Source organism: Nansenia antarctica (assembly GCF_963989245.1).
Source record: "Nansenia antarctica genome assembly, chromosome: 20".
In the NCBI taxonomy this organism is placed as follows: Eukaryota; Metazoa; Chordata; class Actinopteri; order Argentiniformes; family Microstomatidae; genus Nansenia; species Nansenia antarctica.
In genome coordinates, this window is record NC_137693.1 from 6,277,169 (window position 1) to 6,347,173 (window position 70,005).

Here is a 70,005-nt window from a genome sequence, read left to right on the forward strand (position 1 = left end):
CGGACCTCGCTGGCAAAGGGCGGGTTCGACCTCCGACAGTGGGCCAGCAGTGACCCCCGAGTCCTCCGTCGCCTCCCCCCAGAGGCCAAAGCCGCGAGCAGTGAAACATGGATGGCGCAGACACCAGGCGAAGCTCAAGAGATGACCTTGGGTCTAGTCTGGCGCTTCAAGACCGACTCTCTGCATTACCGACACACACCACCAAAGGCGAGACTCACACAGCCGGGAACAAGACACATAACCCGGAGGAGTGTCTACAGTACCCTGGCCAGCCAGTACGATCCCCTAGGCTACATACTCCCATACACCACCCGGGCGAAAATGCTGGTGAGAGAGCTGTGGGCCAAAGAACAGGGCTGGGACGACCCCATCCCGGAGCATCTCGCTGACCAATGGAGAGAGTGGGAAGAAGAACTCCCCCTGCTTTGCGAGATCACCATCCCCCGGAGTTACTTCACTTCGATGGTCAACCTGGAGACCAGTGAGATTGACCTGCACATCTTCAGTGACGCTTCGGAGACCGCTTACGGGTCAGTGGCTTATCTTCGGGCTAAGGACAAGGGAGGAGAGGTCCACGTCGCCTTCGTCCTAGCCCGATCCAGGGTAGCCCCACGAAAGCAGCAGTCGATCCCGCGCCTGGAGCTCTGCGCAGCTCTGGTTGGCGCACAGTTAGCTAAGTTGGTGAAGGAAGAACTCACCTTACCTGTGCGTGATACCGTCTTGTGGTCGGACTCTACGACCGTTATCACCTGGCTCCAGTCCCAATCCTGCCGGTACAAGGTGTTTGTAGGAGTCCGAGTATCGGAGATCCAGGAACTGGTAGGAGCGGAGTGCTGGAGGTACATAGATACCGGACAAAACCCTGCAGATGTTATCACTAGAGGGACGTCCCTTGCCAATCTTGTCCTCCCTAACTCTTACAACAACGGACCAGAGTTCCTCCGGCTACCAGAGGAGGAGTGGCCCACCCAACCATCCCTGATGAAGAGTCAGGATGAGTCGGAGATCAAGAAGTCCCTCTTCTGCGGGCTGAGTCAAGATCAGGCCCCGGAGGGCCCCAACATGGATGACTGCCTGACATTGGTGAGCCTCCAGAAGAAAACGTTCCTCTGGCACCACCCGGAGTTCCCCACTACTACCGACCTCAGTGCAGCTGACTACGAGGAAGCGGAGCTCCTGGTTTGGCAGAGAGCGCAGAGGGACTCCTTCCCAGAAGAAAGGGAGTGCCTGACACAAGGAAAGCCAGTCGCATCAGACAGTCGACTCCTGACCCTAGCCCCGGAACTTGACGCCCAGGGGCTCATCAGAGTGGGTGGCAGGTTGAGAAGGGCCCCGAATCTATCAGAGGACACAAAACACCCTATCGTCCTGGGTACCCGTCACAGGGTGACAGAGTTAGTCATCCAGAAGTACGACCAGGCGGTGTGCCACGCTGGGGCCGAGCGAGTATTCGCGGAGATCCGGCGACGCTTTTGGATCCCACAATGGAGAGAAGCCGTACGCAGGTTCCAACGGAATTGTGCTGACTGCCGTAAGTGGAGGGCACAACCTGTAATACCAAAGATGGCAGACCTGCCCCCCTGCCGCCTCAGGGTCGGAGAACGGGCCTTCCACTCCACCGGAGTGGACTGTTTTGGCCCCTTCAGTGTGAAGAGAGGAAGAGGAACAGAGAAGCGGTGGGGAATCGTTTACAAATGTATGACTACCTGAGCTGTACATATAGACCTCTTCCAATCCATGAGTACAGATTCCTTCCTCATGTCGTTCCGGAGGTTCCAGGCCAGGAGAGGGACCCCCTCGGTTCTGTTGTCTGACCAAGGAACTAACTTCCGCGGAGGAGATACAGAGCTGAGGGAGAGCTTCAAAGAGATGAGCAAAGAGCTCAGGACCCGCCTTGCTCCATCACAAGTGACCTTCCAATTCAACCCCCCTAACGCCCCCCACTTCGGAGGGGCTTGGGAGAGGGAGGTGCGGTCTATCAAGGCAGCCCTGTACACAGTCCTGGGAGCCCAGACTGTAGGAGATGAGGTTCTGGCCACCGTCCTCACAGAGATAGAAGGGGTACTGAACTCTAAGCCGCTCGGCTACGTATCCACGGACGTAGCTGATGTCGACCCCATTACACCGAACTACCTCCTTATGGGGCGGCTGGACCCTGCCCTACCACAGGCTGTGTACCGGCAAGATGAGATGCGTGGGAGGAGGATGTGGAGACATAGCCAGGTGCTGGCCGATCAATTCTGGTCCCACTTTCTCTTGTACTACCTACCATCCCTTCAAGCCTGCCAGAAATGGGTCAAGGAAAGAGACAACCTGACAGTAGGGACAGTCGTAATGGTTGTGGACCAGTCGCTGCCCCGAGCCATGTGGCCAGCGGGTCGAGTGAGCAAAGTCATTGAGGGATCGGACGGGAAGGTCAGGGCTGCTGAAGTCATAGTCCAAGGGCGGACCTACACCAGACCTGTAGCGAAATTGATCGAGCTCCCTGCTTTCCCAGACTCCCAGGATGACGATCGACCCGACCCCTCCACATCTATACCCCCAACCTAGTCAGAGATCGACTATGGACAGTAATTGACTCAACCACCTGACGTGACATGACTCTGTGCCTTATTGTTTAAGTTAACTAATTAGCCCACTAATTAGTGGGCGGCTGTTCTGAAGGCTCAGAGTAAGAATTCGAATTAGTTAAAATAGGAGTCAATTATATTTATTATTAGTAGTAGTTCACCCCACTCCCACCCCTTCAGGTTCCCAAGTTTGTTATTTTCTATTAATGCCACTCGTTTGAATGCTGTGTGTGTTCTGTTGTGAGACGTTGCCGTTTTTGTGTTGCTGGATAATTGTGCGAGTTTTGGGGAACGCACCCTAGAATGCTCTCGCGAGGAAATGTTTGGTGCTCCTGACGACGGCGAGTCAGTTGGTGGTTTCGTAACGGAGAAGAGGGTTAATTTCGGGACTCATGAGTGGCTAGGATAGAGAAATGTATCACCTACATATAAGCTAAATCATAAACCTCTAGTAAACCGAAGTTAAAGATTGCTGTTGTGTGGATAGTTGAAGTGAACAACGAACTAGGACCGTGGGATGCGGCTAGCAAACGACGCTAGCCATCTCTGCTCCAATTCATCGTGAGTCTGACGTGCCCGTCCAGTCCTGAGTCGGGATATTCAGAAGACGATCCATCTGTCTACTAGCTACCTCCACGGAGTTTCCACTGAACTTTCCACCTCTCCCTCCATCCATCACCATCACCACACGTGCTACAACCCGGGCTACTGGTACCATTAGATAGGCTAGATATATGTCAATGTTATATGTATGTGCATTTGTGTATGTTATCTGTATATATTAAATGTTGTAATTGTTCCATCTTTGATACCTGTCCCCTCCCCCTCAGTTATTTAGTCAGTGTCCACCATTTAAATCCCATTTAGTCTATATAGAGTGTTAGTGTTAAATTAGTGCCACTAAGGTTATAATAGTCCACGGGTGTGTATCCCCCCCGATACAATTGGTCCTTCGAGCCGGATAAACTAGTGCCAACATGGCAAGCGGTGGACACTCGCCAGATAACTACTACTAATAATAAATATAATTGACTCCTATTTTAACTAATTCGAATTCTTACTCTGGGCCTTCAGAACAATGACCCTTCACTTTTTTGACATGATACATTAAAATGCTCATAACTTTTTAAAATAAAGGGCTATCTCAGTCATTCAACCAGTTATGAATAGCTGAGAACTTCTAATTTATGGAAATGTAAAAAAATGAAAATGTCAAAATGCCACCATGTGAAGGGTTTTCCCAGGCCACCACACATATAGTCCTGTTAAAAATCTGTTTGGATTCCCTCTCATAATTCACTTATCAAAAAAAGTTAATTATTTGATGTTTCTGTTTTGGCAGCAATCATGGCTCTATTATTTCATCTGAAGGCACTTGTTGACATGATGTCAATTGGAACACTCTTTGCCTACACTCTTGTAGCAATATGTATTCTGATATTAATATCAAATACAGATATGATATGATTAAAACATATATTTAAAGTTTAATTTTCAAAATGTGTTTCTGGCATTGTTGAGAGTGTGTGGGGGCGACGTTGTTCAAAGGGCCGGTCCAAGTGTGGGGGTGGGCCGTGTTCGGCCCGCGGGCCGTAGTTTGGGGACCCCAATTTAGCGTATTAAAGTAGCAAAGACCACACATTTGCATTGACCACCAGTCAAACTCCTAAAACGTCTACCACCCAAAAAGGGGCGTGGACATGACAGGAGGGCAAAGTTCCCGGATACTAGATTTCTCGCATACTCACATTTCACATACTTATACAGTGTGAACGCACTGCATACTCAAAATCTACGTCATACCTAGCATGAATATTATACTAGTACGCTATTCCGAACACAGCCGAACACATACAACGATGAATTGAGAATCAAGGACCCCAATTGAAATAAGCCAGTGGCTTTCTTGGGTTTTTATCCTGTTAGTTGACCTTGTATGTAATATGTACTTTCATGTACCTACTTCTGCAAATCTTCTAATAAAGTTTTCAATCAATCAATCAATCAAAGCCTCCGTTTAGGGCAGTTCAGAGATATTGAGCGTCAAAGTTTTTACATTCCATTATGTTTTGTGAGATGGAACCTTTGTATTTTATGAATTACTAACTCAAAAATGTCAACATTTAAAAAAATAACACCACACAGGCATTAATAAACACCTAATGGATCAGATTATGTAAAAAAACTCAATTTTGACAACAATTGAGAGAGAACCTTATAATTCTAACGTCACCTATAGGCTTCATCTTAGTCTCACCCCATTGGCTTAGCTTCTTCCTACTGGGAGGGACTCTCTGGGGGTTGTCCCCAGACTACCGTGGGATTGGTCGAAGAGCAGCATACCCTGCACCGATTGGTTGTCAGCTACATCCTGTTTGCTTACGGTCCTGCTCGCTGTGTCTCCAAGACAGACTTCTCCCCAAAACTCGAGAGGACATCATCTTAAACGCAAACGGTATGTATTATTATATGCACGGTCTTTTTCAGCGTTAAACAAAGATATCTTGATTAATTTGTTAACGACAATTTGAATTTGCCGTCTGTTTGCCATAGTCTAGAGTCTCGAGCGTGCGTACCGCATAACACGGTGCAGCCAGCTAAATGGGTCGGTCTAATTGCTGGCATGGTATGGAACGCGTCCCATTTTATGTATCGTTATCAAACACTGATGAACAATTTCAGGACGATGAATTCGTTTTTATCATCTCACAAATACAAACATCGAGACAGTGATCTAGTTACATGTGCACATCTAATGGGGTCTAATTTGTCAGACCGGCGTGGTGGTGGTAACAACGAGAAGGCCACAAAGGCTAGATGGCGGCTGGCTGTAACGTTATGTCCATGTGATTATGCTAAGCTAACATGCTAGGTAGCCCGTTGTGTCCGTGTCATGATGCTAAGCTTTTTGAAAACTTTATTAGAAGATTTGCAGAAGTAGGTACATGAAAGTACATATTACATACAAGGTCAACTAACAGGATAAAAACCCAAGAAAGCCACTGGCTTATTTCAATTGGGGTCCTTGATTCTCAATTCATCGTTACATGTAAGACAGACAAAAAAACTAGTACTATCTACAGGATAATACAGACAGATAACTAATACTATCTACAAGATAAACACACATCCATCATGGGAAGAACAATACAACAAAACATAAGGTATGTACAGCGGGTAGGACAGGTGGGGACATACACCACAGGTGGGGGCGGGGGACAAAACACAAAGTATGTACAGTGGGTAGTTCGGGTCTTTTAATCTGATTTTTGATTTAGAGGGTCCAGTTACGGATTGCAGCCTCCTGTAAATGTTTTTTGAGAGTGGTTTTGAAGGTGGGCAGTGTTTTGCACTCCTTTAAGATTATAGGAAGGGCGTTCCACATTTTTACTGCATAGTTTGCAAACGAGTTTAACCCCTTGTTTGTGGTGCAACGCGGTTGAACGTGGTTCGTGGAGCTTCCTCTGGTGTTGTATGTGTGGACGTTGTTCACTTTTTGGAAGTATGTTGACAGGTACTTGGGTGTCTTTGTGGTGTAGCGTATCTTGAAGACCAGGCCCAGTGCAAGCTGCTGCACTCTGTCAACTACTCGTAGCCAATCAAGGCTCAAAAAATGAGCAGCGGTTAGATGTGTCCTAGGGTTGAGGCCTAGCAGAAGCCTAACCAGTTTATTTTGGGCTGTCTGGAGTCTTGTTTTATGGGCCTTTGTGGTTCTATAGTACCATGATGTTACGGCATAGTCGAAGTGACATTGAATGAGAGCTCCTGATAGGGTCCTCAGTGTGTTTTTACTGACAAGTGAGGATATCCTGTACAAGAATCTAGTTCTATGGTTCACTTTTTTGATTACTTTTGCTGCCATTTTATCTCCGGAAAGATTTGCCTCTAAGATGGAGCCCAGGTATGTAATATCCTCTTTTCTTGTGATATTAATGTTACCCACTTTTATTTTAAAATTTTCAGCCTTTCTGAGTTTAGATGGGGATCCGTATAGGATGGTTTCAGTTTTACCTAGGTGTATTGATAGTTTATTGTCAGCTAGCCAGATGCAGATTCTACTCAGTTCAGTGCTTAGCGCTTTTTCCACCTGCAATATGTCCCTGTCAGAGACCAGCAGAGCCGAGTCATCCGCGAACAGGAACAAATTGCAATCACATGCTGATGACATGTCATTCACATATATTAGGAACAGTAAAGGTCCCAAAATGCTTCCTTGTGGAACGCCGCAGGTCACTGGGAGGGGGGGGGACAGTGTTCCGTTCACACTAACCACCTGTTCCCTCCCCTCTAAGTAGGATTGCATCCAGCTCACCGATGTTCTATCGAACCCAATTGCTTTCAGTTTATCTAACAATATGTGGTGATCTACTGTGTCGAAGGCCTTCTGGAGGTCCAGCATGACCATGCCGCAGTACTTGCCCGAGTCCACCTCATGGTTGATGTGGTCGTTCAAATAGAGAAGGCATGTGTCAGTGGAATGGGATGTTCTGAATCCTGATTGAAATTCATACATCAGCTTTTTTTCGGTAAGGTACCTATCGACCTGTTCATAAACTATTTTTTCCATAAGTTTCGAGATGGAATTAAGAATAGAAACAGGTCGGTAGTTGCCTGGGTCTAATTTGCTTCCTTTTTTATACAGTGGGGTTACCCTTGCTATTTTAAAGTCAAGGGGGACGTGTCCCTGTTTGATGGAGAGGTTTATTATGTGGGTGATGATTGGGGTAATGGAGGCAGCTGAGTCTTTTAGAAATCTGGCTGGAATATTGTCATGGCCCGTGGCCTTTTCTGAGTGTAGAGCGCCCAGCTTTTTAAACACCTCATCGTTTGACACCATGGAGAGTTTAAAATCATCATTGCGTACACCCAGTTTATTGTAGAACTCACGGATGTGCTCTACACCATAACGCCCTGAGTGGGGTGGTAGATTGTTAACTAATTTAGTGGCTATGGTTGTAAAGAAAGTGTTTAAGCACTTAGCCACATCCAGCTTGTCTGTAAGGAGAGAATCACCAGATTTGATGCTGATGTTTGTAGACCTGGTTTTGAGTTTTTGACTGCAACCTAGTTGGCTATTAAGTAGCTTCCAAAGGTCACGTGGTTTGTTTAAGTTTTCTTCGATTTTGTTATCGAGGTATTCTTTCTTAGCAGATTTGGTCATGGTAATTACCTGATTGCATAGTTTGTTGCATTGTTTTTTAATTTTCTCAAAGTGGGTTTTGTGATCTTCGTTTAAGTGTTTCACTAATTTTGATTTGCATTTTTGAACTTCAGAGCATTTTAGGTCTCTGACTTTCATAGCATTTAGAATGTCCGAATTCATCCATGGTTCCGATCGGGTTTTAACCCTGGTGGTTCTCATGGGGGCTATACTGTCAATAATATTTAGGAATTTGGTTTTGAAACCTAGCCATGCCTCTTCAACCTGTGTGCATTTTAGTTCATCAAACCAGTCTTGATTCTCCAGTTTATGCTAACATGCTAGGTTAGCCCCTAACCCGCCAGCTGACTTGACTTCTGTGGTTTCATCTCATCGTTGACTTTTGTTATAATCGTAGCTATTATTGCAAGCGTGCTTTTTTTTATTACTGTTGAGTGTTTGGAATTCTAAAGGTATTGGGTTGGTCTAATTGCTGAAACGGGATGGAACTGGTCCCAGTTATGTATCGTTGTCAAACACTGCTTGGCTCTTGGACACCTCTTGCCCATCACTCAACAATTCAGACAGGGTTTGGTTTGAAAGACTTTAAGCCATGCAATGAAATATACTCGTTTCCCTTTCAGAATAACCCTGGGTGTTTGAGGATGGAGGAAAGAGAGAACTACAGTGAGAAGAAATCTGGCGAGAGTCACAGCTCTGCAAAAGCTCACGGTTCTGCCGATGCAGGGCCAGGGATGAGCACCCTGAGCCTGTACGCCACTCTGGGGCTCTCTCTGGAAGACGTGGACGCTCTGGCCCAGATCCCAGAGAACGAGATCAGCGTGGAGACCTTGCCTTTTCTGATAATGCAGCTGAAGACCAAACGAGCCAAGAAAGAGGAGCAGGGGGAGACCTCCCCCCCAAGAGTCAGACACCAAGAGGATACCGGTTCAAAAGGTCGCGGCAGACAGGATAGTCCTGCCGTGGTGGGCCCTCGCCGGTCAAACAACCACGGCGACACTGACTACAGGAGAGGGCAAAGCTATAGACGGCCTGAGCGGACAGAAGGGAGGAGAGATTCTCGTCACTCAAGCAGCCCTCAAAAGCCATCACTGGCCAGCTTGCCCAGGTTTCCACTCTCTTATCAAGTGGATGATTTTCATGGAATTACGCCGAAGGTGTTTCCACACACATGCTCTCTATGTAACGCCATGATAAATTCCAGCAAGGTAAGGGTCGTGTGATACTTCTGGAATGTATTACATTGACGGTTGAAAGACGTATTGCAGCAATTTATTGAAAGAAGTGATCTCGGCCTTTATCAGCGCGTGCATAAATGTTTCTCTTTTCCCAGACATGGAAGGACCACTTCAACGGAGTGAACCATAGTTACAGCCGACGACAACTGTTGCTTCAGTGAGTGTTTCCTGGGAACATTTTTGCATATTACAGTTCATATTATAATGTCATATTTAGATTTTAAAAATTACTGATCTGGTGAAATCTGAGAACAAGACGTGATGCACTACCAGATGCACTACAGTCCAGCTTAAAAATGGTGCTCAACTTGGACAGCAACATTTTCTCATCCTCTCAGACATTCAGAACAAAGAGAAAAATAGGAGCAATAACTAAGTCTTAATCAAAAAAACACACAGAATGGCTGACGTTTCGGTGTGTAGCACCTCCCTCAGAATGTATGTGTGTAATGTAGTCTTAGTCAGTTGTACTTGTTAAGATTACATTAGTGTGGTATTGTATTGAATAATTGAAAGTTGTTCAAACATTTTGCATGTGATTTTATTAGGTTGCCTGATTTCAAGTTTGTTTTGACAGATATCCAGATTTGGAGAAACATGAGACATCCAATAAGAAGTAAGTGGCATGAAACTTTTTGATAGAAAACTGGCTACCTTCAATAGAATCATAATAAGGGTGGATTCACACCTAGCTAGTTGGTCCGAATCAGGGAGCGTTTCCCCTCCTAATCTGGTTCGTTTGGGCATATGTGAACACAGCAACCGCACTCTGATCCGCAGCAAATCAACCGGACCGAGTCCGCCTAGACAAGGTGGTCTTGATCCGATTGCAATCGCTCCACGGAGTGATGCATTTGCAGTGAGAACGCACGTTACCCACAAAACGAATACAACACACAATATGATATGAAAAGAACACACTGAAAATAGATGACGGGTCAAGCATAAGACATAGATTTATTCCCAATGATTATTTCTAATAGTCATGGACATGATCGAACAAACTCATACAAGTGGTCAAATGACCAACTTACACAACTTACCATTACGTTATATCTGACTCCAAAAGACTGTTCATGATTAATAATGATTGACAATGCTTTGTCCTTACCTCTACCCCTTACCTCATCCTTACCTCTAACCCGTAATATGTTAAACTTTCAGGATGATTCCTGTCCCACGTAGAGAGGATGTTTCTCCTCCAAGAAGAGGACCCCGTCCTTCTATGCCATATAAGAGACCACATAACTCAGAGTATGCCTCAGGTGATTACTCCCTGCACTTCTACAATCAAGTGTCCACAGGCCACAGCACAACAAGACATCCTGTTGACCCTTTCGAAACCTCCCCATCCCCTCTATCCCACTGTACAGTTCCTCTACTGTAAAAAATAAAAAAAGTCCTTCTAGCATTATGTCTGCCCCTGGCCCGAGCATGACTTTTCCTTGCTGATGATGATTCACTTTCTTAGACAAATGTGTTACATATCGGAATATATTGGAACATTTAAATCACCACCTCATGTTTTGTCTTTTTATCTTTAGGTGCCTATACGCACCGTTTGAAGCCCATGGTAATGACCCTTTTGTTTTCATTGCATGTTTTCTTATAACTAGCCCCCTTTCTATTCACCTCTTATATACTGTAATTTATTGGCATACATTTGCTAGTCTTGTCTACAAATAAGACTATAATGGTATGCCATGATGATAATAAACCTGTGATTGATTAGGTGAATATGAAGTAGTGTTATAGATGTTATCCTACACTTTAGAATGCCATTTTGATTGGCTAATCCGTTTACATACAGTGCTATTTATGTTGATCTTTTATACCAATTTGTTATTGTTATCATTGACTGTTGCAGTTTTGTGGGCTATTATCTAAGGTATAATTATTACTGTGTGCTAACCTAAACACTTGGTTGAAGTTTGACTGTTTTATTCATAACTTGCTTCAGGCTGAAAGCCTATAGAGGTTTATAAAGAGTTCAATAAAGGGGGTCTAATAAAGGGTTAAATAACCGTGTTATTACCGTGTTGTTATAACCACGCCAGGTGGAGAACGAGTTCCGCCAGGAGTACGAGGAACTGTCCCAGCAGTGCAAGCTGTTAGCCAAGGACCTGCTGGACCAGGCGAGGAGCAGCCGGGAGCTGGAGACCATCCTGAACCACCGGGACGACCCGCCGGAGTGTGCTAACCTAAACACTTGGTTGAAGTTTGACTGTTTTATTCATAACTTGCTTCAGGCTGGAACAAAGGTGGTGGTAACCAAATTTCCCCTGGGTTCTGTTGGTGTTGAAGACTTGCTGACTCTGGCTAAGCCCTTTGGCACGGTTGTAAAACATTTCGTGTTTCCCTGCGAGGTAATTTAAAAGTGTGTTGGAATAGCAAATGAATGAATACTCAACTCTTGAAATTGTCTGTAGTTGAATATCTACCAAATGTTGTCTTTTGCTTTGTTGTAGTGCTTCCTGGAGTTTAGTGAACACGAGGAGGCAGTCAGTATGGTGAACAGCTTGATGTCTGTTAAGCCAGCTTACGTGAAGAACAATAACATAACCATGCTCCTGTCACCTATGGTGTGCTATATTCATGTAAGTGTACCCTCTTAAAGTCAAAACTGTCAGTCTCTCTCGTTTTACACAGACCATAGTATGAGCTTTGTTTTTGTTTCTTCAGATACCAAGGTGTCTGGTCACTTTTTCCCGTGTTCCTCCTGGGAAGGAAAGAGAAACTGAGATTATGGAGCTGGCCAAAATGTTTGGGGAAGTGCGGCATGCTCAATTTCAAAACGATGAGGTTGGCTTAACATTTTTGTGGTGATTTCAAGTTATGACTTCTTTTTATTTGTAAGGAACACAATTACTAGAGATAAATGCATAATCCAGGGCATGTATTTACAAAATGTACCAAAATGAACACACCAAAATGTGCATTGTACCACTCTTGAAGCATCTCTCTGTAGACCTTTTTCTTGTTTCTCTGCAGGCCCTGATCGAGATGGTAAATGGGAAGGATGCTGTCATTATGGTGAAGTACTACCACACCAACCCCCTCAGGATCAATGGAAAGAGTGTCAAAGTCAACTCCTCACACAAGCGGTTTTTGTCTTGTAGAGAGAGTCCTGACTCCGCCACGTACAGAAGAGTACCGGTAGAGTTCAGTAAAAGGCACAAGAGTGAAGATACCAGCAAGACCTTAAACTCAACAAACAAACAGAAAACCAGCGCAAGCAAACAACCTGTTGAGAAAGTGGTGGAGCAAGGAGAGAGCCAGAAAAGCACATCAGAGGACAACAAGGAGGACCCACTTGATATGGAAAACACGGATCCAACTGAAGAGGGGATTACGGTGGAAGACGAAGAGAACATGTTAGATGATGTTGACGACACTGAGACTGGTGATGTTCACACTAAGACTGGTGATGATGTTCACATTAAGGCTGGCGATGATGTTCACACTGAGACTGGCGATGATGCTGATGCTAAGACTGGCGATGATGCTGATGCTAAGACTGGCGATGATGCTGATGCTAAGGCCGGCACTGATGTTGATGCTGAAGACCCTGCTTGTTCCAAAAGTGACTCTGTTGCGGCAGACGCTAAAGACAAGAGGGAACAGGAAACCCCCAAACTTTTGGTCGACGAGAGCTTGGTGGATTCTGATCCAAAGGCTACGGATGATCCTGCTCTTTGCAATACTGACGTCCCATTGGAGGATGAGATGGAGCAGAGGAGCTTTCATGAAGATGATGTAAGGAATTCTTGTCATTCATATTTGTGACCTGAACCAACAAAGCAAGGCTTATTGTTCCCAGAATTGAAAATAAGGTTTATATCAAGTGACCAAGTTGCAGGTACCCAGCCATGGGGCCCATAAAGCATTTTTGTTTGAACCCCTCAACTTGGTTGAAATTCTGGGAACATTCCCAAGAAAAATTGGTTTGGTTGAGATCTTCCACTGTGATCATTTGAAATGGCTACTACGGTCATTTTATATTCTAGAACTGCTGAAATCTGGCTGAGATTTCATTGGCTATTGAAGTCGGTCTGACAGTGTCGTCGTCAGCCCAGACATGTTGTCTGTGGCTCAAGTCAGCAAGGCCCAGTTTCAGTCATGGATTGTTGGAATATTCTTTGACCATTGTGAGTTTGTTGGGTAGCGTTATAAGCTCGGTATCTCTAATGGTGAAATAGCTAGTCATTTGAATGGTTTCCAAGGGCACAGAATCTAGACACTACATATCTAACTACATAACACATGTTGATTTGACATTTGATATTCATTATGGAATAGTCACTGTGTAAGGTTGGCTAGTATTTGGCCTTTGAAATGGTTAACTTGGTTGAACATGGATTCAACTAGAACACATGGGCAAGTCTTTGCAGTACCATGTCTGCCCTGGCCTCTTAAAGGAGCAATAGATATGCCTAACTGTCATGTAGATTATCAGCAACCCTAGCATGGCATCATCCTGACCAGTGGGTTTAAACTGTTTGACAACTCAATGTCATTTGTTTTCATGCAGCATAGTTTCAGACCATTGAATAGAAGATTATGTAACTGTCATATTCAGTGTTTCATCAGCTTTTAAAGGTGACAAATGATTGCAGCATAACCATTGTCATGAGAGACCCAATATCGCGTTGCGTTGCTTTTGAAACTCTTTGTTATGTAATTTATTGATTGATTGAGTGTTAATCTTATATCTTCTTATGAATACGGAAATTAGGCTAACATAACAATAATGCAGAACAGGGGGAAAAATAATGCCACTAATCCCGACACATGCATTAAAGCGGTGCATGCATTTTGTATAACCAATTAAAATTACAGCTGTCCAAACCATTTCCAATTGCAAAAATTGTTTATCAATAGTCGAGCTATAGCCTACCCGAAATCAAAACAGCCAAATACACCCAAAAATAAAATGCCATCGATAAAGATTAAGTGGAATTTAATGTATGTTATTAATTCTCAAAACCCCCTCCCCTCTACTGTACTAATAGGCAGCATATTATTTTGCCACCATATTGGCATTTAGGGCAGTTTTTTCGGTTGCAAAAACAACGTTTTTGTCTTTCATTACAGGAACGAAAAGTGATTATATATACCATCAGAAGGGGCTATGGCTTGGAGGATGTCCTCTTGAAACTGGCAGAGCCTTTTGGGAAAGTGGTGAACCATGCCATATCCTTCTACAAACAGGAGGTAGGTTTATAAATGAGATGCACTCCTGTTTTTCTATGGGGTACTAATGTTAACTAACTAATGTTGCTTTATTTCCAGGCATGGTTAGAGCTTGAAACTTCAGAACAAGCAAGTGAAATGGTGAAATTTTACAATTACAAGAAGAAAGCCCAGATCTTTGGGAAAAATGTCTCTGTAGTTACCTGCATAAGCAGGTGCCTTACACTGCAAAAATTGGAGGTAGGTTTGGTGTAGTACCCATACTGTAACTTGATATGAGAAGATTGAAATCTGATTTTGAATAATATATCATTTGAATAAGCTATACCTATCCATATGGTGAGGTTGTAGCAGACATGGATGCTGGATGTTGTCTCTATGACACTATTGATAACTGTCCATATGCTTGTATGTATCCAGTCATTATTTTACTGTTAATGGGGTGACATTGTATTCTCTTGCTCTCTGAACACAGGAATGCTCCACTGAAATACGAACAACGATGGTTGGCCCAGGAAGATGGACACAAGGATTGTGGTGGAGATGATGGGACAAAGAGGCGTTCCGTGGGGGAGGTGAGGACATATGAATACGGGTGCATTCACTTGTGCGGTGGTATCTCTGTATCTCAGAATGTGTAGAGCGGCTGAGTGAATGACATTGCTGTGTTTCCAGGGAAAGGAGGTCCAGAGCGCGGTGTCTGACTGCGGGGGGCCCTCTGGGGACCCTGAGGGTAAGGAGGCCGGTGGTGTTGGAGCCGTCCCAGAAGAGGAGGAGGAGAAGGAGGAGGAGGAACCTCTAGGTCCTTACCAACCCGACAACCCCATCGGTAATAGGGGTGTAACGGATCACGGATAATCCGTGATCCGTTCGGATCGCCCTCCACGGTTCGGAACGCATGTGTACCGCGGATCAATAGCAAAATGTTTTTTTTTTTTTTTTTTTTTTTCTAACACCAGGGGAGCCACCCCTCCTAAATTTCGTTGTTTGGTACCTGTACTGTAGCAATGACAATAAAGACCATTCATTCATTCAAATGTAACCGGTAGAAAAACAATCATGTGCGCTTTATTCTCACTCTCTGCATGTGTACTGAGTTGACAACAACATTCATTCACTCATCTCTGTCCCAATTATATCACGTCATATCACCCGCTAAGCAGCCTGGGTGATTGTGTAAACACACAAAAAAAGTACTCTTACTTTGCAGCAGTGATGTTATATATAGATGTTATATATATGTGATATATATATCAGTTTTGACATCTTGAATGTAGTTTTTTTGTTTCACACATTAAAAGTGGTGTTTTTACAGAATTCAAGGAAAATTTTGTTTTTATTAAAAAATATATGTTTTGTGTTGATCCGAAAAATGATCCGATCCGTGACTCAAAATCCGTGACACGATCCGATCCGTGAGTTAGGTGATCCGTTACACCCCTAATCGGTAAGGACACTTTTTATTTTATTTTTTCTTATTTTTTTCTCAATGATGTTGCTTTATTGGATGTTTCTCCCTGAATTGGCACGTGGTCATGTGTAAAGGAAGGTTTACTATCACTGTCATTGAGAACGTATATTGAACGTCAGTGAGACAACAAACCTGAGATTATCTTTTTCTTTTATTTGCAGGGGTTGATTATGTGGAACCAAGGACTGGATTCTTCTGCAAGCTGTGCAACATGTTCTACACCAATGAGAAAACAGCCAAATCGATCCACTGTAGCAGTGAGGAACATTACCTGAACCTTAAGGTGATTTTCTGCTCTTTTTTTTAAAGGAACAAACAGAAGAATGAGCATGTCGCTGAAAAGCATTATAAGAACTTCTGCGTCATTAACCTTGGTAGACCAGAACACGTTCTCCACTTTCCTCAGTTTTTTACTGTCAATCTACATCTCTAAATAAATATACAGTGCCTTTGGCAAGTATTCCCACCTCTGGACCGTTTCCACATTTAGTTGTTTACAACCAGACTTTAAAATTAGGGCTGTCAAAGTGAACGCGTTGGAAACCTTAAAGGTTGGAAATCTTAATGAGGTTGTAACACAACAGAATGTGGAGGGAAAAAGAAAGGAGAGAAAGTCTGGGGGGGGGTGAATATTTACTGACGGCACTGTAGGGATTTGTCACCTCCCAGAGCACCCAGGAATCTCTGCCAAATTCAAAGATGAGGTTACTATGGCGATGTGTTAATGTAGTGCTGGTGTTCTTGGGCATCAGTGGCGTTCCTTTTGGGACTTATTATCTAGTTTAAATGATTTCTTGTCTTTTTTTTTTTCAGAAAAGGATGGATGACAAAAAACAGTCAACTGAGTGAGAAGATTGTCGTCCTCTTATGTTCCCTAGCAGTGGAAGATTGGCAGTGTTAATCAATTCTGTTTTGTTTTAAACATTCCAGTCTTTTATGTTACTGATGACACAACCTATTTGCAGAAAGGTTCTTTCATAATATAGTCCTGTTGTGTGGTTATGACCGGTACATTAATTAAGTTGTCTCTTATTGAATAAACTCAAATGTTCGTTTGAAGAATCCTTCCACTTTTCCTGCTATGACTGATGGATAGATGATTAAACTTACTTAATTTAAAAAAATAAGTATTTGTTGTAAGTCGTTGGCTGCATACCAAACATGTAAATGTGATATAAATGTGCCGAGAACAGGCCACTCAGAATGATCAGCAGGACTATAGAGAGACCATGTAAACCAATGAAAGAACAGACCTTCTCAGAATGATCAGCAGGACTATAGAGAGACCATGTAAACCAATGAAAGGTCTCTTCTCTCAGGTGAGGAGGTACAGAACCCTCAGAAGTCCATCCCCCTGGGCATTGTAGCATCCTTGCTCATCTGCTTCCTGGCTTACTTTGGTGTGTCTGCGGCCCTGACCCTTATGATGCCTTACTACATGCTCAGCGTGAATAGCCCGCTACCTGTGGCATTTACATACATCGGCTGGGGCCCTGCAAAGTATGCCGTGGCAGTAGGCTCCCTTTGTGCACTTTCAACAAGGTATGGTGATGAAATGTTGCCCTGCAGTGTCATCTATAACTACTACTATCTATACATGGGGGGATATAACAAGAGATAGACCCCTAATTTATAGCACAGTAACCCATGCTCAGATACTCATATCATATGTTAAACAATAGGAAGGAACAAATAAAATCCACTTTTTAGGGCTCAGATGGTGTCTAATGGTGGCGTCATCCAATTCATCAAACTGAGGGAAAACGTTGAGTATGTATGAATGATTATATGACTAACTGTAATAAAAATGTGTTGGTCCAACAGTCTCCTGGGATCAATGTTCCCCATGCCACGGGTCCTCTTTGCCATGGCCAGGGATGGGCTTCTCTTCAAGCCCCTCAGTAACATGAGTTCTCGACAAAGTCCTGTCATTGCCACTCTGTCTTCGGGTGTTGTGGCGGGTATGCAGTTGAGCGTCATGACATGATTGAGACTGAATCATTACACTCTGTGGAGATGACGTAAAAAAAATCTGTTTGGATTCCCTCTCATAATTCACTTATCAAAAAAAGTTAATTATTTGATGTTTCTGTTTTGGCAGCAATCATGGCTCTATTATTTGATCTGAAGGCACTTGTTGACATGATGTCAATTGGAACACTCTTTGCCTACACTCTTGTAGCAATATGTATTCTGATATTAAGGTATGCATCGTTCAAATTAAATTATATGTGGGAGGTCTTAATCAAGTTATCTGTGGGAGAAACGAAAAACAACAAACTAATTGATAGAGGCAGTCCATCCTTTTCTGGTTGGCAAAACATTCTTAACAATTGTTGCATTCGCACAAAACATTAACTGTATATTTCACAAAATCCAAATATACTTATACGTATAAATATATATGTTTTATTAGTATAAAGTAAACGTATATAATGTAGTTATTGGTTACTGTGACTTGTATGTGTTTCAGGGCCCTATTCCACGAAGCTCGATAAAGTTCTAAGCCTCGAAAATGTTAGCTTGCGTTCGGTGCCATCAATGTGGCTCAAATAATTCGCTGCTTGGTTGAGCTCCTTCTGAGTCAGATATAATTAGCCTGCTCGCGACCAGGCTAAAACACAGACTATAGTCATCCGTGCGTCAAAAAAGGCTCACAGGCGGAAACTAAACCCCGAACGACAGTTCCTCATGTGTCTTTTAGGAAATATTAGTTCCCACTTCACACAAGATAGATAGATTAGATAGTTTGACTGTGTGATAGATAGATAATTTGATATTTTGAAAGTGTGATCGATCGATAGATAGTTTGATTGTGTGATAGATAACTTGATATTTTGAAAGTGTGATAGATAGATCGATAGATCAATAAATAAAAGAGTGTAAAAAAAAAAAGTTATTATGTCAACTTGCATTGCTGTCATCTCAGCGTCTGGCTGGCGTAGTGGTTCCAAAGGTTGCGTGTTCGAGACTTGACTAAGTCATTCTTTTTTCTTTTTTTTTTTACATTTAACCGAAGCCTTCATGCAAATCGATTTACAACATATATATATATATATATATATGTCTAAGTGAATCATCTATCCATCAGTAATCGTAAGAAAAAATAATCTATGCCAAATCCAGGGTCTAGTTTAAGAACATAATTTACGCAGAAAGCCTTTAAACACCATTGTAATCGTGTCAGTTTTTGTAAATTAGCCTGCACCATAATTTTATAGCCTATATACCAGTGGCGGGCGGTGCATTTCACACCTAGGCCTTCAGTGATGTCCTACCTGAATTATTCCACCTCTTAATACCATCATTATGACGCCATGGCTCTAGAAACTATACATTTAGACAGAAACGCAGTATAACCGGGCGTTGCCATTGTTATTATAGCGGCACCTTGTCTGGGTGTATTCAATTCATTGCATGAAAACGAAAGCGTCAGTTATTTCCCGAACTCGATCTCGATAGGAGAACCGTTTCGAGGTTCCATTTAAGGATGGTTATCTTCCTCGTGTTCATACGGTCACGGGGGTGTGTCGTTTTCCATGGTAGCAGCCCGGGAAGTGGTTAGAAGATCGCATTGAAGCCCCACTTACTCACACAACTGAGCCAGGCAACACAACACACATATCTCTATGGACCCCAGGGTCGCTCCATATGTCTACATCTCTTGCAGAAAACATTAAATGCTTTGTACTCACCAAAACAACTGATTATTTGAACACAAAATCCATCCTCCTTTCTTTCCTCAAGAAGACTTCAATGACTCTGTTGTACAGTTGATCAGTTCCACCAATAAGTCCTTTTACATGGATATCGTCGCTAACGTCGGGGTTCGGCTTGTAGAACAACACCTTCCATCTACACAAATTAGCGAGATCAAGTTTCAGTGTGTTAGCTCCGCCTCCCAATAGTTTGTATCCAATCAAAAGACGTGAAGGGGATGATCAGGTGCTCCGCCATCCAGAAGGCCCCTTCGTCGGATTTGCTTGGATTTGCTGCCAACCCGAGATCTGACCACGGCACGCCACAGCTCTTTTCTCGCTCACTTTAAATTACAATCTGTACTCGCGCCACTGTTGAATCTGCAGGCGGGCAGATTTCTTGGTACCCTGGCAACACATTATGGCTGAATTTGATTGGATAAAAGCTAAAGGCCAGCCCTCCAAATGTCTGGAAGCAGCGCAACCAAGAGGAAAGCTATGAAATGAAGAGAATAGACTACGGGAATAATTTAATACATATTTGTAGAAAAAAAATATAAAAATTAAATGTATATTCTGATGATGTTTAGGCCAGCAGAGAAGGCCTTGCTGGCCCTGACGGCACACCACTGCTATATACTTACTATTACTATATTTTAGATGAGATTTTAGATTAGATTCAGACAACGAAATGCAGTAAAAAGTGTGTCTGAAGAGGGATTCGTACCACGTCTAAAAATGATGAATAAATCCTGTGGCAGCGGTCGATACCATTAGGCCATTGTGGTGATATGACGGTTTGTAGCCTGCTGCTGATATCACCACAGTAGTAATATTCATTTATTAAAATATGAACATATAACAATAACTGGGGCTAGTATGACCTACGCATTTAATCGGTCAGCAATTTCTTGCCAAACCATTTCCCTCGCCTTGTTAATTGCGGCAGTATTGCACTATTTTACATCTTATTTTTCCGTCTTCATAAAAATCAATAATTCGGAATGCTGCTCAAATGTAGTACCCCTGCAGAGTGGAGTATCTTCATTTCGACAGATCGACTCTTCGGGGCTGCGTATGTCTGCGTGCACGCGCCCATATCGAAGATTTGTAAGCCTGTTTTCTGTGAACACTGATGACACAAGGCTGATCCTCGTTCGAGGAATCACCTGAGGCTTGAATTCCAATCTCGAGTTGCCTGAGCGCCGCATTTATTTATATCGCGGCTATACTGATCCACCTTTAGTGGAATGGCCCCCAGGTACCAACCAGATGCCTCTGAGGGTTCCATTGATGATGACAAATCTGAATAATTCTCTGTGACTAGGCTCCTCCACCCTCCCTCTCATCCCACTGCTCGAACCTCTAAAAATGTATCCATGTTCACTGTCTTTATTAGTGAGTGATTCTCTTTATATCCTTTTCTCTGGGTTGTATACTGTATTTGGTCTCATATTCAATACTTTGACCAAGTTCATGTTGTTTTATGAGTCTGACATAGGTCTGTTTACCTTTTTCCCACAGTATTTTTAGCTATAGTTTTAAGTGTCATCATGACCAAGGCTGTGGAGTCTGTGCTGAACCAGGAGTGGTGGAGTCTTTTATTGGTCTCTGTGATCCTTTTGCTTCTGGTTCTCACTGTCACCATTATCTGGAGACAGCCTCAAAGTACAACCAAAGCTGCTTTCATGGTAAGGTTTCAGTACAGTATTGAAAATAGAGTAGGTTGATATTAAACCGGAACGTTTGTTTGACTACATTTTGTTTGATATTTCTGTAGGTTCCTTTCATTCCAGTGCTTCCTATTTTGAGTACTTTTGTCAATGTCTATTTAATGGTTCAATTGGGAGAAGACACATGGATTCGTTATGCTGTTTGGATGGCAGTGGGTAAGAAATATCTATGAACATCATGAAACATACTTTAAGTACAATTAAATCTATTATTTAAGTATTATGTCATTGTAATAATATATTTAGTGACATTGCATTTCTTCACATAGGGTTACTCATCTACTTTTGCTATGGAGTTCATCAGTGTGCAAAAGCAAAGGCTAGAAAATGCACACAACCAAGCCAACATTCAAAGCCTCAACACAAACATGGATCAGAACTTTGTGACAGAGGATAACTCCTGTGGACCTGATATCTGATATGCAATTTGAACTGAAGATCTGAAAATAAATGAAGAAGAAAAAGAGACAATATTGTTTAATGTAGTCATGAGGACAAAAAGGTCATGAAATGTCTAATCTTATTTTATCTTTCGAAATATATGCCCCTCTAAGTCATTACACCGTATATATTAATTATGTCAGAAACTTGTAATTGTGGATGTCATAAATAGAGTTATAGCTTACATACACAATAATAAAATGTATATTAATAGAGAAATCTGAAAGGTTATGGAATAATTGGTTAGAAACATCCTTCATTGTATGATGTGGAGCAATGCAATATGATTTTAAACTGTAAATTGAAATGTTTTCACTGTCGAATTACTAAATATAATAGATGTTTTTATTCTGTTGTGATTGTCATTACAATTTCTCTATCAAATAAGTGTTTTCTTCGCTATATTCCACACTATATAATTGTTTGCCTGACTGGCCATCGGATTTGGGCAACTAATAGCTAAAAAGCAATACTGTTTTCTTATTTTAGCCGCCCGCAGGGGTCCCCAAACTTTTCTGTGAGGGCCACATCATTTTTCCTTTCTGTGATGGGGGGCCTGGGTCGGTCTCTAACATAAAATAATATGGAACGGAGTGGAATGGAGGCGGTTGTGCAAAGCAATTGCGCGCAGGAGAGCACTGGTGGATGCAAACAAAGTCTAAACAGTTGAATTTGGATGGAATTTATACCTGTGATATGTCAATGAAATATAATCAGTTTTACAGTCTGATACATGAGGGAGGACCCATGAAGCAGGGCTGTCTGGGGGTCCTTAAACGAGCATCAAACACTTAATTTCTTGCATTCTGGTGAATTTAGATGCAATTTGTGCCCTTTCTGCATCAATTTATGGTGGAAATGTCATTATTTATGTAAAGGAAAACACAATATTCAGGCACCAGATGACCATTCAAAATGTAATGCAATATAAGGCTCTCAGGCATTCTGTACTTTCAAATATGTATTCTCCTTGAGCAGTCAACATCAACTATCAGCTGTTTCACTAGCAAACACGAAAGCTAACTTATTTGCGAAACAGCGCCCCCGCCACCACGTCGGCGCAGTGCCGCAATTGCAGTCAGAAATGACAGAAATCCACCGAGTTTAATACGACCGTCAGAGTTTTGTTGAGAGCTGGAGGCGGCAAGAAATATGACGGAGGCGGCCGCCTCATAATTCTCTATGCAGGAAAAACCCTGCTTGACACAGATCATGAACATATCGGAAACATTTTTTCGTTTTCTCCTGCAGCTGGGCATCTACATTATCTATCCCCCATTGTTTCAATTCATCTGGTGCCTACTTGGGACAGACTCACGGGACACACCTCCTCCGCGATCACATTCATACATTTATTGACAAACTTCTTTGCATTTAACAATAATAATCACTTGTGCACTGTTGGTTAAAAACCCTGCATTCTGAATCAACTTTTCTCTTTACCAACCGTTTGGCCATTTTTCATCTCTCTGAATTTTCGTTCTAGCTCGCGTGCACCTGCTACAGATCCGGGCTCGTTCACTATGGAACGTTACGTTGAATGTACCGCATTCTGTGGGCGGGTGAAACTAACTAATGAAAATAGTTTATAACTAAGGGACATTTTAATTTGAAAGCCAACCTTTATTGACTGCCAAAGACGCCATTTGGCGTCTTATAGAATAGTAACTGTAACTGTCATAGTAAAGATGTAATAATAATGTTCTTATTTTCTTACTGTAAAAAGATTCTTTATATAAATGTATATGTTATTGTTGTACAATTATTGTTTCTTTTGTTTATCTAAACTTGTACGTGTTGACGTCACCTCAATGTTCACGTGCTGTGGTCTCGCGATGAGACGGGATGTATATATATTGACGGAGGCTGAACGTGTAAGGGTTTTTCCGTCACTCATGAAGAGAAGTTTGATGTTTAAGACGGTATTTAACTATTCTAGCTACACCAGAGGTTCTGAATAGAAGGCGCACACGGTATGTTGTTGTTTTGTTTGTCACTGTTTGACTGTGTATTTTGATTTGAAGTAATTTCTCACATGTATGTGATGTCGGAACGCCGTGCTGGCTGGTTTCAATGTATAATTGGTGCTTTGTTTCACTTCACAGTTTTTCACGGTGTTTGTGTGTACAGTGTGCACACAAAATAAAGAACATCAGTATCACTGTATTATCTTGTAGATAGTACTAGTTTGTTTTGTCTGTCTTACATGTAACGATGAATTGAGAATCAAGGACCCCAATTGAAATAAGCCAGTGGCTTTCTTGGGTTTTTATCCTGTTAGTTGACCATGTATGTAATATGTACTTTCATGTACCTACCTCTGCAAATCTTCTAATAAAGTTTTCAATCAATCAATCAATCAGAATCGTGGGTTGCTTGTCTGTCTATCAGAAGAATACCAAACTGGAGCAGTTATAGTGAAAAACGTAACGTCGTATATGGCATGGAGTGAAAACGTGGCCAAACCTAGGAAGAGTGAAAGAATCATCTCAACAGCCATGGACTGAGCACCGAGGCTCGCCAGCGTTCCTGCCAGAAGCAAGACCTGTGCCATGAAAGACTCCATCGCCGCATTCCACGTGGAAGACCTGCATACATATCCCAGGGTTCCCAGCGTTCGTTGACGTGACTGTTTGCGTCATTTGAAGAATAAAAGACTGCCATTGCCGAGGACAGCCACAAGGTGGCAGTATTTCAACACCCTTAGACATTTCCCTTGGACATTTCAATACCCTTGGACAATTCATTACACCTTTGGGATACCAGGTCAGAAAGAATGTATCTTTGAGTTTGGAAACACAGTCTCTTCTATATTTGATGTCATACTAATAATACATGTGGAAAATGTAATTATTGCATATTGATAATTCTGTAAGTTGATCAGAGAAATGTGTAACTTGTTTGATAATTGATATTGTGCATTTCCCTAATGGTTCTATAGTTTGCCTTGTCATTTGGGATTGAAATAATATAGTTTCAAAGTAGTTAAGCTAAAATGGACCAGAGTATATCAGAAATGTGTACACTAGAGCAAATAATGCTGTCTCTAGAAATTGAAAAGGCACAATTAGAGGAGAGATTAGATACCGAAATCGACGACTCAGAAATACAAACAATTAAAGATCGCATAAGGGAAATTGATGCAGATTTAGAAATAAATAAAGAAGGGCTCCAGGAGCTATCATCTGAATCTGAATCAGAGCTGAGGCGATCAGAAAGGGAAAGACGCCCAACAGAGAAAATGCTTGAGTTAAAAAAGAATGAGATAGCAAACAAAGAAAGAAAGTTTATGCGCACATATGTAAACTTCAAAGCAGAGGTTCAACTCGTGAGATCTAAACTAAAGGAAGAACGCTCTAAAATTTAGTTAAGTGAAATGATCACAGCCGTAGTCAAATATGAGTCAGAACTAAAACAAGTATATGAGATTTTACGTGCTCTGGCCATTCCAACTCAAGATATAAAAAGGAAAATAGATAGCTGCACCTCAGTTACTACTGAAATAACTGCACACCTTGAAAAGCGTTATACAGAAGCTGATATTAAGAAGTTTGATGCAGTGGATGCAAAAAAGGCTCTACAACAGTTACTCCAAAGAGAAGATGATAGGTCAATTTATGGATCAACTGTGTCAAGAGATAGGCAGAGTAGTCATCAAGGAAGTCATGTCTCAGAGAAGAAGACAGATGTAGCGGCACGTTTGGCAGCAAAACGCGCTGAAATAAACAGGGAAAGAGACGTCTCCACTCAGAAGATGGAGGTGCAAGTGAGGTTGAAGATGCTGGAAGATCAAAGGGACCTTGAAGCCATGGAGGCTGAATACAATGTGTATGCTGAAGAGGAATCAAAATGTAATGCTGAAACAGGAAATATTAAAGTAATAACCACTTTGCCTCCAACAAGTCAGCGTCCAATACAGCATGACAGTACTCCATGTGCTCAAGTTTCCCAAAGTGCTTCAGTCCCTCCTTGCTATGAAAGCAACCCAGAGCCAAAGGAGAATGAAGCCTCGATGCTTCATGCATTAAAGGAATCCCTGGCAATGACTAGACTTCCAGCACCAGAGCCGTTCATGTTCACAGGAGACCCACTTAAATTCATTGAATGGAGTAGTGGCTTCAAGGCTTTAATTGAAACAAGCTGTACAAACCCAGCATATAGGATGTTCTATTTGAAAAAATACATAGGTGGGGAAGCACTTAGTGTGTTAGAAGGAACATTCTATAGAACTGATGCGGAAGCGTACACACAGGCTTGGGATGCCTTGAACAAGCGCTATGGCCACTCCTTCGTGGTCCAAAGAGCATTCCGGGGAAAGCTGAGTAGTTGGCCAAAGATTGGTCCAATAGACTCGCTTAAACTAAGGGAGTTTAGTGACTTCCTCATCTCCTGCAAGAATGCAATGCCCCATGTACAAGGTCTAAAGGTTTTAGACGACTGTGAAGAAAACCAGAAGTTACTACTGAAACTTCCTGACTGGGCAACAAGCCGCTGGAACCGTTACGTCACTAGAGCACTGGATGAAGGAAAGCCATATCCAGGTTTCAAGGAGTTTTCGGACTTTGTGGCAGATGAGGCACGCATTGCATGCAATCCAGTTTCCTCCCTTCATGCATTAAAGCAGACAGATGAAAAACCAGAACAGAGGGAACAGAAGCGTCACAAAGCCAGCTCCATGGCGACGTCAACAAAGGTGTCACAAAAACCAAAAGCCACTTCAAGGTACTCAAGTGCATCAGAAAGTAACACAGGTTTCAAAACCAGCCCTTCGGCCACTGCAGGCAATGGGCGATTAGAATGCATTTGCTGTCAAGAAAACCACTTCATATATAAATGTGAAACGTTTGCAGCAATGCCTCTGGAGGAAAAGAAAAGGTTTATCCTCGACAACAATATGTGCTTCGGATGTCTCAGAGTTGGCCATGTCTCCAAAAACTGTAGAAAAAGAGCTACTTGCAATATTTGCAAGCGGAGCCATCCCTCTCCGCTTCATGAAGAACATGTGCAAGGAGAAAGACCAGAAGCACGTCCACCAAAGGAAAGTACTTCCACTGCCTTATGCAGCGTGGGAGTGGACAACAGTGATCGCACTTCAATGATTGTTCCGGTGTGGCTCTCTTGTGCAGCAAAAAACAGCCCTGAAACCTTAGTGTATGCATTACTGGACACACAGAGCAGTAATACATTTATTGACCAAGAGGTCTGTGAAAAGATACAAGCAGACACAGAACCAATCAAATTGAAGTTGTCAACAATGACTGACAGGGGTTCAATAGTGAACTGTCAAAGAGTGGTTGGACTGAAAGTGAGAGGGTACATGTCACAAGAGTGCATCAAGCTACCACCCGCATACACTCAAGAATACATACCAGTGGAGCAAAATAGTATACCCACTCGTGAAAGTGCGAAAGAGTGGACGCACCTTCTCAGCATAGCAGAAGATATGCCAGATCTGTTGAACTGTCCTGTAGGACTCCTAATTGGCTATGACTGTGCAAGGGCCCTGAAACCAAAACAAGTGATATCAGGGGAAGACTACGATCCATACGCAGTCAAGACGGATTTAGGCTGGAGCATAGTAGGATCAAAAACACCTCGCACAAGCTAAAGGGATTTGGAAATGCCCCTACCCTTCAGAGAGCGTCCTCAGCTTCCGAACAACAAGCAGGTCGTTATAGCCAAAAATCAAAGCAAAAAGAAAGAAATCTTGAGCTCCTTTTATTCCGAGGAGGACAAAGACCAGGCAGAAGGCAAGAACAGTGAGGCTGGACCCAGCCTGGCCACCTCATTAGACTCTGCTGAAGGCCCTGTGGTCCAGGCCCTGAGACAGGCCGGAGAGGAGGGCGAGGATGACTTCCTGGTCCCCAAGAAGAAGATGAAACTAGAGGAGGAGAAGAAGACGGTGACCGCCGTCAAGGAGACAGCAGAAACCGTCGTCAAGGAGACAGCCGAAACCGTCGTCAAGGAGACAACAGCAACGGCCAAGCCTAGGACTGAAAGGCCAAAATGGCCCAAGAAGAAACACAGGCAGTCCGGAGGACGCCTCATGCCAGGGCCCTTCAGGGTGAAGATGGGGGGCCGAGAGTTCAGAGGACAGAGGCTGAGGGCCTACGGACTAAACCCCAAGAGGCTGCACTTCAGACAGCTAGGCAGGCAGAAACGAAAAAATAAAATAAAAAATAAAAATAAAACAAAGCAGAGAAGCAAAAGAGCAAGCAGTGAAGGAGCGGGTGAAAGGACACAATCAGACGTGCTTAACAAGAGAACTTCCTGCCAACTGAATATGTCCAAAATGTGACTGCACATAAGAAAATATATCACAGTGCTTCATGATTCTCTTAACACTGTGTTAACAATGTTCCCAGAAATGAGTGGAAGCTAGCCAGAATTGTTGAGACAAGTGAAGATGATGATGGTCTGGTGCGAAAGGTTAAAATCCAAGTAGGCCAAAGTAACTTAGGAAAGAAAGGTGAACGCTTGACGCAACCATCTTTTCTTGAGCGTCCAGTTCAAAAATTAGTGGTACTAGTGGAGAGTTCCTAAACTATCATTGAAATAGTAACAAAACGGAAGCCGTAAACATTTAGAAATAATGGGTTGGTTATTTGAATGTTAATTTCCATTTTATAGGAAAATTACAGGATTTATTGATAAGGTAAAACATTTTGGTTAAGAAAATCTTTTGGTGGCAGTGTAACTGTCATAGTAAAGATGTAATAATAATGTTCTTATTTTCTTACTGTAAAAAGATTCTTTATATAAATGTATATGTTATTGTTGTACAATTATTGTTTCTTTTGTTTATCTAAACTTGTACGTGTTGACGTCACCTCAATGTTCACGTGCTGTGGTCTCGCGATGAGACGGGATGTATATATATTGACGGAGGCTGAACGTGTAAGGGTTTTTCCGTCACTCATGAAGAGAAGTTTGATGTTTAAGACGGTATTTAACTATTCTAGCTACACCAGAGGTTCTGAATAGAAGGCGCACACGGTATGTTGTTGTTTTGTTTGTCACTGTTTGACTGTGTATTTTGATTTGAAGTAATTTCTCACATGTATGTGATGTCGGAACGCCGTGCTGGCTGGTTTCAATGTATAATTGGTGCTTTGTTTCACTTCACAGTTTTTCACGGTGTTTGTGTGTACAGTGTGCACACAAAATAAAGAACATCAGTATCAGAATCGTGGGTTGCTTGTCTGTCTATCAGAAGAATACCAAACTGGAGCAGTTATAGTAACGTTGACTGCCTCTTTGTTTTTTTTTGTTTTTTTCCGCGGGGATCGCTTTATTGACATGTTCTACACCTAGTGCAGTGGTTCTCAAACTTTTTATGTCAAGCCCCCCTTGGGAGGACAAAAAATGTGTGAGCCCCACCTCACCCCCAAAAAACTGTCACAACATGGGGCAATTTTACATTTATTGAACTGAACCACATAACACTGTCTCCCAACAAAAAACCTAAAAATACAAATAACACAATATAATAAATCAACACAATAACAATATTTTTCAATTACAATTCTCAAGAAAATGAACACTAACAATCAAGAACATCATAACATTACAGCATTAGTGGCTGCAATGAGCCTGTTTGGCACTGCAGATATTTTCAAAACGGGGTAGCAGGCCTGACACTGCCACTCTCAAGTCCTGCTCAATGTTGAGCCTAGATCTGTACTTTGTTTTCAGTGAAGCAACAGCTGAAAAGCCAGCCTTACAGAGATAGGATGTGGCGAAGGGAAGAAGGATGCCGACAGCCCTCTGCCCTATGAGTGGATACTCCTTCTCCACACCAAGCCAGAATTCACTCAGTGTCTGACCATTGAACCTCAGCCTCAGGGTGGACTCAGAGGTCAGCTCGATGAGTTGGTCCTCTTCAGCAGAGCTGAAATCAGCAGGTGCTACGGATAGAGATACCTTATTTGTAATTAATTGCATATTAAACACAACACGATTCAATTTTACAACAATCCATTCCAGGTAGTTAGTTAGTAACATACATACAACATTAATAAAATATAGGCCTACAGCACAAAATATTCACAGTTATATTTAGTCATCAAAATTGCCTACCAACCTGCTGCATTGAATGGATCCACCACCCAGTCATACTCAGCAGTGTTGTGTGGGAAGTATTTCTGGAACAATGCTCCCAGGGAAGAGATGTGTTGCTTCAGGCAGGGGATCACTGTGGTGGCATCACAATCACTGCTTTCTACAAACGTGGTCAGGTTCTGAAAAGGATCAGTATTTCCTTCATCAAGGCGCCTGCCCCACACCTCCAGCTTTCTGGTGAATGCGCTGACCTTATCTGCCAGGTGGGGTAGGTGTTTGTCTTTTCCTTGAAGCTGAAGATTCAGCTCGTTGAGCTTTCCAAACACATCACTGAGATAGGCCAGTTTCATCAGGAATTCTAAATTACTGAACTTGCTTGCAGATTCGTGCATTCCCACCTCCTCCATAAACACCCGAATCTCCTCTCTGAGCTCAAAGACTCGGGACAACACTTTCCCTCGGGAGAGCCACCGTGCTTCACTGTGAAACAGCAAAGCAGAGTGTTCAGCTCCCATTTCCTCACACAGTGCAGAGAACAGACGTGCTTTCAGCGGGCGGGTTTTGATGAAATTTACAACACCGATCACTTCGGTCAAAACCTCATTTAGCTCAGGGCTAAGCTGCCTGGATGCGAGCGCCTCTCTGTGAATGACACAGTGTGTCCATTGCGCGTTTGCAGTGGCGGGCGGTGCATTTCACACCTAGGCCTTCAGTGATGTCCTACCTGAATTATTCCACCTCTTAATACCATCATTATGACGCCATGGCTCTAGAAACTATACATTTAGACAGAAACGCAGTATAACCGGGCGTTGCCATTGTTATTATAGCGGCACCTTGTCTGGGTGTATTCAATTCATTGCATGAAAACGAAAGCGTCAGTTATTTCCCGAACTCGATCTCGATAGGAGAACCGTTTCGAGGTTCCATTTAAGGATGGTTATCTTCCTCGTGTTCATACGGTCACGGGGGTGTGTCGTTTTCCATGGTAGCAGCCCGGGAAGTGGTTAGAAGATCGCATTGAAGCCCCACTTACTCACACAACTGAGCCAGGCAACACAACACACATATCTCTATGGACCCCAGGGTCGCTCCATATGTCTACATCTCTTGCAGAAAACATTAAATGCTTTGTACTCACCAAAACAACTGATTATTTGAACACAAAATCCATCCTCCTTTCTTTCCTCAAGAAGACTTCAATGACTCTGTTGTACAGTTGATCAGTTCCACCAATAAGTCCTTTTACATGGATATCGTCGCTAACGTCGGGGTTCGGCTTGTAGAACAACACCTTCCATCTACACAAATTAGCGAGATCAAGTTTCAGTGTGTTAGCTCCGCCTCCCAATAGTTTGTATCCAATCAAAAGACGTGAAGGGGATGATCAGGTGCTCCGCCATCCAGAAGGCCCCTTCGTCGGATTTGCTTGGATTTGCTGCCAACCCGAGATCTGACCACGGCACGCCACAGCTCTTTTCTCGCTCACTTTAAATTACAATCTGTACTCGCGCCACTGTTGAATCTGCAGGCGGGCAGATTTCTTGGTACCCTGGCAACACATTATGGCTGAATTTGATTGGATAAAAGCTAAAGGCCAGCCCTCCAAATGTCTGGAAGCAGCGCAACCAAGAGGAAAGCTATGAAATGAAGAGAATAGACTACGGGAATAATTTAATACATATTTGTAGAAAAAAAATATAAAAATTAAATGTATATTCTGATGATGTTTAGGCCAGCAGAGAAGGCCTTGCTGGCCCTGACGGCACACCACTGCGCGTTTGGTGCGACGCGATTTATTAGCGCCTGCAGTCCCTTCCTTTTCCCGGCCATTGTCTGCGCACCATCTGAGCAAAACCCCAAACAGTTCTCCCATTTCAGTCCGTGTTCTGTCAGGTAAGTGTCAAGAATCCCAAATAGCTCATTAGCTGTCGCTCTCCCTGTCACATGCTTGCAAAACAGCAAGTCTTCATTCATTGACTCCGAATCTACATAGCGGACATAAGAAATAAACAAGCAGTCCTTATTACTGTCAGTAGCCTCATCAACTTGCAATGCAAAACGTTTGTGTAGTTTCTCTGCGAGTTGTTCCTCAAGGTCCTCTGACATCTCACCTATGCGTCTTGCAATGGTGTCGTTGGACAGGGGAATGGTCTTCAATTTTGCAGCGGTTGTCTCATCAATCAAAGTTGACACCATATCCAGTGCAGCTGGGAGTATGAGCTCCTCAGCTATGGTGTGCGGTTTCTTGCACTTCGCAATTCTGTATGCAACCTTGAATGACGCTATTTGCGCTTTGGTACTTACGGATGCCGCTTTTGTCATATGAGTTTCTTGCTTTCTGTACTCTGTAAGTTTTCTTTTAAAGAAGGCCAGTGGCTTCTTTGCATCATTGGGGTGTGTTGTCTCAAGGTGCCTTTTTAACTTGTTTGGCTTCAGGCTGTCTGCTGCTAATGTTCTGAGACATAGCACGCACAATGGTCTCTCCTCACCCCCCACCACATTCACGGTGAAGCCCATTGCAAGGTAAGCCTCGTCATACTTTCGAACAGTTTTTTTTTTAACCATGTTTGTCGCATTTTCCGTTTTTGTTTTCGCTGTCCCTGTCAGAAATGACTCCATTACGAAGATTATGAAGCTACAACTAGAACAAGTCAAAGAGTTCACCTGAGTGTTAATTGTTGACCTCCCCAGTCTCTCGCGCCCCACCAGTATTGCTATTGCGCCCCCTTGCCTTACACTTTGAGAACCACTGACCTAGTGTGTGAATTTCAGACTTGGGTGTAATGTATTTCTGTCCCAGATGGGGGCAGTAGTTCGATTTAGCTCAGCTATAAAAGCCTGGAGACGGAACTGGCTTGTTGAGGGTTGAAGAGATGGCGAAACGTATAGCGAAAATAGCGAGAGCAGGAGAGAAGCATTATAAGCAGTTGACACTGGCACAGAGCTTGTCTGGCAGTGGATCTGCAAGGAGTGTGGTGCCGATCAGTTCAAGCAGATCTGCGAGCAGATCTGGTATAGAAGACGCGCGGCCATTGGAGCGAAGTAGTTTTTCAACCAGACCCCGACTCGTCGGACGAGTGGTTGCCACCCATATCGGATAGCAGCAGGGGATCCTCTCCAGATCAGCGCGGATCCACGATCCAAGACACACGTGTGAAAAGCAAAGGTAAAACTGTTCAATGATGAATGAATGAATGAATTTGTTTTTCTTTTTGTATTCTTTACAGACCGTGTGTGTGTGTGTGTGTGTGTGTGTGTGCCTGTGTGTGTGTGCCTGTATGTGTGAGTGTGTGTGTGTGTGTGTGTGTGTGCCTGTATGTGTGAGTGTGTGTGTGTGTGTGTGAGTGTGTGTGTGTGTGTGTGTGTGTGTGTGTGTGTGTGTGTGTGTGTGTGCAGATATGAGGGAGATGAAGAGGGGATGTTTATGGGTAATGTGATGTAAGGCTAATATTAGTTATGAGGTAGTTATGGGTAACCTTGGGTCTACATGTATGTGCTACACAAATACATTTGCCTTGCCTCAGGTCAGAGAGGCTCTGTTTCACACGCGCGTGTGTGTGCGTGTGCGTGCGTGTGTGCGCGTGTGTGTGTGTGTGTGTGTGCGTGCGATGTCTACCTGTGTTGATGTCTACCTCTGTGTTGATGTTTACCTGTGTCTTTGAAGTCTACCTCTGTGTGTTGATGTGTGTGTTGATGACCTGTGTGTGACCTGTGTCTTTGAAGTCTACCTCTGTGTGTTGATGTGTGTGTTGATGACCTGTGTGTGACCTCTCTGTGTTGATGTCTACCTGTGTGTGTTGTGCTGAAACTATAACCATCACTAGAGCAGTATAACACTATTACTATTACACTATTACACTACATCATTACAAAGCAATAAAACATGCCTTTTGTATATATATTTTGTATAAAATGGTATATATTTCAATATTTTACAGTTCCTGAATCGAGCAGAGGACGTGCCTCAACCAGTGGGTTTACTGCAAGGAGACGGCTGTCTTCAGAGAAAGCTGCTGGTTGGGGTCACGGTGACTGGCAACCCACAAAGGTTCCATTCACGGCAACCCCTGGACCCCAGAATGCTGCTGCAGAGCTGGAATCTGACCTGCCGGTTGATTTCCTGGAGCTGCTTATTCCTGATGAGCTGCTGCAGCACATTGCAGATCAAACCAACCTGTATGCCAAGCAGTTTTTACAGGCACATCCCGACACATCCCGACACTCCAGAGGGAGGTCATGGAAACCGGTGACAGTCCCAGAACTGAAACGATTCTTTGGACTCACTTTCATCACCGGTTACATAAAAAAGCCAAAACTAGAAATGTATTGGAGTGTGGATCCACAGGACGCCACTCCATACTTCAATAAAACCATGTCCAGGAACAGGTATCAGCTCATCTGGAAGTTCCTCCATTACAACAATAATGCATCACAGGACGCCACAGATAAAATGTATAAAGTGCGTCCTATTTTAGATCATGTTGTAGCCAAATTCAAAGAGCTGTATCAGCCCTTTGAAAGTATCTGCATTGATGAAGGAATGATGCAGTGGCGTGGCCGCCTATCATTCAAAGTGTATAACCCTCAGAAGCCGGTGAAGTATGGAATTAAATCCTACATACTGTGTGACTCTTATACTGGGTATTGTTTTAACATGAAGCCTTATGTTGGCCAGCATAACACACTCCCAGACACAGTGTTCTCCCTCCTTGACCGTCTCACAGGACACGGATACACACTTTACATGGACAACTTCTACAACTCTGTTCAACTGTGTGAGCAGTTGATCAAAGCCAACACCAATGTCTGCGGAACACTGCGAAAAAACAGGGGGGAACCGCAGATCATAAGGGAGCCGACAAAGAACGACTTGGGTGTGGAGGGGAGGGTGGTGCGGCACAATGGCAGGGTGCTGGTTATGGCATGGCAGGACAAGCGTCTGGTGAGGATGGTGACAACCTGCCACCATGACAGCATGCAGAGGGTGGAGGTGTGGCAGAAGGGGAAGAAGGAGAATGTGGGTCAGCTCAAACCGCAGTGTGTTGTGGCATACAATGCCTGCATGAATGGGGTGGACAAACTTGACCAGAACATTGCATATTACCCATTCATACGGAAAATACTCAACTGGTCAAAGAAGTTTGTGGCATACTTATTTCAGCTGTGTGTGTTCAATGCATATGTGCTGTACTAGGCCAGGAACCCGGGGAAGTGCAAAACACACTTGGAGTTCATGAGGAGGGTGGCGAGGTCGTGGACTGAAAAAACCTATGTAGCGGAGGAGGAGGAGGAGGAGGAGGAGGAGAGAGGAGGAGGAGGGGGAGGAAGAGGAGGAAGAGGAGGAGAGAGGAGGAGGGGGAGGAGGGGGAGAGAGGAGGAGGGGGGGGAGGAGGAGGAGGAGGAGGAAGAGGAGGTCCGACAAACCAGGGCAGCAAGACAGAGAGACCCAGACAGCAGGCTGGATGGTCGGATGGCCAGGCATGAGTTGGACAAATTAAGGCCCACCAGCAATAACACACAGCCAGCAAGAAAATGTAGGGTCTGCGTTCGAAGGGGTAAAAGGAGAGAGACCATAATGTGGTGCAGGTCCTGCCATGTACCCCTGCACTCAGGAGAGTGCTTCAAAGCCTACCACACAGAAAAAAAATATTATTGAGTGATGATGATTCTAAATGTTCTAAATCTGTGAATAAATGTAGTTATTTTGTCATCAAAAGCCTTTTTTCCTGTGTTGTTTTTATTGTTTCATAGAAGTAAACAACTTTTCAGATGTTTGAGGTGTCACTAAAACTAAAATATGTGGACGTCAGTCACCGTTTTGCTTGAATTTGCTTCTCTGCAGAAAAAGCTAATTTTCTCTGTTTATTGGTCAAAATCAGGTGTTTTTTTTGTTCTACGGCCGATTTCTAAACACTCAAAGAGGCTAGAAACAAACTTTCTTTTTCTGATGAAAGAAGAGAGTCTAAAGTTTTGGTAGATATGTTCAATGTTTATGTAGTCCGAAAAGTCAATATTTGGTGGGTCTTCAAAGTTCAGCGAAAATGCCCCAAAAGTCTGGCAGTGTGGAGCTCTCCGCTCTGAACATGGCTGGCAGTCAAAGAGTTGTTAATATCAAATACAGATATGATATGATTAAAACATATATTTAAAGTTTAATTTTCAAAATATGTTTCTGGCATTGGTGAGAGTGTGTGGGGGCGACGTTGTTCAAAGGGCCGGTCCAAGTGTGGGGGCGGGCCGTGTTCGGCCCGCGGGCCGAAGTTTGGGGACCCCAATTTAGCGTATTAAAGTAGCAAAGACCACACATTTGCATTGACCACCAGTCAAACTCCTAAAACGTCTACCACCCAAAAAGGGGCGTGGACATGACAGGAGGGCAAAGTTCCCGGATACTAGATTTCTCGCATACTCACATTTCACATACTTATACAGTGTGAACGCACTGCATACTCAAAATCTACGTCATACCTAGCATGAATAGTATACTAGTACGCTATTCCGAACACAGCCTCCGTTTAGGGCAGTTCAGAGATATTGAGCGTCAAAGTTTTTACATTCCATTATGTTTTGTGAGATGGAACCTATTTTATGAATTACTAACTCAAAAATGTCAACATTTTAAAAAAATAACACCACACAGGCATTAATAAACACCTAATGGATCAGATGATGTAAGAAAACTCAATTTTGACAAAAATGGAGATAGAACCTTATAATTCTAACGTCACCTATAGGCTTCATCCTAGTCTCACTCCATTGGCTTAGCTTCTTCCTACTGGGAGGGACTCTCTGGGGGTTGTCCCCAGACTACCGTGGGATTGGTCAAAGAGCAGCATACCCTGCACCGATTGGTTGTCAGCTACATCCTGTTTGCCTACGGTCCAGCCCGCTGTGTGTGTGTCCAAGACAGACTAGCCCCAAAACTCGAGAGGACATCATCTTAAACGCAAACGGTATGTATTATTATATGCACGGTCTTTTCAGCGCTAAACAAAGATATCTGGATTAATTTGCTAACGACCATTTGAATTTGCCGTCTGTTTGCCATAGTCTAGACTCTAAGAGCGTGCGTTCTGCGTAACACGGTGCAGCCAGCTAAATGGGTCGGTCTAATTGCTGGCATGGTATGGAACGCGTCCCATTTTATGTATCGTTATCAAACACTGATGAACAATTTCAGGACGATGAATTCGTTTTTATCATCTCACAAATACAAACATCGAGACAGTAATCTAGTTACATGTGCACATCTAATGGGGTCTAATTTGTCAGACCGGCGTGGTGGCGGTAACAACGAGAAGGCCACAAAGGCTAGATGGCGGCTGGCTGTAACGTTATGTCCATGTGATTATGCTAAGCTAACATGCTAGGTAGCCCGTTGTGTCCGTGTCATGATGCTAAGCTAACATGCTAGGTTAGCCCCTAACCCGCCAGCTGACTTGACTTCTGTGGTTTCATCTCATCGTTGACTTTTGTTATAATCGTAGCTATTATTGCAAGCTTGCTTTTTCTTTTCTTTTTTTACTGTTGAGTGTTTGGAATTCTAAAGGTATTGGGTTGGTCTAATTGCTGAAACGGGATGGAACTGGTCCCAGTTATTATGTATCGTTGTCAAACACTGCTTGGCTCTTGGACACCTCTTGCCCATCACTCAACAATTCAGACAGGGTTTGGTTTGAAAGACTTTAAGCCATGCAATGAAATATATTCGTTTCCCTTTCAGAATAACCCTGGGTGTTTGAGGATGGAGGAAAGAGAGAACTACAGTGAGAAGAAATCTGGCGAGAGTCACAGCTCTGCAAAAGCTCACGGTTCTGCCGATGCAGGGCCAGGGATGAGCACCGTGAGCCTGTACGCCACTCTGGGGCTCTCTCCGGAAGACGTGGACGCTCTGGCCCAGATCCCAGAGAACGAGATCAGCGTGGAGACCTTGCCTTTTCTGATAATGCAGCTGAAGACCAAACGAGCCAAGAAAGAGGAGCAGGGGGAGACCTCCCCCCCAAGAGTCAGACACCAAGAGGATACCGGTTCAAAAGGTCGCGGCAGACAGGATAGTCCTGCCGTGGTGGGCCCTCGCCGGTCAAACAACCACGGCGACACTGACTACAGGAGAGGGCAAAGCTATAGACGGGGACGGCCTGACCGGACAGAAGGGAGGAGAGATTCTCGTCACACAAGGCCCTCAAGGGGCCCTCAAAAGCCATCACTGGCCAGCTTGCCCAGGTTTCCACTCTCTTATCAAGTGGATGATTTTCATGGAATTACGCCGAAGGTGTTTCCACACACATGCTCTCTATGTAACTCCATGTCAAATTCCAGCAAGGTAAGGGTCGTGTGATACTTCTGGAATGTATTACATTGACGGTTGAAAGACGTATTGCAGCAATTTATTGAAAGTGATCTCGGCCTTTATCAGCGCGTGCATAAATGTTTCTCTTTTCCCAGACATGGAAGGACCACTTCAACGGAGTGACCCATAGTTACAGCCGACAACGACTGTTGCTTCAGTGAGTGTTTCCTGGGAACATTTTTGCATATTACAGTTCATATTATAATGTCATATTTAGATTTTTTTAAATTACTGATCTGGTGAAATCTGAGAACAAGACGTGATGCACTACCAGATGCACTACAGTCCAGCTTAAAAATGGTGCTCAACTTGGACAGCAACATTTTCTCATCCTCTCAGACATTCAGAACAAAGAGAAAAATAGGAGCAATAACTAAGTCTTAATCAAAAAGAAAATGTATTGAGGGACACACAGAATGGCTGACGTTTCGGTGTGTAGCACCTCCCTCAGAATGTATGTGTGTAATGTAGTCTTAGTCAGTTGTACTTGTTAAGATTACATTAGTGTGGTATTGTATTGAATAATTGAAAGTTGTTCAAACATTTTGCATGTGATTTTATTAGGTTGCCTGATTTCAAGTTTGTTTTGACAGCTATCCAGATTTGGAGAAACATGAGACATCCAATAAGAAGTAAGTGGCATGAAGCTTTTTGATAGAAAACTGGCTACCTTCAATAGAATCATAATAAGGGTGGATTCACACCTAGCTAGTTGGTCCGAATCAGGGAGCGTTTCCCCTCCTAATCTGGTTAGTTTGGGCATATGTGAACTAGGGAATTTTTTATATATATATATATTAAAAAAAGAGCGCCAATTTCAAATAATTGAGCCCTACTGCTACAATACACTCATGTCGAACACCATTAAAACACCGTAAGCACAGTCGCAACACATTTAGGCTACTTAGTTTCACAAATATAAGTGGAAAGGCAGACTTTTGTAAGCTACACCATACATGAAAACACATGAACACTTAACACACCAGCTCCGCTGATCCAGGGTGCACGCCTGCACGGAAGATCATCTCTCAGAACATGCGTTCTGTCATCACTTTCAGTAGCGCCTTCACACACAGTGGCGCTGTGCACAAACACTCTTGATCCGTATAGCTCTTGTTTTATTATATTGTGGTTTGTGCTATAGAACATAAATAAAGTTTGATTGATTGATTGATATCAAATCAAATCACATTTTATTTCTATAGCGCATTTCTCACAAAAGTGACCCAATGCGCTTTACAGAGAGCAGCGAAAATGATCTTATTAAATGTAAGCGAGTAATTGTAAAAAACCTTTCCTATCTACCAATAACTGAAGGCAACTATCTTTCCCATAGAGTGATTCGTTACCCTTAAATATAATCCCAATTAGATATTAATCCTCAGTTATTCTTCACAACTGACCAAACCTCTCACTCATTGCGCGGCAGATTCAGACTGTATCATTGTTATTTTCACACACGACAAACATGTGACATGTTCCAGTTTTATTCTTATTCCATTTTATTCTTAAAAAAATCCGGTTTCAGACGGTTTTGATAAAAAACCGTTTCTATTTTTATAAACCCCGGTTTTCGGTATAACCGAAAAACCGTCCATCCCTAATGTGAACACAGCAACCGCACTCTGATCCGCAGCAAATCAACCGGACCGAGTCCGCCTAGACAAGGTGGTCTTGATCCGATTGCAATCGCTCCACGGAGTGATGCATTTGCAGTGAGAACGCACGTTACCCACAAAACGAATACAACACACAATATAATATGAAATATGACGGGTCAAGCATAAGACATAGATTTATTCCCAATGATTATTTCTAATAGTCATGGACATGATCGAACAAACTCATACAAGTGGTCAAATGACCAACTTACACAACTTACCATTACGTTATATCTGACTCCAAAAGACTGTTCATGATTAATAATGATTGACAATGCTTTGTCCTTACCTCTACCCCTTACCTCATCCTTACCTCTAACCCGTAATATGTTAAACTTTCAGGGTGATTCCTGTCCCACGTAGAGAGGATGTTTCTCCTCCAAGAAGAGGACCCCGTCCTTCTATGCCATATAAGAGACCACATAACTCAGAGCATGCCTCAGGTGATTACTCCCTGCACTTCTACAATCAAGTGTCCACAGGCCACAGCACAACAAGACATCCTGTTGACCCTTTCGAAACCTCCCCATCCCCTCTACCCCACTGTACAGTTCCTCTACACTGTAAAAAATAAAAAAGTCCTTCTAGCATTATGTCTGCCCCTGGCTCGAGCATGACTTTTCCTTGCTGATGATGATTCACTTTCTTAGACAAATGTGTTACATATCGGAATATATTGGAACATTTAAATCACCACCTCCTCATGTTTTGTCTTTTTATCTTTAGGTGCTGACACCTGGCCTATACCTGAAAGGCACCATTTGAAGCCCAGGGTAATGACCCTTTTGTTTTCATTGCATGTTTTCTTATAACTAGCCCCCTTTCTATTCACCTCTTATATACTGTAATTTATTGGCATACATTTTGCTAGTCTTGTCTACAAATAAGACTATGATGGTATGCAGTGTTTCCTCCAGGAATTTTTACATTAATTTTTTTTTCTCGTGCACGCCCATGAAACGCGCACGCGCGCTCAAAACAACGACCTAATTTCAGCCAAAACTAGAGGATGGCCCAAAAAAAAAATGAATATACAGAATATAAACTTGTGACTGAAAGTCACATACACACACACAAAGATCATCAGCTATAATATAATACGAAGTAGGCCTACATGAGCACAAAAGCGGCTAACGTTACTGATTAACTGTTTACTGTAGTGCAGAGAGATGGTAGTCGTAGGCGGCGTATCAAATGACAAAGCTAAATGTTTAATGAAGGACATGAACGATTGTCAACAACACACTCAAGCAGTAAATAGAACAGTCTAAACAACTTGGGTACTACGCACTCAACTGCGGACGGAACAATACTCTCAACCTATAGTTCCGTGCGTGAATTATGTCAACCCACCACATTACAGAAGTAAAATCAGTCAGATGGAGCATTCGGTAAACAGCTGAGTATCAGCTGAGTTAAAGAAAACAAACTCTTACCTTTGATGACACCCACATGAGCCCTGTTTTCCCGTACTTCTCCCGTGTGTCTCTTATTGTCCAAATGTTCCCTGAATTTTAGCTACATGTTTTTCCAGCATGTAATTCCGTTGTCAATAAAAAAATCGTCTCCCCTTCTTTTCCCCTTGACAATACTGTGTCGTTGCTAAAGTGACGGCACATAAGAATCGTTTTTTTATACGATTTATACGTTTTTTTAACCCACAGATTATATGAGAGAAGCTATCTGTCATTATTTCAACGACTGTCCAAGTGGGGACGTTACAATACTTTCGTTTTAGAACGAAACGTTAGCCGCGATCAGCGTTTTTAGCAGTCACCATTCTTGAGCAAAACATGATACAAACAAACATTCAAATACTCGTGTCGTCTTGATTTTTTTTCCGATTTCAATGTACAGACTATGTAAACAAACGAAAAATTACGTAAGCAAATGGTTATTATTTATCTGGTATAGATACCACTTCTGCGCTGAATGTACCGCCGCCGGCACAAATCCGCACCCGACATTGTAATTACCGTAATTTCTAAACGGTTTGTGCTATCGAAAAAAATCCAACTGTCCCTGAAAGCTGAGATGTTGCACTTCAACCAACATATAGGGTATTACGGTAAAATGTGACGTGAGGACATTCTCAGAGTCAGTTTACTCACAGTGATTGGCGGAGCGTTCAGGGACACATGCTTTTTTTCTGTTCTCTGGTCATAATAACTCGCTGCCTTTCTGCACAGCCTGAATCAAAGTGGACTGTCTGAATCATTTGGTGGCGGAGGAAATTCATTCGTGGCGGCCCGCCACCAATAAATGCATATAGAGGAAACACTGGTATGCCGTGATGATAATAAACCTGTGATTGATTAGGTGAATATGAAGTAGTGTTATAGATGTTATCCTACACTTTAGAATGCCATTTTGATTGGCTAATCCGTTTACATACAGTGCTATTTATGTTGATCTTTTATACCAATTTGTTATTGTTATCATTGACTGTTGCAGTTTTGTGGGCTATTATCTAAGGTATAATTATTACTGTGTGCTAACCTAAACACTTGGTTGAAGTTTGACTGTTTTATTCATAACTTGCTTCAGGCTGGAACAAAGGTGGTGGTAACCAAATTTCCCCTGGGTTCTGTTGGTGTTGAAGACTTGCTGACTCTGGCTAAGCCCTTTGGCACGGTTGTAAAACATTTGGTGTTTCCCTGCAAGGTAATTTAAAAGTTTGTTGAAATAGCAAATGAATGAATACTCAACTCTTGAAATTGTCTGTAGTTGAATATCTACCAAATGTTGTCTTTTGCTTTGTTGTAGGGCTTCCTGGAGTTTAGTGAACACGAGGAGGCAGTCAGTATGGTGAACAGCTTGATGTGTGTTAAGCCAGCTTACGTGAAGAACAATAAGATAACCATGTACCTGTCACCTATGGTGTGCAATATTCACGTAAGTGTACCCTCTTAAAGTCAAAACTGTCAGTCTCTCTCGTTTTTCACAGACCATAGTATGAGCTTTGTTTTTGTTTCTTCAGACACCACATTTGTTTTTGGATGAACCAGAGAAACGGTCAACCAAACGCAACATCAACAACGCACTGGTCACTTTTTCCCGTGTTCCTCCTGGGAAGGAAAGAGAAACTGAGATTATGGAGCTGGCCAAAATGTTTGGGGAAGTGCGGCATTCTCAATTTCAAAACGATCAGGTTGGCTTAACATTTTTGTGGTGATTTCAAGTTATGACTTATTTTTATTTGTAAGGAACACAATTACTAGAGATAAATGCATAATCCAGGGCATGTATTTACAAAATGTACCAAAATGAACACACCAAAATGTGCATTGTACCACTCTTGAAGCATCTCTCTGTAGACCTTTTTCTTGTTTCTCTGCAGGCCCTGATCGAGATGGTAGATTGGAAGGATGCTGTCATTATGGTGAAGTACTACCACACCAACCCCCTCAGGATCAATGGAAAGAGTGTCAAAGTCAACTCCTCAAACAAGCGATTAAGGTAAGTAAGAGTCCTTCTCCTTGGGCTTCGGTGGCCAGGTTAATTTTCCTATGGGACTCATCTGAGTGTTGGAGAAGTTTACTTCAATGGTTTTTGCCTTGTAGAGAGAGTCCTGACTCCGCCACGTCCAGAAGAGTAGAGTCCAGTAAAAGGCACAAGAGTGAAGATACCAGCAAGACCTCAAACTCAACAAACAAACAGAAAACCAGCGCAAGCAAACAACCTGTTGAGAAAGTGGTGGAGCAAGGAGAGAGCCAGAAAAGCACATCAGAGGACAACAAGGAGGACCCACTTGATATGGAAAACACGGATCCAACTGAAGAGGGGATTACGGTGGAAGACGAGGAAAACATGTTAGATGATGTTGACGACACTGAGACTGGTGATGTTGACGACACTGAGACTGGTGATGTTCACACTGAGACTGGTGATGTTCACACTAAGACTGGTGATGTTGACACTAAGACTGGTGATGTTCACACTAAGACTGGTGATGATGTTCACACTAAGACTGGTGATGATGTTCACATTAAGACTGGCGATGATGCTGATGCTAAGACTGGCGATGATGCTGATGCTAAGACTGGCGATGATGCTGATGCTAAGGCCGGCACTGATGTTAATGCTGAAGACCCTGCTTGTTCCAAAAGTGACTCTGTTGCGGCAGACGCTAAAGACAAGAGGGAACAGGAAACCCCCGAACTTTTGGTCGACGAGAGCTTGGTGGATTCTGATCCAAAGGCTACGGATGATCCTGCTCTTTGCAATACTGACGTCCCATTGGAGGATGAGATGGAGCAGAGGAGCTTTCATGAAGATGATGTAAGGAATTCTTGTCATTCATATTTGTGACCTGAACCAACAAAGCAAGGCTTATTGTTCCCAGAATTGAAAATAAGGTTTATATCAAGTGACCAAGTTGCAGGTACCCAGCCATGGGGCCCATAAAGCATTTTTGTTTGAACCCCTCAACTTGGTTGAAATTCTGGGAACATTCCCAAGAAAAATTGGTTTGGTTGAGATCTTCCACTGTGATCATTTGAAATGGCTACTACGGTCATTTTATATTCTAGAACTGCTGAAATCTGGCTGAGATTTCATTGGCTATTGAAGTCGGTCTGACAGTGTCGTCGTCAGCCCAGACATGTTGTCTGTGGCTCAAGTCAGCAAGGCCCAGTTTCAGTCATGGATTGTTGGAATATTCTTTGACCATTGTGAGTTTGTTGGGTAGCGTTATAAGCTCGGTATCTCTAATGGTGAAATAGCTAGTCATTTGAACGGTTTCCAAGGGCACAGAATCTAGACACTACATATCTAACTACATAACACATGTTGATTTGACATTTGATATTCATTATGGAATAGTCACTGTGTAAGGTTGGCTAGTATTTGGCCTTTGAAATGGTTGACTTGGTTGAACATGGATTCAACTAGAACACATGGGCAAGTCTTTGCAGTACCATGTCTGCCCTGGCCTCTTAAAGGAGCAATAGATATGCCTAACTGTCATGTAGATTATCAGCAACCCTAGCATGGCATCATCCTGACCAGTGGGTTTAAACTGTTTGACAACTCAATGTCATTTGTTTTCATGCAGCATAGTTTCAGACCATTGAATAGAAGATTATGTAACTGTCATATTCAGTGTTTCATCAGCGTTTAAAGGTGACAAATGATTGCAGCATAACCATTGTCATGAGAGACCCAATATCGCGTTGCGTTGCTTTTGAAACTGTTTGTTATGTAATTTATTGATTGATATTTCCACAGGAGGACATGGACGATATGGATTTTCCTGAGAACATGGATGATTTTGTTACATTGGATGAACTTGATAACAATGCTGCAGGGGGGTCAGAGGACGGTAAGCAATGAATGATGCAAAACAAACGGATCTTACTTGACACCAAAAGAAAAATATATTCTTACTATTCAGATATATGAAAAGTGCATTACGGTCATTTGTAGATTCCAATCTATAATCAACTCTTGTTCTTATTTGCAGATCCAACTGAGTCTTCTTCACGGGTTGGTATTCATCCAAATGGCAACTACTGTACTTGGTTCATCTAGGAAGACAATGTCAACAATGGCCATGTGAACTGTGTGAATAGTTCACTCAATCAGCACTATTACTGTATGCTATTAAACTAAGGATGTGCATAACTCTTTCGAAAATGTTCATGGTCCAATAATTAGTGGGTGGTATGAACAAATAATCAATATTTCGATTACAACATTCACAAAGGCAGTCATCGGCAAGAAATCACTTAATCTTAAACGCAAAATAAGCTAACTTTAACTTATTCACTTATTTCTAGTGTTAATCTTATATCTTCTTATGAATACGGAAATTAGGCTAACATAGCAATAATGCAGAACAGGGGGAAAAAGAATGCCACTAATCCCGACACATGCATTAAAGCGGTGCATGCATTTTGTATAACCAATTAAAATTACAGCTGTCCAAACCATTTCCAATTGCAAAAATTGTTTATCAATAGTCGAGCTATAGCCTACCCGAAATCAAAACAGCCAAATACACCCCAAAATAAAATGCCATCGATAAAGATTAAGTGGAATTTAATGTATGTTATTAATTCTCAAAACCCCCTCCCCTCTACTGTACTAATAGGCAGCATATTATTTTGCCACCATATTGGCATTTAGGGCAGTTTTTTCGGTTGCAAAAACAACGTTTTTGTCTTTCATTACAGGTGATTAGTATACGCCCCATCAGAAGGGGCTATGGCTTGGAGGATGTCCTCTTGAAACTGGCAGAGCCTTTTGGGAAAGTGGTGAACCATGCCATATCCTTCTACAAACAGGAGGTAGGTTTATAAATGAGATACACTCCTGTTTTTCTATGGGGTACTAATGTTAACTAACTAATGTTGCTTTATTTCCAGGCATGGTTAGAGCTTGAAACTTCAGAACAAGCAAGTGAAATGGTGAAATTTTACAATTACAAGAAAGTCCAGATCTTTGGGAGAAATGTCTATGTACGCAGGTGCCTTACACTGCAAAAATTGGAGGTAGGTTTGGTGTAGTACCCATACTGTAACTTGATATGAGAAGATTGAAATCTGATTTTGAATAATATATCATTTGAATAAGCTATACCTATCCATATGGTGAGGTTGTAGCAGACATGGATGCTGGATGTTGTCTCTATTATATGTACAGTATGATCATGTGATGTTGTCCATGTAGGGTCCCAGTGGGAGATCCATCTACGTAGGAATGCTTCCGCTCCTGAAGTACTCTGACGCCTCCCTGTTCCATCTCTTCTATCCTTATGGAAAAATCACTGGCTTTCATTTGAACTGGCGTCAGAGAAAGGTAGCCTTTCGCGGCGGGCCCATTTTGTTATTTGAGGGGGTTTCTTAGAGAAATGTAAAAATTCTGATGTGAATTGTTTATTCGTTTAATCTTTCAGTGCTACATCCAGATGGAGACGGTGGAAGCTGCTCAGAAAATAGTGAAGAAATATTCTAAATCCCCTGCCCGATTCAAAGGAACCAATTTAATGATCTGTTTGTGCAGAAAGGGAGATTCACTGGTACCATGGTAAAGTATTTTTTACATTAATATATTCTGACCACAAACATTATTTAGATTAGTGTTGTTTGGAATAACATCCTTGTTCGTTGAACATGTCTGAGTTATGGTTGTATCTAGCTACGTCATTTGCACTGCTAGCTCAACTGGTTTGCTCCTTTCTTTTCTTGAAACTATTGATAACTGTCCATATGCTTGTATGTATCCAGTCATTATTTTACTGTTAATGGGGTGACATGGTAATGAGGTGACATGTTAATGGGGTGACATGCTGAACACAGGAATACACAGGAACGCAGGAATACTCCACTACAATACGAACGATGGAAACGAACCCAGGAAAAAAAGAGGAGTTATGGACACAAGGATTGTGGTGGAGATGATGGGACAAAGAGGCGTTCCATGGGGGAGGTGAGGACATATGAATACGGGTGCATTCACTTGTGCGGTGGTATCTCTGTATCTCAGAATGTGTAGAGCGGCTGAGTGAATGACATTGCTGTGTTTCCAGGGAAAGGAGGTCCAGAGCGCGGTGTCTGACTGCGAGGGGCCCTCTGGGGACCCTGAGGGTAAGGAGGCCGGTGGTGTTGGAGCCGTCCCAGAAGGTGAGGAGGAGGAGGAGGAGGAGAAGAAGGAGGAGGAACCTCTAGGTCCTTACCAACCCGACAACCCCATCGGTAAGGACACTTTTTCTTTTCTTTTTTCTTCTTTTTTTCTCAATGATGTTGCTTTATTGGATGTTTCTCCCTGAATTGGCACGTGGTCATGTGTAAAGGAAGGTTTACTATCACTGTCATTGAGAACGTATATTGAACGTCAGTGAGACAACAAACCTGAGATTATCTTTTTCTTTTATTTGCAGGGGTTGATTATGTGGAACCAAGGACTGGATTCTTCTGCAAGCTGTGCAACATGTTCTACACCAATGAGAAAACAGCCAAATCGATCCACTGTAGCAGTGAGGAACATTACCTGAACCTTAAGGTGATTTTCTGCTCTTTTTTTTAAAGGAACAAACAGAAGAATGAGCATGTCGCTGAAAAGCATTATAAGAACTTCTGCGTCATTAACCTTGGTAGACCAGAACACGTTCTCCACTTTCCTCAGTTTTTTACTGTCAATCTACATCTCTAAATAAATATACAGTGCCTTTGGCAAGTATTCCCACCTCTGGACCGTTTCCACATTTAGCTGTTTACAACCAGACTTTAAAATTAGGGCTGTCAAAGTGAACGCGTTGGAAATCTTAATGAGGTTGTAACACAACAGAATGTGGAGGGAAAAAGAAAGGAGAGAAAGTCTGGGGGGGGGGTGAATATTTACTGACGGCACTGTAGGGATTTGTCACCTCCCAGAGCACCCAGGAATCTCTGCCAAATTCAAAGATGAGGTTACTATGGCGATGTGTTAATGTAGTGCTGGTGTTCTTGGGCATCAGTGGCGTTCCTTTTGGGACTTATTATCTAGTTTAAATGATTTCTTGTCTTTTTTTTTTTCAGAAAAGGATGGATGACAAAAAACAGTCAATTGAGTGAGAAGATTGTCGTCCTCTTATGTTCCCTAGCAGTGGAAGATTGGCAGTGTTAATCAATTCTGTTTTGTTTTAAACATTCCAGTCTTTTATGTTACTGATGACACAACCTATTTGCAGAAAGGTTCTTTCATAATATAATCCTGTTGTGTGGTTATGACCGGTACATTAATTAAGTTGTCTCTTATTGAATAAACTCAAATGTTCGTTTGAAGAATCCTTCCACTTTTCCAAATGCACTTTTCATCTGTGTTTTACTCTGTCCCTACTGAACTAGTTTTACCGAACTAGCTTATGATCTAAACATTAGTAGTAGTAGCCATGGCTTGATTATAGGGAGGGTTAAATACAGCAACACAGAAGTTGTCAATAGGTTTTTGAGTAGTTAACTAACATGTGAGCAACATTGGCCAGTAAGACATCCTAGAATGGACCATAAAGCAGAGATGGAAGAGCCATCTGGTGTTGGATGGTGACAGCAGAGCTGGCAGGGATTCACCTGGCCTGTGGCATGGAGCAACACATGATGGCCCGAGGAGAGGAGAAATGGGTTATGGTGGTCCGACTCCCAACCAACATGAAAGACTCAAATGATACCATCAACTATATGAATGATGCCACGGCAATTGTGGAAAGTTCAATATATTTATTAATGTTTCAGTGTTAACATATTTATTCTGTCATTTCACACCGTCAGTCATACATCTGTGTCCAATATAAATAAATCAGAAAAATAAATACATATTCAAAGTACTGATGTTAAATATTTTGTACTTTATAAGATAGTCAACATTTTGCATAAAAGATTCATGCAACAAAGGTTATATGAAAGAAAACTGCTGTATTGCGTTCACATTCCACAGTGTAGTAAAGAACAAGACAAGCCGTGCTTTAAATAACCTAATTAAAGAATAGTGTGACTGGTTACTAATGTTACAATTATGTTTGGAACAACAGAAATGTCATATTGAACAATAGCACTGTTTCATGCTTTCATGTCACAGCTACTGACAGCAATCAGTATTGGACATAGACAACATCCACTCTGACAGAAATTACACTGTGATTGCCACTATTAACCCATAATAAAGGTTTATTGGAGAGCATAAGCCCTGTAAGAGTGCTTTGATATACTCAGTAAGGGGTGACATCAAGGCCTTTAAGGATGATCGTCAAGGGAACTTCAGGCTGCCTCTGAGGGGATGGGGAGCTGGAGCAGCTTTGGATCCATAAGGGACAGTCCAGTCGCGTTTTTACAGGGAGAGACTAAAGGGGACCTCTGACTAGCATCCCATTAACACCTCAACTAAGTCAAAACCTAAAACTTCACCGGAAACCTAATCCTAACCGTAACCCTTACCCCCAAATTTCAGGAAATTAACATTGGTTTGCTGGTCATGACTTGGCTCTCTTTAGTTTTTACATGATCTGCCGTGGCATGCCATACCCCTTCATGCCAGCCTGAGACGCTCCCTGGTTGCCTCCCATCTGCATGCCGATCAGACCCTGGCCACGACGCAACTGCTCCTCTGAGAACTCACGCCGGTTACCCTGAGCTTTCCTGGAAGCACAGGAGAGACACAGTTAATTAACACTTAATCAGCCATGAGAGTGGCTGTGAGTAAAAAAACATGTTATATCTTTGCACTCAATCAAATTTCAGGACCCTCCTTTCATGACTTTTCCTAGATATGTGCGTTCTACCACCCAGTATCCGTACATTTTCTAAATCACATCAGGATAAGCTAGTATGAAGATATGTTGCCCTTTTTCTGTGTAGGAAGCAGGCAAATTTACAAGCGGCCAACTAGTGGTCGCTGTGTGTAAATAGCAGCTTAGCATTGTAAAGAGGCGGCTCTTTTAGTAGGTTAGTTCTAGGTGACGTTCTAGTGTCAACTGTCACTTAGATTTAACTGTCACTTTCAAATTTGAAATAAGATTTGACAGTTGGTGTAGTGCTGTTCTAGTGTTAACTGTTGGTATGGGTTATGTAAAGGAGAGACAGTTCCATACGAAGGCCTACAGCTGAGCGACATGGACACAAGGGACATGTCTTGAGAGTCCGAGTTTAGCTATAACACTGATTCAACGCATCATAGTATTGTACGTAATTAAAGTGTATCAATGTGTTTGTATGTGTTACTATACAAATAAACCATAAATGAATAAACAAATATGAACATGTGAGGGGATATTTCATTATTTTTAAATTGTTCAGTGCATGATGAGCTATGTATTGTAACATGATCTCTTTGCGCTGACTGTTGCCATAACAACGACCAATGGTCATGATTGGTTGGTTCCATTCTCACCTGTGGAACCAGTCAGGTTGACCACGATATTGACCATCATCCTTTGTGAGCGCGATACTGCCCAGAGCTGACAGGGTCCTCTGCACGCCAGCCATATCCTTCCCTGAAACCATGAAAAACACATTACAGACATTTCAATATCATTTCATCAGTTTACATTGAGTACTCTGTGAGAGAGTGGGTGTGTGTGTGTGTGTGTGTGTGTGTTTTGTACAGAATAAAAAAACGAAACAATAATAAACTTACTTATCACAAATATGTGTGTCTGTTTATGTTGTCACTCTACTAAAAGAAATGTAGGATTTGATGAGCAAAGGAGCAGGTGTCAGTGCAAGTGCCCTCCAGGAGGGGGTAATCATCATCACTACCCACAGGTACACATGGAAAAAGAGGAAGCCCATCTCCATCAGAGAAAACAATTGGAGCTGACCACCTGCCCTTCCATAAGTCTGTGCATGTGCATGGGTGTCAGGTGAGGAAACATAATTAAATGAGACTAGCATAGCATGTTGTCCATATTTGAAGAGCTGTACTGTACCTTCCCAGAGGTCCACGGTCTGAAAGAGGTCTGTTTTGATCACCCCATATGCTTCTGCCGCCTGCAGGAACTGGGAGATCTTCTCCATTTGCTTAAAAACCATCTTTGTCTCTGGGATCTTCTTTATGGGCTCGTTGCCGGGGGGGTGGAGGCTGTTAATGAGCTTACAAAGCAACTGGAAATTGAAATAATGGAATGACACAATCAATTAATCATTTATCATGCATCATCATCATCAGCAGTGATTGGTGGTTTGAAGGAGAAAACAATATAACAAACATATACAAAGGCTATCAAACCTGTTTCTTAAAAACGAATGTGGTCAATATTGATTTCAGGTATATCATTCCTGTATTCAGTGTTCAGGAGTTGGGTTTAGCATAAGTAAGAGATGAGTAACTAGGTTATCTCAGTCAGAGTTTGGGTCAGAGACTCACTGTTCCATCCTTGAGCCAGCTCTGGAAGTTCAGCCTCCCCGGCTCTGGCCGCTCTATGTCCCCCCCACACTGCACAATGACCCAGTCCACCAGTCGGGTCTCCAGGTCCAGGGCGTACTTCTGCTCTATCTTCTCCTGCACCTCTCGGCTTAGCCCGTAGCTGGGTCCTCTGTTAGCCATGGTGAGACACTAGTTCTGTGAGACAAGGGTGCAATCTCTGCATTATGCACAACAACAGCATCACCTCTCTTAACCACTTTCAGTAAAATTCGGAAGCATAATTATTTTTTTGCTGACATTCTTTTTTCTCTCCCCTGTTACACAGACAGATGGAAGTGCATTTGTTGCCCTCTTTTCCTTTTCATAAATAATACACCGTATGCAGCTCGCAGTAGAGGAGGGCTACCATGTCTGATGTCATATGTAGGCTATTTTTAGATATGGGCATGTCATTTGTAAGTACGTATTCTATCTACAACATGCGAATGACATAATGTTTGCAGTGTGTTTTAGTTAGTTATTATAGTTTACCTTACATATCACATTCAAAACGCAATAATCCTATCAGTAACCTGACTTAACTAACGGTGACTATCAAGATCAGAACTGCATGAGGGATATGTCGGGGGGAGGAGAGAGAGAGATTGATGTATGCCCGTACATTCCCATCTCCACTGGATGGCATCCAAAGCAAGCTATGAAACGCCATTCGTTTTTGTTTTTTAAAGAATAAGAAAAAAGGCAACACCAAGAAAATAAATGCCACTCTTGGGCCATAGAGCCAAGAACATAGGCTACGTTTTTAGAAAAATATACCCCAAGAAAGAGGATGCAAGAGTATGAAATGTGTTACACAATCTTTACAGCGTGCGCAAATGGTGACTAACAGGCCCGATCGGGATGCCCATAATGATAACAGTGGCCGCACATTTCCCCCATGCAATTCTAACTATGCAGGCTACTTACATAATATGTTGAATGAATGAATGTCCCGCTTCGTTCTGTGTCTGGTCGTGTGTCCCCCTCTGCAGTCACATGCTGTCTCTGTCTCTGGGCATCTTTAGACGGGTGCGGTGTTGATTGAGGGTCGGTCAGCATCAATTGATGCCTCAGCGCTTCACGCCAGAGACCGGGATGTCGGATTGAAACCCAACATGCCCAAATCAAAACGTCACAGTGAATATATGATTATGAGTAGCAACATTAAGCTACTGTACTCTCTCAGAATTAATGATATACGTACTTTGTATCCGTGATTTTATTAAGATGATATTTATGCATGCTCATAGGTTATTCATTCGTTCTTGAATTAAGACAACGTTATTGTCCATGTTGATAGAATCAATGCATGTTTTCTTTGCTAGAAACAGACAAAACATACAGCTTTGATGTAATGCAACATCAAAACATAGCCAACAAATTAAGTCCTGACTAAGAGAATAGTATTCATTATTATATGCATTATATTATGATACATGTTCGAAATTATGGTTTTCTGAATGTATGGATGAAAAATTGTAATATTAATAAATAGATTGTTTAATTTATTCACACATTTTATTACAAAGACACATTGACAACTGTCTACACGAGTCATCATGACCCTAATTACACTAAAATGTTGTTCACTAACATATCTTTCAAAGTTTCAATATGCTATATTAAGAAATATGTGCACAAATCTTTTATACTCTTTTAAATGTTTATTTTGTTACAATAAAAAAAAGACAATTCATACAGATAATGCTTCCAGTATGCAAACATGGTTAGACACCCTGCATAGCATACACTGTTGAGAAAGCATTCAGTGAATATGACAGCTACTGTAACAGAGTTGGGAATGTATGTTTAGTTGTGGTGAATGTAGATGAGTTTCGCCGTGCTTGAGCAGCCCTGGTTGTTGTTGGAGCCCCCCTTTGGAGTTTGGGTGTACTGCAGGTCTGCGCGTTCTTTTGTCCTTCTCTTGTTGCCGTACTCACGGTGGTACCAGAACATGGCCGCCATCTTAATGGTTATGTGCGTGATGTAAAATGCTCCTCGTGTTTTGTTGTTAGTGTGGAGAATCTTGTAATGAAGGGTGAAAATGTTGGTGTAGTACTGTGCTGTTTGTTTTTACATGTATTGTGATGATGTGAAACAGAACATTTATTGTATGTTATTTTGAACGCGCAGATTCACAAGAGTTGCAGACCAGAGAAGAATTGTGTTGTATATGTCTTCTCTGCAGGTATGTTGCTCCACATGTTGTTTGTAATTGTTATTTGTAATGTTTGAGGGAAATTTGTGTTCTTTCTGTAAACAAATTATCCTGATGTGAAATGTACATACACGGTGGTACCAGAACATGGCCGCCATCTTAATGGATTCACAAGAGTTGCAGACCAGAGAAGAATTGTGTTGTATATGTCTTCTCTGCAGGTCAAATAAAAGAATTGATGGAAAGAAGGTTGCCTGTTTGACCATCGTTACACTGGTGCCGTGACACGTCGATCTCAAGATCAGCTGAACGCCGATCTCCGTGGATGCTGCGTGGATGCCAGGTCTTAGTGTGATAGATCAAGTGTGGTCAGAGTATTATAGTAAATGGTCATTCAGTCTGAGGTCTGTGATTACATCAGTTTAAAAAGTGCTTTGATTGTTTTGGTTTTTATGTCCTGCTGTAACTTTATATATTTTTTTAAACATTATTATTATTATTTTTTTTCATTCAGTAATATTACACAACGCAAGTCTGTACCACTATGGCTCAGAGGCCAGGTTTTAATGATGAGATTTTTGCCAGTCCAGTGTTGCCTATGGGGAGGGGTGCATGGGGGGCATGTCAGAGCAGAGCAGACAGTGCTGTCATCGGTGGGTTGAATAGTAGGGAGGTGGGGTGTTCCCAGTTGTTTACTGACAGTGGTAGAGGCACAGGGTCAGGTCAGGACCCAGGTTGTGCTGCTGTCGGACAGTTTACAGGGGAGGCTCCTCCCACATCCACACCCAGTGTTAATGACACTGAAGCTCTTCATCACCTTTCAGACATGATGGGTCAGCTAGGTGCTCAGATTGGCGAGTCCATTGTAACCAAGTAAATTTCAGCTGGTGTAGTTCACTCAAGTAGTATGAGCAGTGCACACCTCAACTGCACATCGCCTCCAGATCCTGTAACTGATCCTAATGTTGTTAGACAGGAGGTTCCGCGCGTTACTGTGAATGTAAAATCAGACAGGGAACCACCAATGTTCCGAGGTGATAGTTCTGATAAGTGTTCAGTCCAGGACTGGATTGACATGTCTAAAGCTTATCTGAGAAAGCAGAAATGTCCAATGCATGAACAGGCTGAGGAGACACTGGCAAGGCTGATGGGTAAGGCAAAGGATGTCGTGAGGGTTGGTTTGCGTAGCGATCAGACACTTGATGTGAAGCAGAACCCTGATCTCATCTATGATATCCTTCTCAAGTACTTCAGTGATGTGTCATCATGCCTCCCGTTGTCAGATTTCTATGCCACTCTACCCAGACCCAATGAGAACCCTGTAGACTACTGGTTGAGGATCAACAAAGCAGCTGATGTAGCTGGTGAGGGCCTTCGCAGACAAGGTAGGAGGATGGAGAACGTGGGTGAAGAGGTAGCACGGATGTTTGTCAGGCATTGCCCGGACTCTGGACTATCCCGTATTCTGGAATGCAAGGCTATTGAGGAGTGGAGCTCACGAGACATACAGTTGAAGATTGATAATTATCAGAGAGAGCTGAGAGCCTCTGGCAGGACCGGTAGTTCTGTGCCATTGAAGAGCCATGCCACCGCCCTCCACACTGTGCAGTCTCATCCAGAGCCTTCGATTCAGTCTGTGTCTGAGCAGTGTTCCACCCAGTACCCCCCTGCTCCTGCCCATAGTCCAGTGTACCACACACAGTGTCCGCCTTCTACCCTCATTCCTTCCCAGGACCATGCTTTAGGCCAGCTTCCGTGCCACTCCTCCGCGACTGCTGTGGCCCAGAACACTCAGCAATCTGAAGACAGGATTCTTGCTCGCATTATGGAGAGGCTGGAGCAGATGATGGGGAAAGTGCAGCAGCGTGACAGTGCTCCTCGTGGCGGAAGATACCAGGGTGGCGCCCGTGAGAAGGCCTGCCGAGTCTGTGATGACAGTAGACACACTACCATCTCACACTGCATGTCAGAGAGGCTGTGCTTTGTCTGTTTAGCCCCAGGTCACACAAAAGTTGAGTGTTCCACCAGGTCGTCCCGAGCACCTCAGCCTCAGGGAAACTAGGTGGCCTGTATAGGTCGCCAAGTAAACTCCCATTGTGAGGACGAATCTAGTGCTGAGACAGTGTATATAGCTCTCAAAAGCTCAAGTGATAACTCTGAAGATATTGTTTATCAGAATACGCATACAATTGGTGGTAGTGACAGCCTTTTCTACACACCTGTGACAGTTGGTAATACAGTGACTCTGAATGCTATGCTAGACAGTGGGTCTATGGCTTGTACAATGAGTAAGACGGCAGAGGGAAAGCTTAGAGAGGTTGGAGTTGCTACAGAACATAACCAGTTCAGTTCAAATGTGGTGCTTGTTGGCTGTGGTGGTCGCCGTGTCAAGCCTGAGTCAGCTTTCAATGTGGAAATGGAGGTGTATGGCTGTAGGATTATGGTTCCCACTCTGGTAGTTGAAGGCCAGCATGATGAGTTGATACTAGGCACCAATGTTATTAAATATATCCTCCGGCAGTATAAGCAATGTGATGGCTACTGGAAGGCTGTGTCTACGCCGTGTCCTGCTGGCGATCCAGAATCTGAACAGTTTCTCTCTGCTCGCTGGTCTGAACCGTTGGCGAGGTGACGTCATACCTGACAAGATAGGCACAGTCAGGTGCAACTCAGCCCTGTGTCTTGAGCCTGGTCGGGAGTACCTGATGTGGGGCAAGCTACCTAAGTCCACTATTGTGTCTCCTGGTAGCGCTGTGATGACAGAGCCCACATCGTGTCGCTCAGCTCCAAGAGGGGTTCTGGTGGCCAGAGTTGTTACTCCTTTGTGGGGAGACGGATGGGTTCCATTGAAGCTGATCAACTCGTCCGACAGGCCCGTCTTGGTAAGACGCAATGCTAAATTGGCCGACGTCTTCTCCTGCATTGCGCTCGAGGACATGGATGAGACCGGACCTGCTGAGGTCCCACTACTCAGTTGCTGTCAAGTAACCCCGTCCAGTGAAAATGCGGCCCGCACTGTTGATGAGGAACTGAAGTACATGGGATTGAGTGGGCTCGACATACACTCCTGTGACGTGTCTGAAGACGTGTCTGAACAGTGTAGAAGCAAGATGGCTGACCTGGTTGTGCGCTACAAGGACATCTTCTCACGCCATCACCTGGATTGTGGAGAGGCAAAGGGCTTCATACATCGCATTAACCTCTCAGATCACAGGCCATTCCGGCTCCCATTCAGACGAGTGCCCCCCAGTCAGTATCAGAAGTTGCGCCAAGTACTGAGTGAGATGGAGGAGAAAGATATAATCAGGAAGTCAACCAGTGAATATGCATCTCCGTTGGTTCTTGTATGGAAAAAGAACGGAGATCTCCGTATCTGTACAGACTTTCGCTGGCTGAACAAGAGGACCCTGAAGGATGCTCACCCTCTCCCTCACCAGGCCGACTGCTTAGCTGCACTTGGAGGTAACTCCTTGTTTAGTACTATGGATCTAACCTCAGGGTTTTATAACATGCCACTACACGAGGATGACAGAAAGTACTCTGCCTTTACAACACCTATGGGCTTGTATGAGTATAATCGCCTCCCGCAGGGCCTCTGTAATAGTCCTGGGAGCTTCATGCGTATGATGACTAGCATTTTCGGAGACCAGAACTATCTGAGCTTACTGGTTTATCTGGATGATTTATTGGTGTATGCCCCTGATGAGAGGACAGCTCTGGAACGCTTGGAGATGGTGTTCAGTAGACTGCGTGGTCATAACCTGAAATTGGCCCCCAAGAAGTGTTTTTTTCTCCGGAAATCCGTCAAATTCCTCGGCCACATAATTAATGACAACGGTGTGTTGACTGATCCCAGCAAAGTTGAGAGCATCGCAAAGATGACAAGTGCTGACCTGATGGAAGCGGACGGTGTAACCCCCTCACAGAAACGAATCAGATCTTTCTTGGGGATGATCAATTATTACCAGCACTTTGTGCCTAGCTTCTCCGCTATTGCAAAGCCTCTCTTTTCTCTGTTGACGGGCCAGAAGAGAAAAGGGAAGGTGAAACAGTCCAAACAAAGGTCACAAAGCAGGAAGTTGAATGTTACTGACTGGACCCCCGAAACGGAGCAGGCTTTCCAGAAGCTGAAAACGGCGCTGGTTGAGACGGCTGTCCTGGCTCACCCTGACTTCAGCCGTCCCTTCATGCTGTCAACGGACGCGTCCCTTGATGGCATCGGTGCTGTCCTGTCGCAGATCCAAGAGGGTGAAGACCGAGCGAGGCCAATCGCATTCGCCAGCAAGTCCCTCTCTCAGTCTCAGAGAAACTACCCAGCCCATCGGATGGAATTCCTAGCCTTGAAGTGGAGTGTCTGTGACAAGTTCAGCCATTGGTTGAAGGGGCATGATTTCACTGTTTGGACGGACAATAATCCATTGACTCATATCATGACGAAGCCCAAGCTGGACTGCTGCGAGCAACGATGGGTGGCTAAGTTAGCGAGCTATAACTTCGACATCAAGTACGTGCCAGGCCCACAGAATGTTGTCGCTGATGCCTTGAGTCGTGTGCCTTTCGTCAAGCAGAGAGTCAGTCACAGATTACTTGAAGAGCCCTACAAGAATCTCCTCTCCGAAGTCCAGGATGTGTCGAGTGCTTCTGTACAGGACGCCTTCCGGTCGTCCAATGATAGTGGTGACACTCCACGCCAGGCAGAGAGTTACGCTCAAAGTGTCCCATCACCTCTGCATGTCCACGCTCAGTCTATGGAGATGGATGAAGTGTCTGTTGTTCTACAGTCATATGACGATCTGTGGGAGGTCGGAGCAAGAACGCGTGCTGTAGCAGTCTTGCACCATTTGCCTCAGTTAGTCCCAGGTGGTCAGGACTCACTTCCTGCTTACAGTGAGAAGGAACTCCGGGATGAACAGCTCAGAGACAGAACTCTCTCTCGAGTCTTGTACTATGTGGAGAGACATCGGAGACCCTCCAGGAGAGAGAGAGATAAGGAATCAGTCACAGTCATGAGGTACCTGAAGCACTGGGAGAAACTTGTTGTGAGCAATGGGATACTCTACAGAGTCTCGAGGGATCAAGTCGTGAAGTCAAAACGCCGCCAGTATGTGGTTCCTGAGTCTAAGAAAGTTGAAGTTCTGAGAGGTGTTCATGACCATGCCGGCCATCAAGGTCAGTTCAGGAGTCTTGGCTTGGCCAGACAGAGGTTCTTCTGGCTCAACCTCGACAGAGACGTAAGAGACTACGTCCGTAACTGCCAGCGGTGTATTGTCAGTAAGACTGTTGAACCTGCTGCGAGGGCGCCTTTGCAGAGTATCACATCAACCAGGCCACTTCAGCTGGTTTGCATCGATTTCTGGTCAGCGGAGGACTCAAGGAACAAGTCAGTTGATGTGTTAGTTGTTACTGACCATTTTACAAGAATGGCCCAAGTATTCCCCTGCAAAGATCAGTCAGCCAAACAGGTGGCGAGAGTTCTATGGGACAAGTTCTTCTGCGTCTTTGGGTTCCCAGAACGTATCCATAGCGACCAGGGAGCTAGCTTCGAGAGTCAACTAGTGAGTGAGCTGCTCAGAGTCTCCGGTGTCAGAAAGTCGCACACAACCCCGTATCACCCGATGGGTAACGGTAGTGTGGAACGTTTCAGTAGAACTCTCGGTAACATGATCCGAGCGCTTGAACCAGAGGCAAAAATCAACTGGCCAAGGCGTTTGCAAACTCTGACGTTCATGTACAATAGCACAGCGCATGAGTCAACTGGCTATGCACCTTTCTATCTGATGTTCGGGCGTACTCCTCGTCTCCCTGTCGATATACTCTTCCGGACAGTCCTGAATGATCCAGTTGTGGTCAGCTACGACAAGTATGTGATGTCTCTCACGAAGGATTTGAGAGAAGCTATGGTCATAGCCCAGGAACATGTCATAAAAGAACAGCACCGTCACACAGAGCTCTACAACAGACGAGTGAAAGGGCCCACCATTGATGTCGGAGACCGTGTGCTGTTGGCGAACAAGAGAGAGAGGAAAGAGAAAGGTGGCTGACCGTTGGGAGTCTACTGTATACACTGTGGTGGATAGGAACTCTGAGACTCACACATATAGGATACAAGACACTGTCACTGGACGAGAGAAGGTAGTCCACCATAATCTATTGATGTTGGTGAACTTTCTGCCGGTGTATGATACGAGTGTGATCTCTGACCCAGTTTCATCCCTGTCTGCTGTTCATACATCAAATGAGCCAAGTGACATGTCCGTGTTGGAAGTGGAACAGGATTCCTTGCCTGGGGAAGTGAGTAGAGGAACCGCGTTCGAGTCGGAGAGAGTGGATTTCTGTCCTGGGAGTGAGGGAGGGGAGGTTGAAGACATGGAGTATGGGGGAAGAGCTGTTCGGGAGAGGGATGTTCCCTTGACTGTTCCAGAGCCCACGGATCCCAAGGGAAGAATCCTAGAGTGGGTCACCCAGTTACCATTCCCTGACCACTCACGGACAGAGGCTACTAACACTGTAGTGTCTTCAGTCTCGTTTGCCCCTCAGAGGGTCCCCGAGCAGATGGCTGAAGAGCAAATGGTAGATCAGTCCATTAACTCTGATTCTAGATTTGTGGTTAGCGCTGATGATTGTACTGATGTTTCTGGTAACACAAATCAGACAGATGATGCTAGTGACACACAGCGTACTGACACTCTAGCTTCTGTCACACAGTGTGAACATCCTAGTACAGTCACACAGGTCAAGTCCAAGTTTGGTCGCCTTATCAAACCAGTTGATTTATACTATGTCAGGACAAGACATTATCCAAGACACTAAGTCAAACATTCGAGCTGTTTGTAGGTCAGTGTTCCAGGCTTTCCACAGTTAGATAAGCCGAAGCTCAGTTCAGTGCATGTATACACTGTGCACACTGACATCCTATGACATATAGGTTTGTTCGTTATTCTGATTGTTTCATAAGAGGTTGTGGCCTCTTGAAGGCTAGTAATACACAGTGAAAAAAGGGTCTTGTGGGGCATCCTACCGCCAGTAGTTGGTTGGAGAGATAGTTTACCTCTCTTTCCACTTCATCCTTATAGGATACTTTTCAAGTTGGCTGTCCTGTCCTTTGGCTGTCCTGTCCTTTTGGCTGTCCTGTCCTACTCCCTATGTAATAGTGTAAAAAGTAAAAAGTAGTATTTAAATGTATAGTTGCTGCTCAAGGTTGGCGAAATTCAGGGGAGGTGGGTGTAACAGAGTTGGGAATGTATGTTTAGTTGTGGTGAATGTAGATGAGTTTCGCCGTGCTTGAGCAGCCCTGGTTGTTGTTGGAGCCCCCCTTTGGAGTTTGGGTGTACTGCAGGTCTGCGCGTTCTTTTGTCCTTCTCTTGTTGCCGTACTCACGGTGGTACCAGAACATGGCCGCCATCTTAATGGGTATGTGCGTGATGTAAAATGCTCCTCGTGTTTTGTTGTTAGTGTGGAGAATCTTGTAATGAAGGGTGAAAATGTTGGTGTAGTACTGTGCTGTTTGTTTTTACATGTATTGTGATGATGTGAAACAGAACATTTATTGTATGTTATTTTGAAAGCGCAGATTCACAAGAGTTGCAGACCAGAGAAGAATTGTGTTTTATATGTCTTCTATGCAGGTATGTTGCTCCACATGTTGTTTGTAATTGTTATTTGTAATGTTTGAGGGAAATTTGTGTTCTTTCTGTAAACAAATTATCCTGATGTGAAATGTACATACACGGTGGTACCAGAACATGGCCGCCATCTTAATGGATTCACAAGAGTTGCAGACCAGAGAAGAATTGTGTTGTATATGTCTTCTCTGCAGGTCAAATAAAAGAATTGATGGAAAGAAGGTTGCCTGTTTGACCATCGTTACACTACCACCACCATAACATGATATTACTGTCCATTACGTTGTGGCTCCTGAGCATATCCACAGCCCCTGTACTGACCATCTGTTATTGCCTGCCCGTGAGACTGTCAAGGTGAGCGCGAGCATTCTTCAGCATTTCCATATAGAGCCTGTTGTTTTCACTGGGACACAAACAAATGCAACCAGGTTAACATCAACACTAGACGCTAGCTGTATATCTAAAGCTGTGTTCTATATACTATATGTTTAAGGTGGCTTTGCAGTTGCATCATCATGACTGCTGTCTGATATACACTCACTCGGCCACAGAGCGATCGAACATCATATTGCCCATGTCCATGTAGTACTGGGCGTCTGTCCGGAGAGCTGTGTAGTACTCATTAGCCTGGGGGAGAGAGAGCACCCAGTTACAGTAATACAACATCAACATGGAGACACACACACACGCGCGCACACACACACAACTTTTTTCTCAGATTGTGAATAAGACAGGCCAAATACAAAAAATATTAACAAAATGATACCCACAACAATACACCAATAATAACAGAACATTGCTTATTAGGGAGGCACCTGTTCTTGAATAGTATAACCCCATTGGTTCTGAGAGTGGTTGGGATCCCACTATCCCGACTGTCTCTTCAGTCTGATGAATCGTTTGGCTTCCTCTTCCTTCATGAATGGAGCAGCAAAAACCCCTAAACAAAATATAAGAATGCTCAATCAACACAATAACTTGTCTTTGAGAGAGAAAATGTAATAATGAAATCATGGTTTTGCATTTTAAATACAGCTCACAAAAACAGCGTGGCTTGACATTCCTAACCTGGATACTTTCCTGCACAGGGTTAGGGTTAGGGTTAGACATCTGACAAGGGTTAGACAACATCTGCAAACATTGCTAAGGTGCTAGGCTCACAGGTTAGAAAGGTTCTCACACAGACAGACAGACACACACACACACACACACACACACACAGACACACACACACACACAGACACACACACACACACACAGACACACACAGACACACACACACACACACACACACACACACACACACACACTAGCTGTCAAAGGTTTTAGGCTCACCGGTTAGAAAGGTTCTCACACAGACACACACACACACACAGAGAGAGACACACACACACACACACACACACACACACACACACACACACACACACACACACACACACACACACACACACACACTCAAGCACATACACTTAGCTGTCAAAGGTTTTAGAACACCTACATCTTTCAAGTTTTTATTGACATTTAGCACAAATGCAAAAATGTCATCAACAAATCACTCAATAAGTTGAATTGATCATTTGTTTTTATAGAGTCTCTGATTTGCACAGGAATCAATTACACACTCACACTGTGTCATCACAAACTGAGCAAATGGAGAGGAACAAAATTGCTCAAGAATGTGACCCTGAAGCCTGGGGAGACACATTTCTACAAATCTACAAATTTGAATGGTGGAGGGGGAAAAGCACAGTCGACGGGACAACATCATCTCAGTCACTCTACAAAATGTATCTATAACCAAGTGGCCAAAAATAATCCCTTAATGGAAAATAATCTCATATCCATAATTGTGTTTGCTTTTTACTACAAAGCATTACGTTTAGTGCAAATCCAGCACATGCAATGTAGCTTCCACAACATCAATCGTGTGAAGAATAGTGGGATGTTCGTCACCGGCAGGGACTGGGGAGTTTGTCAGTATCAAGAGAACATTTGTGACATCCTAATCTACACAGTGTGTAATTGATTCCTATGCAAATCAGAGACCCTATAAAAACAAAGATATGAATTCCAAAATTACATAAACTATTATCCTTGCATTAAGATGGACTCAACTTAGAGTGATTTGTTGATGACATTTCAGCATTTTAGCATTTTAAACTTTGCATTGCATTTTACATTTCTATAAAAACTGGGAAAATTGAGGTGTTCTAAAACTTTTGACCTGTAGTGTACTTACTTAGAGCATTGAATTATTTGGAAATAAATTAAACATATACTTACCACTCAGGAGGGCAACAAATATTACAACTCTCATGTTTCTGACCTGAAAAACATGTCTACATCAATGGGTCTGTATATTAAAACATAATGTGCAAGTATAGTAATCATACAGGTCATGTGAAACATGCTTTTGCGAATTTCATTTTAGAGATAATAAATCCATCCATTACATTTTCACTTTGTTAACCTTGGGGCTATTTACAATTAATTAACGACCAGTCCGACTGGTCTTCGAATGGGACAATTGTCTCCAGTTATGCCTAGCTTCTGCAGTTTATGACATATTGACTTTCATAGTATTAATATTACATTTTTCACCTTTTTACCATTGTCAAAATATGCCTCCACTTATAATCCAATCATCCAGAATAGGACATGTGCATTTGGCTAAACACACCCCATTTAAAAGAGTATAATTGCCTGACCCATCTGCACAACAGCAAAAAATCTACTCAACAGAAATATCTTTGAAGATGCAATATGCATCTCATAGCTTCCATTAAACACTATAATTCCACACCTTCCATATTACTGTCAGATATTCCTCTGATGTTTTACAAACCGTACATCATTCATTTATAGGATAAACTGTGGCATAGGTCTTAGGGGAGTTCTGTTAAAGGTAGCAAAAATAAGTCATATTTACCTGAAGCTGAAGTCTTGAACTGTAGCTCAGTAGCATGTGAGAGAGACTCTGGGCCCTCAGAATATCACAGATGGATGTGAACAGGACTTTCTTTCACAGGGTCTGCAGTAAATCCCAAATGAATGAATAGCATCAAGCTTGCAAGGTAGCCACCTATTTCAGTGCCAGAGCTGTAAACAGCTTGGAAATGGGCCCTTTTTTTTTTACACACACACACACACTTGGCTCAGGGAGGTGCTCCATCTTATGAACAAGCCTAGCACTCAGGTTCACATACAAGAGACCCTGTACAGAAACGTCGCCTGTGCCGACTGTAAAATCACGTATTGGCTTACTTCTCTGTAACAGACAAACAAAACCTCTATCTGATTTTGTCAACATCAAGTTTTTATTAATGAAACGCATTATACATGTTATACATGTTAAGAAACGTGATACTTCTTTGGAGATGGCTCACTTAAAAAAACAAAAAACAAGAACTATCGGATGAATAGCATGACGGAATAAAGGAGAGGTGCAGTTTACACACAAAAAGGGAAATGTGCAAACCAAACCCACTGTGTAATATGATTATATCCCCAACAAACAAGAAAAAAACAAAACACAGATAAGTTACCTGGTGACCATCCCTATGTACTTTACTTATCTTTATCGCCTCAGCTTTAAGTGGAATGGTCATCAATTTATATCTAGATATGGCTATAGTGTTTTGGTGAACTGTCAATTCTGTGCTCCTTGCTGCAATCAACAGCGTTGGAGTGAACTATAATCCTGAATAAATATCATCTATAACATCAGCCAGTGATAAGGAACATGTCTCATACGTCGAATTATCCAACAAGATCTAACTTTCATGATCACGGTTGTGCTATCCGAAAAAAACTACTCTCGAGTCCCAAACAATTCTATCTTCCAGTCCAGCACCAGGCAGCAGTATACTTATGATCACTGGGTGTCTTTTCGGATCCACACACAGCTTGAACCAGCGGATCGGAATGTTGACTATACTATACATCACATAACCACGGCCTTGCCAAAAAGGTGCTCCTGTGCCAGTCACCCAGACCAGACTACCATAAGGGCAGTAGCCATCTCAAAGCCAGTGTGCAACCGTTTCTTTGAGATCTGCATCATATTTTTTTTTAAAAGGACATACTAGCAACAAAACCACTAGCAACAACTGAGCTGACACCAAAGTCAACAGTGTCATTAGTTGCGTCGTCAGATAGAGCTCTCTCATTTTTAACAGCTCACTGACATCACTCACAACAGTAAATCCCCCTTTTACACTAAAATAACATCACAATACATGTAAAATAAACACACAGCGATCAAGTCCTTCATCCACGAGTTGTCATGCACGGTCAATAGTTTGCTTTGACCTTGTAAGCAAAATCAAATGTCATGGACAAATCAATACTAAAAGAGAGATATATGTTCGTTCAGCCAGGGCAGCATACAGCCAGTAAGGGCATCAGCCTGGGGGAAAGGGCAGTGCATCATGGACATCAGCATGACAGTTAGTTGAAAGTCCTTCAACAGATCTCTCTCATAAACTCAGTTATTTCTCCTGCCTGAGATATGATGGCACATTGTGAAATGCTAAGTGCTGAAGTGACATTTGCTGCCTCCTACTGGTCATTAAATGCACATGCTTGAATATACAACAAAGGCACATACCTTATCTGCCAATCAAACCATTACATTAACTTGTCTGAGTAAAATGTAAACAAACAAAACTCAAATGTTGTTCACAAGAGGACACACTGATGGGCTGTCGCACTAGGAGTAATCGTAATCCACTGAAGACAGCAGGTTTAATGGAATTACTATCAGACCACATTGTGGGAATAAATAAACTGTTCACACAAAAGCAAAACACTGAAAATAGTGTGAACAAAGTGACATGGCACCAGTACAAAAAAAAAGGAAAAAGATCCCAACATAATGCATGGACAGCCAAGAGAGGAATCAGGAGTTCCTTTCTTCACAGTATGTGTTTTTGTAGTGCTTCGATTGTGTAACACACCCCGGGACAGAACGGCCTGAGTGCGGGCGACTTGAGGTCTGGGTGCTAGTTGTGGTTCACCACAGCATGGTCCTATGGGCCACCTCTCAAACCAAAGTGGTCAACTTGTCTATGAGGTCATCGATGGTGTAGACTATGAGCTTGATGTCGTCCTTCTCTGCCATGCGGTGCTGGCCGTGCTTGCGCAAGGTGACGTCGACGTCGTTGCTGAGCACCCGCTCGGCCACCTGCATGGATATGTGCCAGGGCACATCCCCGTCCTTCATTCCGTGGAGGAGCCGCACAGGGCAAGTCACTGGGATGGGGCTCTGCAGTACGCAGTGCTGCTCCGCCTCTTTCAGGAAGTCCATGGAGAATTTGATCGAGCCCTCTGGGCTGTGTTTGGTAGGAACCACCCACTGCCCCGCCGCTTCAATCTCCTTCCTTGTCTACAATGACAGGGGGCAGGGGAAATGGATAACATTAGATTTTTGGAGTGGGAACAGTTTACAATAAAAACATTTCTGCATGTATTACAATGGCTCACCTTGATTGTTGATACCTGTAAGTTCCATTACATCGAGTGCAGAGACTCTACTCCAAACACACATTCTTTTGGTTCCTCCCTACTCAAAGTAGCTTTATTTGGAATGCTCACTCACCTCTATAGGAAGTGAATTGAAGACGGTGACAAAGTGGTCAGCTGCTGTGGAGATGCCGACCAGGGCTGCTATTCTCTCTGGGCGGGCTATGGCGGCCAGAAGCATCAGCCAGCCACCCATACTGGAGCCCACCAGGATCTGCACCAGAACATGTTAGGCTACGTCAGAGATGACCACCTAATGACTGGACTGAGAGTGGCACATCTGTGATATCTCTACAGCTATAGAATACCCATTCAAGCGTAACCATGGAAATATCATGTACCAGGACAAGTATATTCGGTTGTTAAGTCGTGACGCGTTTCCGGGTCCAACGTTGGCTGAGGCGCTCTCTTCGAAATGCCGCAGTAATAATAATAATTCATTATATTTGTATAGCGCTTTTCCGAGGCTCAAAGACGCTGACAATATGGGAAAAACGGGAAAGTGCTGTGTCCCTTGTTGTACGAATAGATCCGAGTCTAAAAAATATTGAAATGTCATTCTACCGCTTTAGTACACTGGTACTCTGGTGCAGGGAATTCTTTATTTGGACCCGGAAATTGCTAAACATCACACGTGACTTCAGACTTAACAACCGAATAGCCACAATGTCAGATTAGCGTTCTCAATTCACACTCAAAGATTACATGTTTCAGAGGCATAATGAGTAATGATTGCTATACACAATGGACATAAATAATCACGTGCATCTCTGTGATGCCTATTTGGGGATATGGTGTACTATGGGGGTATGGTCTACTATTATGGTCTTTCTTTAGGCAGATGTTCATCCTAATCACACCAGAAGGGATATACTTACTTGCGGCCCCTCCACAAGCTCATCCAATACAAACAGGACGTCTCTCTTCCATGTGCCAACGGTGCCATCTAGCATTTCACCTTCAGATGACCCGCAGCCTGTATAGTCAAACCTAGGAAAGCCCATACATTGACATGATATCACTGTCGCCCGTCTCAATAACAGTGATGCTGGCCAAGAACAATGAAAGGAATGATTTAAAAACGACAATGTAGGCATGTCTGACAGTCTTTTTTTTTTTAAGTATCACAATCTATGTTCTGTCACTGAAAATGGCATAGTTGTCTTGCCTTAGATAAGAGTGGCCTAGTGATTGGCAGAACTCCTCCAGGGCTTCTGCCTTCTGCCCACCCATGTTGGAAGCGAAGCCGGGGATGAAGACCACTCCTGGGCTCTTCCCCTTCACTTTCTTGTAGGCCAGCTTCGGCAGGCCGGGGCGGGTCACGTACTGCACCGTAGACTTGTGTCTCACTGCTGAAAAAATGCAGGAATATAAAAAGACAGTGTTTAACATACCGTAGTTTGTGTTCCTAAATGCTGTGTGTCGACACGTATTCGTGAATTGGCATTTATTTGGGTAATGTAGCTAGTGCTTTTACCCTTTGGCATGGGGACTGAGTTTTTGTTTTGACAAATTAGTGTTAATCCTTTGAAATATATAGATAGGCTACATATAGCAGTTTACCCTCACCACACAACACTTGGGTAATCAGCTCATACATTGAATTACCTATTGACTATGTAACAACAACAACAACAACAACAACAACATGTTTACACAATGTTGTTACTGTAACGATTACAATCATGTCAACACACGGATATGTATGGGAGCAACTTGATGTAGGCTAAAGTCTCAACTCAGTGTCCATGCTTCATCCAATCGGCCTGCTATAGCCAGCTGGTTAGATGAAACAATAGCTAGCTGGTTAGATGAAGCAATAGCTAGCTGGTTAGATGAAGCAATAGCTAAGCTAACCAGTTGGATGAAGCAACATCGTTAGATAGTAACACATTGACCTAGCTTTGCTAATCCATAGCTAACTAAACCTTGTCTACAATTTGCTTTGGGCACACAAGCTAGCCAGACAGCTAGCTAGCTATATGCTAACTACCTTCCTGCCACACCCCCTGTGCTGTACATTGGGTTCCCAGACTGCTAACGCAACCTTGGTAGCTTAGCTTAGTTTCCATTAGCACCTTACCTTGACAGTGAAAACTGAGCGCTTTTCTTTGGGCATGTGTGTGAAAGACTCTGCCAAAACTTCTTATGAGCATTAAGGACGCCATGATTCACTTGGGGAGACTGGGGGAGAGAGGACAAGAGCCCGACCTTCTCTCTCTGACACCGGGGACAGACTGATTAGCTTAGCCGGTCAACCAGCTCCACTCCTGCTGCCACCCCCTGCGCTGGAGGAAAACCTGCCACTTTTAAAAACAATATTACACTCCCAAACCAAAGAGAATCGCCCAAATTAATCTAATGTATGAGAAAATGGCAAAAAAATAAATAAAAGATAATTCGTGAGTTTAGAATTATAAGGTTCTATCTCCATTTTTGTCAAAATTGAGTTTTATTTTTTTTATTTTTTTACATAATCTGATCCATTAGGTGTTTATTAATGCCTGTGTGGTGTTATTTTTAAAAATGTTGACATTTTTGAGTTAGTTAATTTATAAAATACAAAGGTTCCATCTCACAAAACATAATGGAATGTAAAAACTTTGACGCTCAATATCTCTGAACTGCCCTAAACGGAGATAGAACCTTCTCATTCTAAACGGAGATAGAACCTTCTCATTCTAAACGGAGATAGAACCTTCTCATTCTAAACGGAGATAGAACCTTATCATTCTAAACGGAGATAGAACCTTATCATTCTAAACGGAGATAGAACCTTCTCATTCTAAACGGAGATAGAACCTTATCATTCTAAACGGAGATAGAACCTTATCATTCTAAACGGAGATAGAACCTTATCATTCTAAACGGAGATAGAACCTTATCATTCTAAACGGAGATAGAACCTTATCATTCTAAACGGAGATAGAACCTTATCATTCTAAGCTCACGCATTGAGTGCTAGGCTATGGTAATATTATATCGGCTATAATAATAATCGATAACAATCAATAATAATGTTAATTCCAAAATGTTGCAGTGTGAGTTTAGAAGACGACAAGCAAAACGTATTACAGTTTACACACACCTACAGCCTACAGCCCACAGTCGATTGGATCATGCCAGGCTCTCCTCTGTGTTTCACAAATAGTCTAGATAGAATCAGATCTAATTGTTACCTAATAGTAAGTGTAGCCTACATGGATATTAGAGAAGTATAGTTGACACATACAGTATGTATG

General features: G+C 43.0%; 4 protein-coding genes and 1 pseudogene across 6 annotated transcripts; 3 read left to right on the top strand and 2 right to left on the bottom strand.

The window, feature by feature from the left end:
• Positions 1 to 8,362: 8,362 nt before the first annotated feature.
• LOC308174721 (uncharacterized protein) lies at positions 8,363 to 16,706 on the top strand. 2 transcript variants are annotated; one of them, XR_013937931.1, is made up of 14 exons: positions 8,363 to 8,939; positions 9,065 to 9,126; positions 9,547 to 9,585; positions 10,134 to 10,234; positions 10,514 to 10,542; positions 11,027 to 11,335; positions 11,438 to 11,566; positions 11,652 to 11,771; positions 11,961 to 12,725; positions 14,064 to 14,183; positions 14,262 to 14,402; positions 14,638 to 14,737; positions 14,838 to 15,916; positions 16,447 to 16,706. XR_013937931.1 is itself a non-coding variant. In XM_080549824.1 (13 exons), the coding sequence occupies exons 1-12, from the start codon at positions 8,376 to 8,378 to the stop codon at positions 14,707 to 14,709; spliced, it is 2,451 nt and encodes an 816-aa protein (XP_080405950.1). In that variant the 5' UTR covers positions 8,363 to 8,375; the 3' UTR covers positions 14,710 to 14,737; positions 14,838 to 16,159. The 2 variants fall into 2 exon arrangements, 1 of the variants encoding a protein (XP_080405950.1); XM_080549824.1 differs by lacking the exon at positions 16,447 to 16,706 and having other exon boundaries at positions 14,838 to 16,159.
• On the top strand, positions 14,817 to 21,483 carry LOC308174923 (cationic amino acid transporter 2-like; annotated as a pseudogene). The gene is made up of 9 exons: positions 14,817 to 14,991; positions 15,795 to 15,916; positions 16,928 to 17,175; positions 17,458 to 17,594; positions 17,735 to 17,837; positions 20,659 to 20,729; positions 20,856 to 21,022; positions 21,112 to 21,220; positions 21,334 to 21,483. The product of its transcript is annotated as a cationic amino acid transporter 2-like (transcript).
• A 14,980-nt stretch (positions 21,484 to 36,463) lies between these two features.
• Positions 36,464 to 48,711, top strand: LOC308174925 (uncharacterized protein). The gene is made up of 21 exons (XM_080550036.1): positions 36,464 to 36,522; positions 37,293 to 37,892; positions 38,015 to 38,076; positions 38,513 to 38,551; positions 39,923 to 40,023; positions 40,307 to 40,353; positions 42,128 to 42,244; positions 42,347 to 42,475; positions 42,561 to 42,731; positions 42,921 to 43,039; positions 43,144 to 43,861; positions 44,810 to 44,903; positions 45,045 to 45,067; positions 45,757 to 45,870; positions 45,949 to 46,074; positions 46,253 to 46,381; positions 46,479 to 46,609; positions 46,882 to 47,011; positions 47,112 to 47,277; positions 47,463 to 47,584; positions 48,100 to 48,711. Exons 2-21 carry the CDS (start codon positions 37,314 to 37,316, stop codon positions 48,133 to 48,135), a joined length of 3,153 nt encoding a protein of 1,050 aa, XP_080406162.1. The 5' UTR covers positions 36,464 to 36,522; positions 37,293 to 37,313; the 3' UTR covers positions 48,136 to 48,711.
• An 839-nt stretch (positions 48,712 to 49,550) lies between these two features.
• Positions 49,551 to 51,598, bottom strand: LOC308174628 (transgelin-3-like; the record flags this gene model as incomplete). The annotated part of the gene is made up of 4 exons (XM_080549732.1): positions 49,551 to 49,692; positions 50,444 to 50,546; positions 50,982 to 51,156; positions 51,419 to 51,598. 4 exons carry the CDS (start codon positions 51,596 to 51,598, stop codon positions 49,551 to 49,553), a joined length of 600 nt encoding a protein of 199 aa, XP_080405858.1.
• A 13,007-nt stretch (positions 51,599 to 64,605) lies between these two features.
• Positions 64,606 to 68,988, bottom strand: LOC308174570 (palmitoyl-protein thioesterase ABHD10, mitochondrial-like). The gene is made up of 5 exons (XM_080549666.1): positions 68,847 to 68,988; positions 67,932 to 68,115; positions 67,642 to 67,753; positions 66,840 to 66,977; positions 64,606 to 66,626 (listed from the first exon to the last, which is right to left on the bottom strand). Exons 1-5 carry the CDS (start codon positions 68,929 to 68,931, stop codon positions 66,285 to 66,287), a joined length of 861 nt encoding a protein of 286 aa, XP_080405792.1. The 5' UTR covers positions 68,932 to 68,988; the 3' UTR covers positions 64,606 to 66,284.
• Between the last annotated feature and the right edge of the window lie 1,017 nt (positions 68,989 to 70,005).

Bases quoted from the DNA above. Each gene is read 5' to 3' on its own strand.
- LOC308174721 (XM_080549824.1), top strand. From the start codon at position 8,376: ATGGAGGAAAGAGAGAACTACAGTGAGAAGAAATCTGGCGAGAGTCAC. The intron at 10,235-10,513 runs GTGATTACTCCC...TTTTATCTTTAG, and splicing joins TAACTCAGAGTATGCCTCAG to GTGCCTATACGCACCGTTTG. The intron at 12,726-14,063 runs GTAAGGAATTCT...CTTTCATTACAG, and splicing joins GGAGCTTTCATGAAGATGAT to GAACGAAAAGTGATTATATA.
- LOC308174925 (XM_080550036.1), top strand. From the start codon at position 37,314: ATGGAGGAAAGAGAGAACTACAGTGAGAAGAAATCTGGCGAGAGTCAC. The intron at 37,893-38,014 runs GTAAGGGTCGTG...CTCTTTTCCCAG, and splicing joins CCATGTCAAATTCCAGCAAG to ACATGGAAGGACCACTTCAA. The intron at 44,904-45,044 runs GTAAGCAATGAA...TCTTATTTGCAG, and splicing joins TGCAGGGGGGTCAGAGGACG to ATCCAACTGAGTCTTCTTCA.
- LOC308174570 (XM_080549666.1), bottom strand. From the start codon at position 68,931: ATGGCGTCCTTAATGCTCATAAGAAGTTTTGGCAGAGTCTTTCACACA. The intron at 68,116-68,846 runs GTAAGGTGCTAA...GCATTTTTTCAG, and splicing joins GCTCAGTTTTCACTGTCAAG to CAGTGAGACACAAGTCTACG. The intron at 66,627-66,839 runs GTGAGTGAGCAT...CTGTCATTGTAG, and splicing joins TCAATTCACTTCCTATAGAG to ACAAGGAAGGAGATTGAAGC.